At 33.6% G+C, this 57,088-nt stretch overlaps 4 protein-coding genes and 2 pseudogenes across 9 annotated transcripts in view; 3 read left to right on the top strand and 3 right to left on the bottom strand.

The window, feature by feature from the left end:
- Positions 1 to 731: 731 nt before the first annotated feature.
- LOC18108355 (hydroxyacylglutathione hydrolase cytoplasmic) lies at positions 732 to 3,914 on the bottom strand. The gene is made up of 7 exons (XM_006371261.3): positions 3,713 to 3,914; positions 3,488 to 3,610; positions 3,127 to 3,288; positions 2,571 to 2,649; positions 2,285 to 2,398; positions 1,315 to 1,491; positions 732 to 1,099 (listed from the first exon to the last, which is right to left on the bottom strand). Exons 1-7 carry the CDS (start codon positions 3,757 to 3,759, stop codon positions 1,025 to 1,027), a joined length of 777 nt encoding a protein of 258 aa, XP_006371323.3. The 5' UTR covers positions 3,760 to 3,914; the 3' UTR covers positions 732 to 1,024.
- Positions 3,915 to 11,843: 7,929 nt separating this feature from the next.
- LOC112323229 (uncharacterized) lies at positions 11,844 to 25,157 on the top strand. Of its 4 annotated transcripts, none has more exons than XM_024592858.2 (19): positions 11,844 to 12,034; positions 12,694 to 12,741; positions 12,846 to 12,917; positions 14,290 to 14,346; positions 14,484 to 14,588; positions 15,143 to 15,254; positions 16,349 to 16,394; positions 16,535 to 16,606; positions 18,883 to 18,945; positions 19,034 to 19,188; positions 19,369 to 19,433; positions 20,630 to 20,780; positions 22,891 to 22,996; positions 23,082 to 23,217; positions 23,402 to 23,466; positions 23,613 to 23,777; positions 23,961 to 24,033; positions 24,119 to 24,191; positions 24,720 to 25,157. In XM_024592858.2, the coding sequence occupies exons 1-18, from the start codon at positions 12,013 to 12,015 to the stop codon at positions 24,172 to 24,174; spliced, it is 1,569 nt and encodes a 522-aa protein (XP_024448626.1). In that variant the 5' UTR covers positions 11,844 to 12,012; the 3' UTR covers positions 24,175 to 24,191; positions 24,720 to 25,157. The 4 variants fall into 4 exon arrangements, with proteins under 4 accessions (XP_024448626.1, XP_024448625.1, XP_024448627.1 ...); XM_024592857.2 differs by having other exon boundaries at positions 12,840 to 12,917; XM_024592859.2 differs by lacking the exon at positions 12,846 to 12,917.
- An 867-nt stretch (positions 25,158 to 26,024) lies between these two features.
- On the bottom strand, positions 26,025 to 28,698 carry LOC112325794 (uncharacterized; annotated as a pseudogene).
- An 11,357-nt stretch (positions 28,699 to 40,055) lies between these two features.
- LOC112325797 (putative pentatricopeptide repeat-containing protein At1g12700, mitochondrial) lies at positions 40,056 to 41,159 on the bottom strand (annotated as a pseudogene).
- A 7,617-nt stretch (positions 41,160 to 48,776) lies between these two features.
- LOC18108351 (uncharacterized) lies at positions 48,777 to 54,383 on the top strand. The gene is made up of 3 exons (XM_006371255.3): positions 48,777 to 49,685; positions 53,091 to 53,363; positions 53,839 to 54,383. The coding sequence occupies exons 1-3, from the start codon at positions 49,089 to 49,091 to the stop codon at positions 54,103 to 54,105; spliced, it is 1,137 nt and encodes a 378-aa protein (XP_006371317.1). The 5' UTR covers positions 48,777 to 49,088; the 3' UTR covers positions 54,106 to 54,383.
- Positions 54,384 to 55,540: 1,157 nt separating this feature from the next.
- LOC18108350 (probable inactive receptor kinase At5g58300) overlaps positions 55,541 to 57,088 on the top strand; it is a 5,378-nt gene continuing 3,830 nt past the window's right edge. The window contains exons 1-2 of one of the 3 annotated variants that reach the window (XM_024591624.2): positions 55,541 to 56,156; positions 56,963 to 57,019. In XM_024591624.2, coding sequence (XP_024447392.2) covers positions 57,009 to 57,019 — 11 coding nt within the window. In that variant the 5' untranslated portion in view covers positions 55,541 to 56,156; positions 56,963 to 57,008. Of the gene's footprint in view, positions 56,157 to 56,260; positions 57,020 to 57,088 lie in introns of those variants that run through there. The other 2 variants (XM_024591625.2, XM_052449732.1) reach the window with 2 other exon arrangements.

Genomic DNA, 57,088 nt, shown 5'->3' with positions numbered 1-57,088 from the left:
AAAATATTATATTAATGGATTCCTAAAATGTTGTTAGATATGGTGTGTACTCAAGTTTTGGTTTGACCTTCTAATAATCACATAGTTCTTGAGTTTACTATAATAGATTCCTAAAGTTTTGTTAGATATAAAATTTACAAATTTGCTTTTTAATTATTTATTTGTAAATAAATAATGAATATATTTCTATTTAAATAAATAATTTGTTAGAAACTTGAGTCAAAATTATTAAATTTTAACTTGCAAAATCTAACTTATTCTACCTCATTTTTCCAAAAAAAAAAAAAACATTTTAAATCATTTTTATCAAACCTACTTCTAATTTAAAATTATTCTAATTCATTTTTCAAAATAATTCTTGAACTATAATTCAAAATTAAAAATAGTTTTTTTATATAAATTTGTTACATATTCATTTATTTAATTAAACAGAACGTTATATATGGTAAGAAAGGTCTGATTTAAGATTTGGTTTAACAAATCACGTCATTTCATCAAGAACTTGTTTTGCCAATCGCCCAACTAGATTATTGGATTGTTGGGTTCCCATTTGTGAAGGAAACAGGTATGATCACCAAACTTTTGAGCCTTGGATTTTGCCCAGTAGCATAAACCAAGGCATGAGATGGCTGGAGGAAGTAAGAACCTTAGGAACAGTAGCCTGTCCAAAAATGGTGCATACATGTGAAGAGCTGGATTGCTGCGATAACATTCAGGCAGGTAAACAGACATTGCAAAAGAAAATTGTATAAATTAAAAACATACAACTGTTTAACACCCTGGACGTAAAGCGCAGGACCCTGTCTAGTTCAGTGAGTTTTTTCATATCTTCCTTGCAAAATACACGAAAGAAATTGGAGGTTTCACTCCTACCTCACATTAACAGGAGCACTGGCAACAGAAAAGGATTATTTCGAGAGTGCCAGAAAAAAACCAGATGTTTACACATATAATATAGTGTAAACATATATTTCCAGCATGCACACAGCAAACGGAAATGAAAAGGCAGAATCCATTTCCTAAGCTAGCCTCTCCAGTTGTCCTTCATTAGCCTTATCTTTCGAAGAGCTTCAACGGGGGAGTGGCAGCCAACCTTTGCCTGTAAATGAAGCAAATGTTTAAATATAAGGGTTATGTCTCAAAACAAGCCAAAACAAAAGCAATCAGATTGTCGGGGGTTGGTGAAGCAAGAACAGGGAAAACATGACAGACCACATTCCATTTCCAGAATAGTATGCCATGTCATCTCCTTAGCATAGGATTCATGCTGTTAAAATACAGTCAAAATCCCAATCTTGTTAATGAAAAGTGAACCTGAACATCTGGAAGCTCTGCACGCATGAATGGATTTGTCTCCATTTCTTCCTCTATAGTTGAAGGAATGGTGGGGAGCCCTGCTCTGCGTTGTTTCTGAGCCCATGATAGCTTCTCCTGAATCTTTACACTGTCTGGTTCAACCGTCAAAGCAAACTGCAAGTTCTTCACAGTATACTGGAGAGCACAAAACCAAATGTCGCAGGACATCAAAAGTAGAGAATGACACTCCAAAATGGACTGAGATCAACAAAGCAGTTAATAGATCTGTGCATTTAGTTGAACTTTTCCAATTAAGATTGGAAATTAATTTGTGGACATAAGAGTTCCTCTGGTAACTGGAAAAAAAAAAACTCACTACCACGCTTAAATTCTACCACAAAGCACAACTAAGCGTGGATTACTCCCACACCCAGCTTGTGCTAAATAATGCATCACAATGTTTCTCATTTGTATTGGTAAATAGCATCTCATTGGTTTCCATTATATCAGATATATCTTTAGGGAAAGCATTGGCCCTTGCAACTCAATCAACAGAAACAAACAGCGACTCCCTAAAATTCATTTTCCAGATTCCTAGTCAATTTGAATCTACTCTCATATCCACTGTCACACGGCTATGCTTTCAATACAAGTTTTTCTAGTAGCACCCTAACTGCAAAAGATTGATCACATACATGAACTCTGAGGGTTCTTTTGAATTCAAGCACTCAACATAATAATGTTCCATTGCGTGAGGGTGGAGAAGAACGCCATGGCGGAGAGAGGGGGAGGAGAAACATACACAACACATGCATACAATTTATTTGATTGTTATGATACCAATTGAAAGTCCACATTAGCTGGGAGCATTCATATAGGTCATGCATCCAACCCCAACTTCTCGTCCACAAAAGATAAGAAAATTTTAACCGATTTAAAGGTACTGAAAAGAAAAATGAAACTAAATAAAGGAAAAAAAAATCCTTACCTCGTGGCCACAATAAACTTGAGTAGGCTTTGGCAATGAACCCAATGTTACACAAAGTGACTGATACATCTGTTCTGCTGTGCCTTCAAAAAATTTCCCACAACCAGCAATAAACTGCACATCAATGTGTATTTGCATGAAGCTGATGATTACTTCATGGCTCTCTTCAACGAAGAGAGGATAAGAAATCTCCCAGACAAAAGAATTTCATCTTCATGCTGTTATCTCAAAAAAATTCAATCCAATAAAAACAACAGATGAGCTTGAGGGCATCCTTTGAACTTACCAGTGTGTCGCCAGTAAAAACAGCAGGGTCCTCTCCCTCCTTGCCAGTCACATAATAACTTATGTGGCCTTTGGTGTGACTGATAATAGTAAGTTGAAGAAAGAACAGAGAGACAAAAAACGAAAAAAAATATATTACAAAAGCCTCATGAGAGAAAAAAACAAGGAAATAAGAACGATTTGTCTCCACAAAACAAGACAGAAATGCAACATATATATATATATATATAACAAAATCCCACGCCCTCGTAGTTTGATTGCAAAAGGGAGAAGGAATATTGTCCAATCCTTCATATCCCTCAATCAAACATGTACAATTTCAGCGAATGCATTCCCAGGACGAAGTAATCATTACACTTCCATAATGTAAACAAAATGCAAGGTAGTGTTCTTAAAAATTGGTTAGCCTCAAATATATATATAAAGCACAACTGGATAACATCAAGAAACAAAGAAGCTAACTTCACTGATATTCAAGAATCCAACTATGCTTAACAAGCTAACTTTCACTATAATAATTGAGCAAAAAACCAAATATCTTAAAAAAAAAACCATACCAAGGAGTGTGAAGAGCCAAAATATTAACATCAGCACCAAGTGAGACCTTGTCACCATTCTCCACTTTATTAGTGCAACCCTTAACATTATCAAGTGAGCCACCATACACCTTAATTCCAGGCACCATCTCCTTTATCTTCTCATTCCCCCCAGCATGATCCCTACCAAAACACAGTTTGATTGATTACTACTTACTGTACATGGTTACCCAGGGTGGCCCATATAATTAATTTGAGTGAGTGAGCCATTAATAAATCGTTTAGAGTATGAAACATTCCACTAAAAAAGAAAAAAGAAAAGGTAGGTATGGAATAGCAAAAAAAAAAAAGAGGAGGATTTTGAAGAGTAAAAAGAAAGGACCAGTGATGGTGAGTAGTGAGGACGAGCTTGAGATGGAGCCCATGTTCATTGGCAGCATTAACAAGCTTCTCGGGCTCGACTGGATCAACAACCGCTGCTTCTTTAGTACTCTCATCAATGATTCTAAGAAATTATTCATATAATTACAATAATAAGTCAATAATCTTGTATATATTCGACTAAATTAAAATCCCAACAGTAACATATATATATCCAGGTACTCACAGGTAAGAGTAGTTGTCTTCTAAGCAAGGAACGTGAAGTATCTTCATTTCTGCTGTAACTTCAATTACGGATTTGTGTAGCTGCCGTCTCGGCTGGGTCAAAGAAGAAGAAGCCGGAGCAGGAGCTACAAAAGGGGGACAGCACACCGCACGGTTGGGAGCTGTTTTGTTTTGTTTTGTTTATCTTTACAGAGTCAAAACAATCACTTGCTGTCTCAATACGTGGCAGATAGCTATGCCTTTGTAATATATTGTTTTAAATACCGATTAATTATTTTAAGATTAATATTCTTAATTAAGAAAAAAAAACTAAAAGGCCTATAGAATTCATTGAAGACCTCCAGCATTGTTCAATCAAACAGTGCAATTTTTTTAAAAAAATAATTTTATTTCAGTCATGAATATTTTTAATTTCATTCTTAGAAATCACATTGTGCAATTTGTTTTCTTTTCCTTTGAGATTTTTTATTTCAGTATTAATAAATTTTATTTTTTTCGATTTTATTCTTAAAAGTGTTAAATTGGCGTTCACTTTGGAATACAATTTTATTAAATAAAAAAAATTGAAACTTTGAATACCAAAATAGATGATAAAAAAACTTTCAACATGCTAAGTTCTAGCCTAGAGAATTCATTTGTAGACCCATCATTGTGCACTTTTCACTAGGAAAGTGCTGTGCAATTTTTCTTTTTTTTTTTAAGTTTTTTTTATTTTTAAAAATTATTTTATTTTAATCACAAAATTTTTTAATTTCATCTTTAAAAATCACATTGTCCAATTTATCTTTTTTGTTCCTTTGAGATTTTCTATTACTAAATAGGATTTATGGGCTCGTCATTTATTTTTATTGGCTTCCTATAAATTTCATTGTAGTCCCTCCTTGTTTATTAAATTGATGTTTGATTTGAAAAAATAAAATTTGATTTTATTAAATAAAGAAAATTTAAACTTTAGATACCAAATTGATAATAAAGAACTTTCACCAATTTAGGATAGGATGCTAAAATAAAGAGTTGGTTCCTAAATCCTAGCATAGAGAATTCATTATGGACCCTCTCATTGTGCATTGTTAACTTGGAAAGTGTTTTACAATTTTTTTTTTTTGTCAGCTTTTTTGTTTCGGTCATAAATTTTTAATTTAATTTTACTGTTAAAATTCATGTTAAAATTTGGTTTTGAATTTAACAGAACAAAAAATTTTATAATTTAATTAAATAATAAAAGATTTTTTTAATAACAGTAAATCGATAAATTAAAAAAATTAATGGGAACTTGTAAAAAGAAATTGTTAAAAAAATAAAAAAGATAGTGAAGCTAAGATTCCAACTAATTAAATGTGAAAGAACAAAATTGAAAAAAAAAATACTTGAGCCATCCTGAATGAGCATGTCAAATATGTAATTTGGGTTATTAGATCAAGATAAGTCAATAGAAAACAAAAAAAAAATTGAAGTCCAATTCCAAACAAATCTAATATAGAAACATGAATAAAAAAAAACAACAAATCCGGAAAGCCTATCAAACTTTGTGAAATGAATTATATGAATGAGATAACTCAATAAAATACAAACTATAAATGATGCTCAATTCTAAAATAACCAATGTTGAAGGACGAAATGGAAAAAGAAAATATTAAACTTTAAAAAAATAATCATAAAAAAATCTCAAGTCAACCCAGACGAACATGTCAAACTCGTGGTCTAAGTGATGAGACTAGAATAAATGAATAAAAAGAAAATCACAAAGCCCGATATCCTAACTAAGATAGGTGGTCTGCACTACACCGCGAACCGATCTAAATTTTTTCCAACACAAAAAAGGACACCAAGGAGATGCAAACACCCCTAAAAATGAAAAGAAATTGATACTCCATTAATTGACTCAACCGGGTTTAACAAACCTGGCTCACCTAAAGAGGACATTGGGACGCTTCGAGCGCCGCCATGGAAAAAGGCATTTGACCTCCAATTGAAGCCACACGTCACCTGAAGGGTATAGACACCCCCCATATGCAAGCGTATATAGAAATGTGCTAGCCATCTTTTTTCATAAATAATATTTTTTATTAACAAAAATACCAAAGTGCTCGTAGCCAAATTGACAATAACAAAAAAAATTAAGATAAAAAGACCAAAATACCTTTACCCGCCAGTCCAAACAATTTTAATCCATGACATAGGAAAAGTAAAATATGCCCCTACATTACAATTCAATTAATTATGGTTTAAAAGGTAGTTAAGTGATTTTGTTGTGCAACAAAAATATAAAAAGACTTTTTTATCCTTCGTAAATTTGACAATGACAAGTGCATCATAGTGAATTGATCATCTTACCCACAACCCCAAGTTTAAAGATTTTAGCTTGTAAGGAAAAAATAGTATTTACACTATTTCAATGAATAGTAATATATTAAAAGGAGTGCAATAACATCGTGAGGGGTTTTAGATTTTTGTTAATCCTCTAGTTATTTGCAAATATTTGGGATTTACCCTAACAAAACTAATTAGACCATTTATATTTAAATTATTCAATACTCACTCTAACTTATTTCTTACTTGATGTTACTTGCAATTTTGCATCCATAAAGCTTTTTATTTTCTCTAGTATTTAAATTGAATTATTGGATTTTTTTATATTAAAAGAGTTGTTATCACATGTTTTTTTATGGTTTATGGATAAATAATCATATCTTTTAAAGAATTCACCTTGATAGATAACTAAAAATGTCAATTAATGGCTACTCATTGTTATAAAAACAAAAACAAGTTATTGTGTTGTTTTAAAATAACTTTTTTCTTTCTCTTTCTTTTTACAATAATCAAACTAAATTTTTTATATTTTATTAAAGTAGAATCTATCTTATTGCTATCAAATTAACTTTTGGCACCTTTTTATTAATCATGAAAGTGTATTTGCTTTAATATTCAATTAGAAAAAATATATTAAATCTCCTAAGAAAATAATTGTTCATCATGATTCAGAATATTATTCATTGTAATAGTATAATGACAAAATTGCTCATGAGCCATAAAATCCTTGAACTAAGTATTGGAGGCAAAGTAGTCTTTTCACAATAACACAATTATCTTTTACAAATTGTATAGGATTAGATTAATCATTTTAATTTTTATTGCACAGTATAATTATTAATTTATCCTTAGAATAAAAAAAATATAATGTCTTTCACTCGGGGGTGTTTTGATTTTTTCAATTTTTTTCAAAATAGTATAAATACTTTATTGTCCTTTAAGACAAAATCAAATAAACTCTCTTGTAGTGGTTTTTTGGTCTTTTTACCATGGTTTTTTTTATAACATCATGTTAGTTTAAGAGTATTGTTATATTTTAATAAATGTTAAATATTATATATAAAAAAAACTTTGTTAGTGTGTTCATGGCATGCATCAACAAGGGGGCGGCTCTCGCGCCCTTCGAGGGGCACGTGGGCGGCACCTGATCTTCGAAAGCCACCTTAGTCGACAGTGTTGGAATCCTCATGGCACCCCCTCCGTGATGGAGCAATGTGTGTTTCAAGATTCCTGCCAGTTTGGTGACAATAACCTTTTTCCACCTTCCTCTCTCTTTACTTCTGGATTTTCATGCAAGTCCCTTAAAGATTTATAAACACTCCTTTAATTTTTTTAATTCTTCGTATTTGATCCATGTTTTTTTTATTATAATTTTTTATCTTAAGTAATTTATGAAATTGAAATGCCTTTTCAATTTCACTCCCAAGTTTTTCATCTTTCAAATTTGGTTTTATTTTTTTTATTGTTATTTGTTTTGTTTGAGATGTTTTTTTAATTTTTTTTTATGATTTCACCCTTCTTTGGTTTTTTCTTTCCTATCAAATTCGATCCTTATTTTTTTATTTCTATTTTTTTTTGCTTTGACAAGTTTTTCAAATTGGTTAGTAATAAAGTTTCTTGATTGAACCCAGATTCAGGGTTTTACGGGTTGCGAGTTTTAAGAATTTGATCATGTTTATAAAGTTTTCCCGGGCTTGCTTGGTTTTTATAGTTTTATTTGCCTATGCTAATTTTATTTTTTTTTATCCTTCAATATTTATTCAATTGGAGACTAGGTTATGTTTTTTTTTTAACTTGCTTTCTGTGAATTTTTTCTCTGGTCTTGAAAATAACCTGGTTATCTCGAGTCGTTTTTACTTATTTTTTTTTATTGAGTCTTGTGAAAGAATAATATACCACTCGAGTGTTATTGTGATGAACTTTTTTGAAGCTACTCTCTATTTAATTATATGATAAAAAAAAAGATATTTGTAGAAAAAAACAATAGATACAATCATAGAGGAGCAATGATTTCTTTCATAAAAATTGTATTTTTTGATTCATATATATATATATATTTTGGTTTTGACAACAAAGCTATTTTTTTATTAGTAACACAGTTCATTGAGTATAGAGTAAAAGCAACAAGAAAACAATATTACAAAAATATAATGATTTGAACTAAAAAGAAAATATGTATATTTTTAATAAAATAATTTAATTTTTCTTATTTATGCATTTTTTTTATTTAAATGACAACATGTTTTTTTTTTAAGAGAAACATTTATTTCTAAGAAACATTTAGTTAAAGCATGTCTTTGTAAGAAATTAAAAAAAATTTATGAATCAATTATTTTTATACATCTATATGAAAATGAATATAAAAAAAATAAATTTTAGAAAATTATATAAAGACTAAAATAAAAAAAAACATGTTATTTTCATTCAATATTAATAAGAAAATTATTTTAAAATATTCACATACCATGTTGAAACCTAATTATTCATAAATCAAATGATAAAATCATAACAAAAAAAACCCTAATCTTTTTTAATAACAATGACATAACTAAATAATCACTTAAATATAATTTTAGTAATTTGATCCTAAGTTTTTATGGTAAAAACTTAAAAAAAAAACAAAATAATGGACTATCCAAGGAAAAGACCAAGTGCCTAGCTCAACAAAAAAACCCAATCATGTGTGGGCCTAGAAGACCAAGCTCACATGCATTTTTTTGTTTCTTTTAACAGGCGAATGATACCTTGTATGCTCTCTTTGTTTTTAATACATAGTAGATTAAGTGTCACTTTCTTGTAGAGATGATGAGATCTGAGCTTTTGGACAAAAAAATACAAATTTAAATTTATTTTCACTTGAAATACTCTCTGAAACACGCTATGAACCTTGAGAAACTCATCCTAAACAAAAACAAACATATAATTACCCAAAAACCAAAATACAAGTGACCTAGAAAAACTTTAAGTGTCCCAATCTAATTTTATAGCATAATCAAAGAGAAACACCACCATCATTAAACCTCTCTCTCTCTCTCTCTCTCTCTCTCTCTAAGACAAACCCATTGACATCACGATCGACCATTTTGATGGCTAAAATATGATCGGCTGAATATTTTCACTCTCCTCTAACTTTTTTCGATGACTCTCTCTATATCCTCTCACATTTTAGGGATTAGAATATAAAATAAATAAAGTTTAAGACTGAAACGTGAAGCCCTCAAAATATTATGACCGAAAAAATCTTAAAATAAAAACTTTAGAGGCTAAATTTGATTTTTCACACCTCTTAAACAATAAAAACTCAAAGGTGGATTTTTTTTTGTTTTAGTGTCAAGTTGTCCCTAATGTTTCAATTTTTCTAAATTGATAAAATCATATTCTATTCTATAAAATTAAGCATTGATTTAATTTCAAGATGTTTTTGACATTGTGAAACCTAATAACATGTGACATAAAACAAATTATAAGGCTTAAAACCATATCAATATAATGTGGGAGATAAAATTAAAAAAAAAAAACTATGTAATTAAAAAAAAAACCTCGGTGAGTGGAAAAACACAACTCTTTAAGGACTAAAAAGAAAAAAAAAGATTGCCGAACTATATTGTTCCAATCTATAATGCAATTGGGTATGAATGTATAGTAATTGTAACAGTGAAACTTGCAACTCTTTCATTTTATTTTATTTTTGTAATTTGTTGGTTATTGGGTTAGGTCTGGTCCGTCCATGAAGGATGACTTTGGTCCAAGTATTTAGAGGAGTTACTAAAGTGAATAACCGCTTCCTCTACTTATATATATATATATATATATATATATATATATATATAAGGACATAGCCTATATGAAAAGAAAAGTTTTTTTTTGTTGAAAGAATACTTCTCTCTTTCTCTTCTCTCATCCTGAACTCTCTGCATTAATTTGACAAGATCTATAAAGATGTTTGTACTGTAGAATATCACTTTGATTCTAGTAATTGAAGTGTCACTGAAGTAATTGATTCAAGGACAAGAAAATAAATTCTCACAAGTAAGTTTCCTTTCAAATCTACATTGGTATTAAGTATGTCTTTCAAGCGAATTCTCACAAGATGTCTTACCATGAATTTTTTTAATAAATAAACAGTTGTAGGTTTCACTATTACAGTTACTATACACTCACACCCAACTGTATTATGGATTGGAACAATGTAGTTCGACGATCTCTCTTTTTTTTTTGGTCTGTGACACCTACCATGGTGGTGAAGGGTGGCGAAGACCATGAAAGCAAGAGTTTTTTCGAGGCTGCCAAGAAAAACACTCATCGGGACAGTCGAGTGAGATGACCTAGTGGACCGCGCGACCATCGTGCCCACAACAAGTCATTCAATTCTCTGCCCTATCAGCTTAGCTCCCAATGGCAGGATTAGAGGTCTACCATGGTGCTCGTATGTGTTACATCATTTCTACTTGTGTGTTCCGCTTGTCTCATAACAGGGAAGAGTGTGAGGGACACACTTAATTGCTAAGTAAACACGAGTGGATCGACCCAAAGGAAGGATGAGTCTAGTGGGACTAGACTGCCACATAGGGGTTTAAATTTTTGACGAGAAATTAACCCCGTGACAATTGGTATCAGAGTATGATTGCGTTCTTGATAGGACGACGAGACTGTTCTATGGACAAATCGAAAGGCTGATTTGGGAGAGCCATTGTTGGGATAGTTTGTGAAACTGGTGGCTGATCTTCATATGCCTAAAGTTATGGAGACAATTCGGGAAAAATTGATGCATCTATAAGGCTTGATGGGTCAGATTCCTGAAAATGAAGATTGTATATTTCATGATAGGTTAGAGTTGGCAATGAATATCGTTAAAAAGGCTGTTGGATAATATCTTGAACTCGCTGCAGAAGCAGGTCACAAGTGTCAGGCTGTCAAGGAAAAGCTGTCTGTCTTGAGAAAGGCAGTCGCAAACACTGTTAGGGGTGTTGGATCCTCCAAGCCAGGTGCTTGTATACGTTGCATCCTTTTTACTTGTGTGTTCTGCTTGTCTCATAACATGGGAGAATGTGGGGAAACCTCTTGGTGTTCCGTTTTTGACATCGTGAAACCTTATAACATTTGACATAAAACAAATTATAAGGGCTTAAAACCCTATTAATATAATGTGGGAGATGAAATTAAAAAAAAAACCTCGGTGAGTGAAAAAACACAATTCTTCAAGGACCAAAAAAGAAGAAAAGAGATCGCTCAATTATATTGTTCCAATCCACAATACAGTTGGATGTGAGTGTATAGTAACTGTAATAATAAAACCTACAGCTCTTTCATTTTATTTTATTTTTGTAATTCATCTACACATCCTAGTTTAAATTAATTTGATAGTGATTGTTCATCATAATGGACCACATTACCAAATATATCAGGCTGTGTTTGTTTTTGCGGTTTAACTATGCTTTTAAAAAAATGATTTTTTTTTCAAATCAATTTTTTTAATGTCTTATAATAATTTTAATGTATTAATTTCAAAAATAATTTTTTTAAAATTATTATTTTGATATATTTTTAGGTGAGATGTATTTTTAGACAAAAATCACTTTAAAAAATAATTTTTATTACAATCTCATACATGCTATTAATATTTGTTTGAAAGTGTATTTTTAACAGCATTTAGAAACATTTTAAAATTATATTTATCTTGAAAAAAATATTAAATTAATAGTTTTGAATATTTTATAGCAATTTTAATATATTAATATTAAAATTAAATATAATATTTTAATATATAATTTTTTAAAAAATAACTTTTCACCTCAGTACAAAAAAGGCACAAAACTAAAGACAACCCTAACTAAACAACGCCCACCCTTCCATTCTCTCCCCCAAGCAACCGCATCTCATCTCAAATAAAGAACATTAAAAAAAGCACCCCCCGAGTTCCTAACCCACAGCTATCAGCCAGCCGCAACCCAGCGATCTCGACAGCAGCAGCGGCGTCTTTACTCTGCAGAAATGGCAGAAGCGCCTCTACTTGGTTTGCCTTTTCTCTTTGAAGTTATCGTACTTCGTTTGATGAAATTGTTGGATTAGTTTCGAATTAAAACTTTTACGAGTTTGAGGTTTAAATCCGAAGGTTCTTTGCATGTAAAATTTAAGGGTATTCTTGAGATGTGAAATTTGAAGGTTCTTTCAATTTACTGTTAAATTGATTTTGATTTGTTGGTTTTGGTGATACGAAGTGAATTTAATTCGTTAAAATGGATGGATTCTCTCCTCCACTTGCTAAATAACCCGTGTGCTTGTGTCTTCTAATTCAAGCGATCATTTGTTAAACGGGTACGAAGGGTATATGGGTGATATCCGTTTATAATATATATATTTTTCTTTTCTTTTAGCCTTGCCATGATACCTACGGGCCAGGTTAGGGCAGAGTTGGGGATGTGTATCTATAAATCAGGTTCGGCTTTTGGAAAGGGTAGATGTAGGGTGGTTACTCTACCTGTTGCCATCCCTAGTTATGTGCTTTGTTGGTGATGGCTACAAATATAATTTTTTGATTGTTAGATATTTTGTTTCTGATTATGCTTTTCGAATGTTGAATTAGCGAGCAAAGTTGAGCTTTTACATCTTAGTTTGCAATGATTTTTGAGAATTTTGATGCTTACTTTGTTTACACATGTTTTTCAATAATAGATATTGAGGAGGAGGTTCGCTCATTGCAGCTTGACTCAGCAGATTGTGGTAGTGTTTATTGTTTAAATGAAATATTGGTTTTGCCTTTCTTCTTCTTCTTCTTTTAATATGTCGGATACAAATTGAATGCTATAATTAAATCTTAGCATCAGAGATAAATGGGGTGATTAATCCTGAAGATGCAAGGCCAGAAGAAGTTGAGAAGGTGGATGAGATGGAGAAAGGTTGGTGGTATAGTGAAATTCATGCTTGGAACTTTGTTTTTGTATTTTATTTTGTGAAACTAGTGTGCGTTAATGATTTGAAAGGCCTTACATTGTTGTTCTGGGTATAATTCTGATTAAATTTGAAATGGGGTTTCTCAGTAATGCTTACTTTAACCTATCCGAATCCTGTAGACAGCTGACTATCAAATTGCATTTAATGGAAATTGAATCGAGGTGCTAAACAAAATTAAGGCCTTGACTAGTTGTGGAATAAATTAGATTACTCCTTTTTTTGTATTTGAACTTTTCATTGTTTAGGTGAGTGTCTCATACAGTCAAACCTTTTCACTTGTGATACTTAATGCTCTAATTTTGCATATAGGGGTTGATGGATTGGTGCAGATCCAACATGCTCTGCATTATTGACAGTGGTAGATCATAGAGCACCATTGCCTGAAAATCTTTATTGAATACCTTGAAACACCTGCTGACTGAATAAATGAAAGGAAAAGTAAATGCATGTACCAATTTGGTTATTGACTTCTTGGCATGTTGGTCTCTTTGTTCTTTCCTTCTCACTAATTTTGTAGTTTGTTTTTCCAAGAATAAAGATCATTTTACTTTTGCTTTTTAGTTTTATGGAGCACCATGCTCTTATTATATACCTTGAAAAAGCCTGTGACAAAAAAAAAGAATGAAAAGAAAATAAACTCACCCATTCTGCTGCAGTGACTGAATGACATGGTGCTTTTGTTTGTTTCTTTTCTGCCAATGTGGCTTCAATTTCATGATAACTATTATATTGAAATCATATGAAATTCTATATTCTATTTCTATGCATAGAAATAGAAATTTGAATTCTATTTTTTAACTCAATTTCATTCATTCAAAAAAATGTTGATGAGTCTAAATAGATAAGATCATAAAGATATATTTATAGATTTGCTAATGAATGAAGACCATTCCACTTTTGCTTTTAGTCTTTCAAGAGAGATTGTGAAATGTAGTTTGTAATTTTCTACAGAACTCATCAATTATTGTTGGTTGGCCCATTGTTCTTTGTTTTTCTTCTGTCTTCATCCCCTCCATGCATCTGCACACCAACTCGTGTGCAAGTGTACACATGCCTAATACAGCTGGTGAATAGTTCATGCAAATGTGAAATGTATGCATGTCTGTATATTTTAACAAAAGAACACTCTAATAGCATCATACACCTTCCTTATAAAACAATTGATATTTATGCATCTCTTGTTTCATTGTGATTAGGTGTTTGTTACTGATAATCTGATATTCTGCCAGTGGTCTCCCACTTTTCTGACTCATATATTAAGATCTGTTGATAAGTTTGATATCAAATCATCATTTACTTTGCTTTGTGTGTTTTCAGATTCAGATGATAAAGTCACTGTGAGCTCTCAGGAAGTGCAGGCTGAGTTGCCCAAAGGTATGTTGTGATTATCCTTCTATTTTTTTGGTACTCTGACATTTGTGAATGCATTGAGATTTCTGACTTATTACCATCATATCATGTTAGTTATGCTTTAGTGTTACCATTTGTTTTGCTTACCTTTTGTTTTGTAGTGAAAGATAAAGAAGTACCTGCACCAGAAGATGTGGAAGCAGTGGTTGAGATGGAACAGTACAATAAGAAGCGGCACTTAAATGTTGTTTTTATCGGCCATGTTGGTAGGTCAATTTGCTTCACAATTTTTCCAAAGTAAACACTGGCCTTGTGATTGCTAAATTGTTTGGTCCTTTTTCTATGTACCCAATAACAGTTACTACACAACTGCTTTAGGCCTTGAGAAGTTTTTGTTAGTGTAATCTAATTGGTGCATTGTTTTATGGTTGTTTGTGTCATAACTATTGTCATGCTGCAAGTAGCTGCTCCGTGTGGGCTGATGGCTGTTCTAATCCTTTCCAAGTACTTCCATGTCGTATATATGCCATTTTGGTTTGGCAATGCTTTGCAGCATTTGTAGCTGGATACAGGCTGTGATCTGGCAGGATTTATTGGGGATTGATAATCAAATCTTTTCCGTGTAGTATTTTGATCTAGGCAGGGTTAAGCACATGAACTTTAACAAATTGCTGCATCATTTGATTGATAATGTATTCTCAATCTTTTAATTTTGGAATAGTGTTCTGAATCTAGTTTGGTCAGTTTTGGGCCTCTTAATGTAAATTAGCTATCTATCCTTCCATTGTTGTACTAGTTCATGTGCTGTGTCTGGCTGCAGATGCTGGCAAGTCCACCACTGGGGGCCAGATACTCTTTCTTAGTGGCCAGGTGGATGATCGCACAATCCAGAAATATGAGAAAGAAGCTAAGGACAAAAGTAGAGAAAGCTGGTAGGTCTTCCTTTTTTGTTTATAATTTGGATTTATCTCATTGGCATTTTTTATTACCCTTATTTGCAAGAATGAGCACATTGTCCTTTCACTTTTGCTATACCTTTATAACTGATCTGCAGCATCTTATTTTGGTTGTTGTTACATTGTAACTTCCATTATTTGTAGATTAGGAGGTTGGCTGTTGTTATTGCTTATAATATCTGTAATGTTGAAATTTCTTGTACTTCATTTTTGGCAGCAGGATTGGAAAAATCATTTTATTTGGAAAAGCTTGTTACAATTGTTTATTATGTGAATTTAGTTTACTCTTTTGTTGATACTAATGGGTAGTGATGTGAATTCAGTTTTGGCAGCAGGATTGGAAAATTCATTTTATTTGGAAAAGCTTATTACAATTGTTTATTACATGAATTTAGTTTACTCTTTTGCTGATACTAATGGGTGGTGATGTGAATTTAGTTTTAACCTAACTTAAATTTTACCCTGCAACGTGCTTCTCTGATATAGAACTTACATGATTTGTAGAAATCTCACCTCTTTAGAAATTTCAATCTGTTAGAGTTCGTGCCCATATCATGTAATTTGATGTTGAGTTCTCAGATGGATCCAACAGTAAGGGTTAATTTGCAAGTGAATCAAGGGGTGGAGTCGGTATCTACTTAAAGTCTCTCGAGATAACAAGTCACATAACATTATGAGAATTGCTTTCTCCCACAAAAGAACCTATCAAATGAGATTGCATAATTCATTTATGAAGAAAAACATTTCTTGTTCTTTTGAGATTGCAATTCCAGAACATGTTGGTGTATCCAAATTATATGTATACTTATTATCTGCATATGTTCAGGAGTATTTTTTAGTGATCCAGTATTTTTTCTGTGCTATCAAATGATCCCTCATAATAGCTTTTCAAACTGCTGCTGTTTTTCCCAAGTTTTGAATGGAGTATTCCTTAAATTGTTTGTCTTGGGCGTGTGTGCTATCATTGTAATTTGCTCTGCATTGTGTGGCATTTGATTCATCAAAATAATTGATTCTTCTGTAGATTTACTTGTACCTTTTGAAGACTATGGTTATTTTCCATTTGCTAGGTATATGGCTTATATTATGGACACTAATGAGGAGGAGAGGGTTAAGGTAAGTTTCTGTGACAATTGGGTTTCTGTGGGGCTAGATGATTTTTTGTTGTTGATTCTGTTTTAGTTTCCATTTTGATTCATATGCAAATCTGATTTAAATCCCACTGGTAGCCTTTACTTTTATAATGTTGATTTTAGGGCAAAACTGTTGAAGTTGGAAGAGCACACTTTGAAACAGAGACAACAAGATTCACAATTTTAGATGCACCGGTGAGAGATTACATCTTAAAAATCTTGTTTTCACTTTCTTCACTCTAGCTGATTATATCTATTATTGGCATTATAAATGAGGCTGGCTTTGCATGGCGTTCTTCTCCCATGTAGTGGTGATCTGAAAAATATGTTCTCAGTGCATTATTTGGCCAGCAAGGAAATTTGGTCAAATTAAGTATCGAGGGGGATAACTAGACCAAATGAGAGATAGAATAAAAATGACATGTTGAAATGATAAAACATTGATCTAGCATTTTAACTTCTCATGGAAGATTTTACTCCATGACCTAGTTGCAGAATGAAAGTTGGGCTGAGTGTGTTGTTTGTGATGTTACTGCCTTTTTTTGCCTTTTGTCTTTCTTTCTGCATCTCACTCACTTCCATCCCTCCCACTTTTGTATACATATTCAACGTGCCTTGCAACATGTGCCCCTCATAACGATTGAAGTGATGCAACCACTGTAAATAATAACTTCCTGACAGTATTACGCAATACCAAGCACAAATAACTTGAAAATTGTCCTTTCATATGTCGGCTTTCATCACTTAATCAGTTATGCCTTCTACTCAAGCATTATAGTGGAAAAAAATGAGAAAGGCCTTCACAAGCAACTTCACTACCATCATGTTATGTTGCAGTAATAGTGTGTGAAAATGATGTATGTTCTATGTTGTTGGCAAACTGTTTCACTAATTAACAAAGGAAAAGCCTGATTGTGCCTGGATTTGATCACCAGTTTTGACGACAGTTATCAGAGCAGATGACTGAGTGGGAAAAACTGGCAATAAGATCTACAGATGATGACAGATAGTCCTGTATGCTTGTCGTGATGGCTTTTGCCTTTCTCAAGTTATTTCATATGCAAGTATTTATTGGAAATACATGAATTCTGACTGCATTTCTGTTTCACGGGCTCATGTATTTAAATTGGAGGCTTGTTTGATTTGTGGATTGATGCTTGAGATAATCAAATGTGTAAAGGGTATTTCCTAAATTAAGTTGCACCAATCAACTTGGAACGGCTAGATTCAAGCAAGAACTCTAGCATCATATGATAATGTAAAAAGAGAAGATATTAGAAGACACAATTGTTATTCAACCAAATTAAAATATGCTTAAAATGAGTGCGCATTTGGTTCCAACCAAAATTAGTACTAAATTCATGAATGTGTCAGTTGGTTTGGATTTTTTTCTTGAAACAGAATAGGCCAAAAATTGAAAACAACGGAGCTAATTATTTTTTGAATTATCCAAGTTAGGGGGGGGGGAAGATATGGAGGTCGAGAGAAGCTCAATAGGATGTAGGTGCTTCAGATCATTCTTTGGAACAAAAACCAGCTCCAAATCCTGTTTCAATAGTGGATTTGTTGATTCTTTTTCTTTAAACCATGTATCATAGTACCATTTCTATGCCTCTGTATGTTTGTCTATTGACCTAGCTATCTATAGAAAGAGAAGGTGCAATGGTTAGAGCAGTATCTCGTTAATCTGTTATTAGCATGTGGAGAATCTTGTCCATTCAGAAACGGATTGAGCATCTTGTCTTTGATTTTTCCTTTTCCTGTTATTAGCAAAATCTTTTCCTGCACAATCTTTTGTTTGACTGCCATTACATGGAAGTCCTTTTGTAGAAATTAAAAGAGAAGTTTTCATTGGTGCTTTTGAATCTCTTGCAATGGCAACCATGTCTCCCAATTCCATTCACTTAAGCTTATTCTTGGAATTACCTCAAATGGAGTGAATCAGAATTCAACATTTTAGCTGTTCTAATGGTTAACAATAGATTCTTAAATTGTTGTAGTAGTTCTCGTGCAGCAACATGTTCTCTATTGAACACGTATAATTCTCAGAGGTATTAGTCTGTTGAGAACATCCTATAAAAAGTTTGGATGTGAAAATGGCTGGTTTTGTCGGCTTGATTGAGTTGATAGGTGAATTTATTAAAACATGAAACACTTTGGGAAGGAATTAGAATGAATAGAGAAAGCTGAAAAAAAACACAATTTTTTTTTTTGTTTAATTGCTTTTATAGTAACCTCTACAAAACCAGTAGTTTTGCTATTACAAATTCCTAATGGTTGTCTGAACCACGCACTTTGTAGCTGAAAGTATGGCCTGATTTTGTTCTTCTGGGTGCTGCATATGAGAATTTTAGGATGCAAATGTTCATGCAATATAAAAGAAGCCCTTCCCTGTCTTCTAGGTTGTCTGTGCTGATTTAAATTTAATTTTTGGTTTTCATTTTTCATTTTTGCTGTTCTTGAATCTTCAGGGTCACAAGAGCTATGTTCCAAATATGATTAGCGGAGCATCTCAGGCTGATATTGGCGTGCTAGTAAGTTTGCACCAAACTGTTTTCCACATCTATTTTCTCAATGTCCTATTGCTTTGAAAATTTTGACAGGACCCTTTCTCATGATCAGGTTATTTCTGCTCGGAAAGGAGAATTTGAAACTGGCTATGAGAGAGGTGGGCAGACCCGTGAGCATGTTCAACTTGCAAAGACCTTGGGTGTTTCTAAGCTGCTTGTTGTTGTAAATAAAATGGATGAGCCAACCGTGAACTGGTCAAAAGAAAGGTGCTTCTCCTTGTTTGACAGTGTGCATGTGTAACGTGGAGGTGCATTTACTTTTGTGTCCTCTGTGGGCATAATCTGCTAGCGTGGAAGCACCTGCAGGCTTCTTATTCTTCTTCTGGGTCTGTTCTGTGGTAGTTTCTTTCTCCTGATGTTTTGATTTGTTTTCTTAATGTCTCTCAGGTATGATGAGATTGAATCAAAGATGATACCGTTTCTTAAGTCTTCTGGCTACAATGTGAAGAAAGGTATTGGAGGATCTTTTTCTGTGGTCTTAAGCTGTTGAACTATTGCCTTCTCTAAATGTGTATGCTTTGTTCGAAGCTTTTCCTTTTCATCTTAGCTGTTAAAGGGTCTGAGATGTTGTGGACACCTTAGATTACTTGTTTAGTAATTAAAGAGGCCTCTCAATAATATACAATGGAGAATGAACTATGTTTGTAAAATTCTGTGCAATGCTTTGATGGAGTTTCCCTGGGTGTCTTCCCTGTCAGAGTTTTATACTCTCAACTCTCCAGTGCGATGAAATTGCATGTCATTTCTGGAGTTAGAAGAGTGCATCATTTACTTCTTATTAAGTGTTGTTTATTCATAGGGAAATTAGGTAATTGGTTTGCCATATGTATGGCCATACTTTCATCTTCTCTTGTTGGCTGGTTGATTCACATATCACATATATTTCCCTGTAACTAAATTGGGGTGGATGCGAGTGAAATGGAATAGAAACTCACCCTCTCCATCTCTGCTTACTGTCTATGATGATTCCCATTGGATCATTAGTTGGTAGGAGTTATTCCATTTCCTCTCCTATCACAATTTCATCCTTCTCAATGCCATGCTTATAGCAATTGATCTATGAATTCTTCTGGATTATTTGGATCATGTTTACTGTCCAAGGTATGTGTCAATAGCGTAGGTGCTTTATATTGGTGAAATTTGCAAACTTAAGGGTTTGTTTGGGTAAGGTTGGCTTTTGTTTTTTGAAGCTTTTGGGGCTTTCACTCCAAAAACGAATAGAAAAGGTTTTGTGAACTCTTAAAGTCGCTTTTAAAAGATTTGGAAACTGAAAGCCAAAGCATGTAGGCTTTTGAGTCTTGTTTAATATAAAACATATACGACACATATTATCAAACACTTGTACAACTATAAACAGAGAACTACAATGGCTACAGCCAACAGCCCCAACCCAAAAAGAAGTCATAACTCTACCATTGGAGCCTAGGTCTTATAGATGTTTTTAGGTATGGCTGGTTATAAAAAATTATCTCTGGTGCAGTCATTGTTACTCTTTAAATATCTTGCATGTTTGGCCTCATCTTAGCTATTTGAACATTAAGGATATTATGCTGTCGTCTCAATCTGACCTGATTGCTTGATCAAGATGTTTTTGTCTCCAATATTAGTAAATGGTTTGATTAACTTGTGAATTTCCTTTTTGTTACAGATGTCCAATTCCTACCAATATCTGGTCTAATGGGCACCAACATGAAAACAAGATTGGATAAGGCTGTATGTCCATGGTGGAATGGCCCATGCCTTTTTGAAGCTCTTGATTCTATTGAAGTTCCTCCACGAGATCCAAATGGTCCTTTGAGGTAAAGTTGCACCTCGCTTTCCCCAACCTCCTTTATTTTTCTCTCCCTACCCATCATCGTATCTACTCTCCCTGCTTGTTGATCTTTTTATCTTATATTCTTCCTGTTTTAGTATGTTATTTTTCTACATGATCAAATTGAACGTATATTGTCGGTGCCAACACTTTTTATTCCCATGAAAGAGTTGAAATGTTATGATGAGAGAATGTTTCTTGTGAAGTTTGAGCATAGTGGTATTGGCTACTATACTAACAATATTTTACTAAGAACATTGAATGATTCCACTCTCTATTGAGGTGAAAGAGATGTCTTATGATTGAATTTAGCTTTTGTACTAGATTGGTGGCTGGGGTAAGTCAAATTTTACCTAGCTATGCTCAAGCAATGAAAGTGTTTTTAAAGGAGCAAGAAATATTTAGAATCTAGGTCATTGATTGTTCAGTAAATTTGGTTAATTTAATAACATAATTATATAAAAAAAGACCAACGACAATTAAAAAAAAGAACAATACAAAAAATAAATCTTGCCAATATTATGAAAAGATGCCCTTTAAATATTCTTAAAAGTTCTTAATGATCTCATTTGATAAACAAAGCAAAAAGTGAAATAGAATAGAATAACCTTATAAAATGGAAAATAAAAAAAAATCTGAAGCTCAATTATTAGTTGAAGGATGAATTGAAAAGAAAAATCAATTTAAAAAAAGAAAAAAAAACATGACTCAAGTTAGCATGATAAATTTGAGACCCAGGTCATTGATTTGAATGGGTTCAATAAGCTCAATTAATTTAACAACATAACAATAAAAAAAGATGACATTAAAAAAATAACAATAAAAAAAATATGACAATGACTAATCAATACAATTGAAGGCTTGCCACTATTATGAAAAGATACCTTCTAAATCTTAGGTCTCAATGACAATTGATAACAAAGCAAAACATGAATGAGAACAAGATAATTTCATAAAGAGAATAAAATCAAAAGCTCAATTACCAAATGATGAAGGATGAATTGAAAAAAAAAATCAATTTAAAAAAGAATAAAAAATTTGACTCGAGTCAGCATGTCTGCGACTTGGTTGCGAGGTCAAAATAACCCTGTACAAAAGAAATTGAGTAAAACAATAGAGGTTAACTCTTAAGTAAACTAAATAATGAAAGGAGAAACATATAAAAAAAAATCGATTAAAAATACATTGAAAAAAAACCCGAGTCAACACGAATTAACTCATCTAATCCACGACTCATGATATGAAAACATGATAACTCCATTGAAAAGATGGAAGTGGGAATAAAAATCAATTTGAAAAATAGAATAAAAAAATGACCGAAGTCGAATCAAGCTAATCTTCGAAACTCGTGATCTGGGTTATGAGACCGGGTTACTCCATAGAAGACAAACCCGGAAAAGTCACGAAGCAAAATTCCTAATCATCTAAAATTAATAAACAAAATAAATAACAATCAAAAGAATAAGGACTAAATCTAGTATAAAAATTAAATGAAATAAAATAATAAGTAACAAAATTGAAAATAAATTAAATCAAGATAAGGATAAAAAAAATAACAATCAAAAGAATAAGGACCAAATATGATAGATGAGAAAATTGGAGGATGAAATTGAAATTAAATTCCAATTTCATTAATTATTTCAAATAAAAAAATAGTAATAAAAAACCAAGGACCAAATCTGAATGAAAAACAAATTGAAGGGTTGTTTTGAAAAATTACAAGGACAAGTGTGCAAATCGAGGGGAAGAGAGAAAAGAAAAGAAATAAAAGACCACTGACATCAAACCAAAGGTCATCTTTCAGCTTGATTATATCCAAAAAAACCGAAGTGAAAACACAAAACCCCCCCTGGATGCTAAATTTTTTTGAGAAGACTATTCTGACCCAATCATTTTAGTAATGATCAATGAGTTATGTGGAAAAGACAATTTTACCTCACTAAAAAGTCCATTGGCTTTTGTTAAGAAGGGAGAAAACATAAGAACACTGTTTCAATTCATAGTGTTCTGTTTCTTGGTCTATCTTGGATTCCTGAGCTCTTTTAGATTTTTGGATAGATTGGATTGAAGATATCATATAATTTTTAAATTTGCAGGATGCCTATTATTGACAAATTCAAGGACATGGGAACTGTTGTTATGGGCAAAGTAGAGTCTGGTAGTGTGACGGAAGGTGATACCTTGTTGGTCATGCCAAACAAGGTCTATACTCTGATCTTCTTTATCTCCTTGCTCTCTATTTCTTGTTTATGCTGTGTGATATATCACTTTGTGTACACATCTGCAGACTCAGGTGAAAGTTCTTGCTGTGTTTTGCGATGAAAATAAGGTAAGACGTGCAGGACCAGGAGAAAATGTGAGGGTTAAATTATCTGGAATTGATGATGAGGATATATTGTCGGGTTTTGTTCTTTCAAGTGTTGGTAAGTTTCTTAAGTTTGCTCTTAGAAGTTGCAAATAAAGGTTTATTAGTCTTTGATGTTCTGAAAAGAGCTATTTTTGATCTTCAACAAGTTGATATTCAAGTATGTGGTTGTGTGAGCATTGTTGTATTTTTCTGACTCCATTCTTGTTGATCAGACTTTTTATTGTTACTTCTTTATGCAGCAAGGCCAATCTTTGCAGTTACAGAGTTTGATGCCCAGTTGCAAATCCTTGAGTTACTGGATAACGTATGCCTACAAGTGTTAATTTTTTTTTTCACTCATTCCCTTTATTTTCTAGTCTCGTCAATAGCTTGTTATGCCTATGATTTTTATAGATCTGCCTTGATGTATACTGTAGCATCTAAACCAGAACTTTGTTGTTGATATTGTAGGCAATTTTTACAGCTGGCTATAAGGCTGTCTTGCACGTACATTCTGTTGTTGAGGAGTGTGAGATTGTTCAGCTGCTGCAGCAAATTGATCCAAAGACTAGGAAACCTATGAAAAAGAAAGTCCTCTTTGTGAAGAATGGCGCAATTGTTCTCTGCCGTATTCAGGTATTAGGATATGGCTTGCGTACCATTTTTCTCTAGAAATTTGTGTATATTTATGAGCTCTCGAATGTTCTGGTACATTTAAACATAGTTTACTTGTTAGTAAATTTCAAATTGAGTCAAAATTAATGCCAGAAAACCTTATTGATATTTATTTAGATCTTCCCTTGCTATTATGCCTGTTAGGTAAACAATTTGATATGCGTTGAGAAATTCTCAGATTTTCCACAACTCGGCAGGTTTACTCTTCGTACTGAGGGTAAGTTTCTGAACTCAAGATTTAACTGATGCCTAATTTGTTAATTTGTTGAGGTCACATCTCAAGAGTCATTTGTGTTTTTCAGGGAAAACAGTTGCAGTGGGAAAAGTCACAGAACTTCCTTCTGGTTCTAATTTTTGAACAATTTTGCATTAAAGGTGAGTGTGTTGCTTTCTAAATCCTTGCATTTTTCTTTATCCATATTAAACTGCAATTCAACTTTGCACTTACTGGACACTGTCTTGTATTGGAACGATAGAAGTTTTGTTTTGGTATTTTGGTTTAAGACGTGATATTTGCCTCTGTTTTACATGAATAATTTTTATGTTTCTTGTTCTGATTTTGTTGCCTTACATTTCTTTGGCATGTCTGCTGCATTTATTAACTGGTCTTATTGTGTACCTATCTCTGAATATTTATTTTGGTGTCAAAATATAATATACATCTATGGTTTTTTTCTTCTCCATAGAGGTGATTTTTATTGAATTGTTCTCAAAGCAGCTTGTATAAAATCATGTCTTGATCAAACTGTGATGTTATTATTTATCTGATGCTACTCATCTGATGCCACTCCTGGTTCCCTCCAAGGAAAATACTGCTTTCTTGTGTTTCAGGTCATGAAATTGATTGATACCAATAATTAGGCTGTATACATCTCCTTGACGCAACTTGAATTATTTTGACAGGCAATCAGAGTCAAATGGACCACTTTTTGTGTGTTTTGGCAGCCTACCTATAAATCATTACATGTGTCGATTCGTATATATGGGGGAAGGCGCTTCTTATGCAGAGTTTTTGGAGGTTGGGTAATGGGCACTGGTTCTTGTTCTTTATCCCCTGTTCAGAGTAGTGATGTTTTAGATGTTTTAATCATAGAATGTACCTGATTCACCAATTGCATGATTATTGATCAATGTCATAAGTTTGTCAGGCATGGGATTTTTCTTGATTCCCATATAGCGTGATATGCTGCTATTAAGTTAATCAAATGTTTTCAATATGGGTGCCATATTTGTGACATTATCCCCGCGGTTGGATTATCTATGACTCCTGTTTTGATGCCACCTAGTTATGTATACTTGGTTTCCATAACTAGTATATACATATTGCATAGTTTAATGGTGTATTGCGTTTTTCTTCTTCTTTTTTACCTCCCAGTGTAACTTGTTTATTTCGGGGAGAGTAAATGTCAACCTTTGCCAATAGCTTTTATAGCTCATTGACAATTATTGACGCCGGGAAATTTCTTTAATATTCTTGGTATAATAATGTTTATTGCATTATTTTATTAATAATTAAAGTATTTTTTCTCTATTTATATCAAGAATTTTAATTTAATTAGTATTTTACTTATTAAGACGGATTTTTTCTGTAAGCATTCTAGGTCTCGAACTAATATAAATAGAAATGTCTAGATTATTTTTGAAATATAAATTATTATTCAGATTTGTTTTATTAAATATCGGAGATTTTTTCTAAATTATTTTAGAGTTTAGAGCTTGAGAACAGACGAAGATGGCGAGCTTGGGAGTAGAGAATGGATTGCTGGGAGCAAACTTAGAAACATATAATGGATTGTTTGGATTATTGTAGAGCATAGAGGAGAGAAATGTGCTTGAAGACTTATCTTGTGGTTGACTTTATTTTAGATCTGGTCAAAACACTTATCCATGCGAGTGAGCTTGGGGAAAGAAAAATATCAAATTTATTCGAAGATAATGCTATAAAAAAGGGTGCTGAACAATTTCAGTATTTTGATAAAAAAAACAAGCTTCTTTACACACGCACTTGCCGATTTTAGAAAAATCATAGATTGTCAGCCCTAATAATATTTGCACAAATTTTAAAGTGAACCATCCAATTGGTTGTAATCCCTAATTTGCTTTTCGTTGTTATTTAATAGATGTTGTCAGATTGTTTTAAAAGAAAAAATTTAAAATAAAAATTGATTTGCTGATATTAAATATACTTTTAAAAAATAAAAATAAATATTATTTTAATATATTTTCAAATAAAAAACAACCTTAACCATAAGGAGGACATGGCAAAAAAACAAGCTTTTACACAACATTTCTTCTGTATCTTTCTATCCAAACCTGAAAAGATGTTTAAGGGAAAAACTCCAAGAACTACGTCCATGTTTATTGAACAGAAAGTATATAAGGTGGTTAACTGGAACTAGATAAACTGAATTGTAGTTTTGGTTTAAACTAAGCCCATGAATGATGCAACAATTACATACCTTTTGCATTGGGAACCTGGAGCAATTTACGCAAGGCATTCCTTGCACAAGCATAAATTCCTGCTCCAAAGGCTCATTCTCTAAATACCTTTGCAATAAAACTTGGAATTGCTGAAACAGCTCAGCACTGTGGTTGTAGCATGCAGGGTTTTCGGGTTGGCAAGATATTTTCTGAATCAGTTAAGTGTATTGGTAGTGGAGGTTGAGCAAAGTTGAGCAACATATGCAGTTTCAATATCTTGATATGGGTCATTCTGTACCTGCTGCAGATGCTCTGTTTCATCTTCAGGTTCTTCTAGCTTTTCAGAGAAAGGCAGCGGAAGGGTGATGCCAGCTTCTTGGATGCAGGCCTTGGAGAAGGAGTTGTGGGGGCATAGCAGCCTGCGATACAATAGAACATTTATTTCTGATGAAAACTGGAAAATTGTTTCACCATACAGGAATAACTCTTAAGTATCAGAAACTATTTTAAAAGGCTGGAAACAAGAGCAGCACTGAAAAAGGAAAACAAAAGCAAGCAGAGACAGCAAAATCCTGTAGTTAGGAGTTTATCGGATAACCATACTTTCAAAACCTTAATAGGAAAAAAAATAAAAAAAGAAATGCATGAGAAAGGACTGGAACAGCAATGGTATGGTAGTGTTACATATAGGCAAGCTCTAAATACAATTGGAACACAACAGCACTAAGAAATCCAAAAATAAATGTGGCAATTCTAGTAATCTCAGTAATGTTTCAGGTAGGCTAATTCTGAATCAGACGACCCAAACATATGTCAAAGAATTTGACACTCACATGGACAGATAAACTAAACAAGCATGGCTGCATGAGGGAAAAAACACAGAATAATTTTGTCCCAAGTCTCCAAGGGAATGCAACAAGCTAGATTTCATACCACCAAAGCATGCTAATTAAAATCAATTGCAATAAAAAAAAAACACAAATCAATCAGAAAGAACCGCATCATAGCGTAGTGACATTTACCAGATTTATTAAGCTACTGCACACTCATCCAATCAAATAACATCCACTCAGAGTACTGGTCATACAGAGCATCAAACCCACCCCACCATTGCCTTCCTCCATTCATTTGAGTTCGTCTCACCTTCCGCCTCCTCATCTTCCTCCTCTTCAGCACATGACTCTTCTTCAGGAATCAGCACATAAAACTGTTCCTTCTCAGTTCTTTCAACCTCCTCTTTACCTCATTGGTTATAAAATCATAGTCATTGTCATATAGTTTGCATGCAGACAGAGACAAAATGGTTGATTCACTAACAATCTGTGATTTTGAATTATTTAAATGCTTGTCCATTATAGAAAGCAACCCTTAACTTGATTTTGAGAGTTTCATGTCTCCATGCAGCATCACCACCTCCACCATTATAATTTCTTGACTCCTCTGGCTGTGGCCACAGGCTTATCTTCTAAATCCTTTTCTGGGTCTGGTTTGTGGGTTTTCCTGAGCCCTATCACTTTAAAGAAATCCATCCTCCACCAACCACTAATCTCTTCTTTCTTCAAAATCTCATATAAAAAAGAAAGAAGCTTGGAATAGATAAAATTGTTATGATTCCAGGACCTTTTATTTTATCAGATTCCACTAATCTCTTTGACAAGTCTATTATCTCAAATCTTAGAAGGTACCAAAGTTAGATCCTCAGGTAAAAATGGTCCAGGCAGAATCTGATACGAGAGATTACCTAAAGATCTCAACAAACTTCCTAGAATCTAAACTGCTTTCTTGAAAAACCAGCGATCAAATTAACTAGGGACCCCAATGGACCCTAATTGCCGAATCAGCTCCAAACTCCGTGTCCCTCAACCAAAATAACCACTTTGAAGAAAAGTAACAATAACCTGGAAATTCTAACAACCGAAGGCAACAAAAGTACACTTTTTTACTCCAACAACTCCAACTATCACCAAATTTCTAGCAATAAACCCTTATCGGTAAAACACGTTCGCTTGACATATAACAAAGTTGAAAGCATTCAAGTTCGGATCTTTATGAAGCTTAAAATAGTACATTTAGTAAGCCATAAAAACAAATTAGCATTAACTGGGAGAGAAAAACCCAAAAGCCCTCTTCAAAATTAGTGCTTTAAGAAGTCTGTCGACGAAGCAAGACACCAACTTTAGAGCAGAAGTAGTAGTATTTTTACCATATCACAGCTGAAAAATCATAAAAAATCAGCAGCACTGTACTCATCAGCAACACCCAAAAACAACATCAAAGAAGGATCTGAAAGTGGAAGGAAAAACACCGAGAGCCACATCTTTGAGTGATGGTAACATAAAAAGGAAGAAAATGAAGACATTTAGAGACAATGTAGAACCCTAAGCACCTCAGAATATAAAACAAAGATTAGGGTCTGTTCGCTTAATAAAATCCTAAACAATCATAGTACTTGCGATCAGAGAGAAGCTGCGAGGGAGTGAAGTGTTACAAAATTCTGTTTATTTGATGAGAAATAGTTGTATTTTGAAAAATAAATTTTAGAAAATTGAATTATTTTTTTATATTTGATAATGTAATTGGAAATAAATTGAAAAATATTTTTTAATATTTAGTTATGTCATTAAAAATTAGTTAAAAAATAATTTATTAATGTTTTATTTTTTAAAGTTTATTAAAATAACGAGGAACAAATTTTACAAATTAAAAAGTTAAATGAGAAAGAAACTAAATTTTTTTTTATAAATTATCTCAAATAAAATAAATAATAATCAAAATAATAAAGATCAAATTTAACAAATAAAAAAATTTAAAAATAAAAAAATTAAAATAATAATAATTACCATTTCATAAATTATTTCAAATAAAATAAATAATAATCAAAAGAATAAAAACCAGATTTGATAGATAAAAAATTTCAATTAAAAATGATAAGGAAAAAGCCAATAATAATTATAAAAATAAGAACCAAAATTAATATAAAAATCAAATTCTAAGGGATGAAATTAAAAAAAAATATTCAAAACAAAATATATATAGCAATCAAAAGTATAAGGATAAATTTGATATAATCAGCAAATAATATGATATTTTTAAATTTTTCACAACTTTCAAAAAGTGTTTTCTGTCCAAAATAAAAGGAAAATACTTTTATAGAAATCAAGCCAATTTTTTTTTAATTAAAAAGTATTTTTCATTGATTAACTTTTCTAATGACAGATAAATACAAAAACATTTAAAAAATTATTTTTTAAAAATTATTTTTCATCAAATAAATAAGATCAGAATATAAAAAAATTAAAAGATAATAAATGCTAGCCATAAATAGTTTTTTTTTTTAAAATAAAAAAACTACGAAAAAAGCGTTAAAAAAAAAAAAGGAAAGAAATCATTTCATTTTATGAGAAGCAAAACAGTGATGCTATGGAGTAGGGTTACTTCACGTTGTTTTCTACACATTGTAATAATCCACATGATTGAATCAGTCACGGAAATCAGTGAAAAGCTTTTCGAACACCTTCTGTTGTTTGGCTGTACGGGAGTGTTTTTAAAAAGTGTTTCTCTAAAAATTTGAAATATTTTTTTTTTATTTTGAAATAATATATTTTTTATGTTTTTAAATTATTTTGATGTGTTAATTTTAAAAATAATTTTTAAAAAATAAAAAAAATATTATTAACATACTAAAAAACATTTTAAAAATTAACCACAACCACACTCCAAACACTCTTTATAAGAAAATTGAAGCATCTTTTAGTTTGGTGAGAAAGAGGATAGGTTCTCCTAAGAGCAGCTTGCCACAAGCATTCTCCCCGAAACACCTTAGCCCACTGCCTTTTAACACAAGATATTTGAGCTCACTCTGATACAGTACTCTGACAAAAATCTCTATGAGCAGATGATCAGGCAGTTTTCCTACTGGAGTATAATATACTATAGTGTTATCTCCAACATCATCTGTCATTAGAAGCCTGCAAACAATGACCCAGATATTGAGTTTAATACAAGAATTAAATGATAAGCGACTTTGTGCCAAGAAATTCTTCATATGAAGAAAGGCTCATGTAATTTCCACTACTTGTTTAAAAGATGAGGAAAATATCACTATCCAAATTGAACTTTATAAAAAATTATACAAGGATTGACATCATAATGCTGGAAAGATCAATGGAGTCGGTTATCCAACACCTCTAATTTCTATAAAGCACTCCAAAGTGCATTGAAAACAAAAAGGAACCATAGACTTCATTCTAAACTCCAGTTCAGTTTATGCAAATCATTAATGCTGACAGTTACTCTTTTTTTTCAGTATAACCCAGAGAGGTGAATGCTAGTCCAAAACAGGTATTATGATTTGCGAAACAAAAGCAAGTAATTGGTGTCATTGTTAAGATTTTGACAAGACTGGACTAACAATAAATTAATCTGAAAAAAAAAAGCTACCTAATATTTGCAGCATGAATCAGCAAGGTGAAAAATTTACGTCACCTTTTCACCTTGACGAACTTCACGTAAGCCTAGATACTTCTTCAGAACAACATTGTCTTCCGTTAGATAACAGATCTTCTACCAAGCTGTGGTCCCCGCATCCTCGGTCTCTCATTTCACCAATAAGTTGCACCGCCCTTGATTCATCCCTGTGCCGGAGAAATCCTCGGATAATAACATTATAAGACCATTCATTTGGAGGACATCCATCCTCTTCCATCTTTCGGAAAGCTTCCAGTGCTTCATCTAATAATCCTTCTTTACAAAGTCCATTTATTATTGTATCGTCTATCTGATTAAATCACGCTGCAACCCTTGGACAAAGAGTTCTGAAAACAGTTTCCTTGCAGCTTTATGATTCCTGGATTTGCACATTGCGTCAACCAGGATGTTATACACCACCAGATTAGGCTTCATGTAAGTACTTTGCATTGCTCTAAAGATTCTGAGTGCCTTACCAAGATACCCTTGTTTGCAAAAGCCATCAAGCAATATTGAGTACGTACATAAATCTAGGAGGTTGCCATTAGTGTGCATATTCTTGTTAAGCTCTTGTGCTTCCCTGAGCTTGCCTAGTTGGCAAAAGCCATGAGTATTGTAACTAACAATGTTCGGAGTTAAGCCTTGATGAATCATTTCATTAAAAAGCTGCTTAGCTTCATCTATCCTTTCGGCCTTACAATATCCATTAATTAAGATGTTATAACTAAAAACATTAGGTTTACAACCCTTGGTTATCATGAAACCAAAAGCTTTCTAGCTTCAACAACTTCCATCCACAAGGAATGTCCATACATCAATGAATTGTAAGTCACAACCACTACCAGAAAACCGGAGAAAACCAACGGAATTACCAACAGAAATATTCCGTCGGTAATTATTACCGACGGACTAAATTCCGTCTCAAAATCTGTCGGTATATACCGACGGACTAACGCCGTCGGAGATACGGTCGGTATATACTGATGAAATATGTTCGTCGGTATATACCGACCGTTTCTCCGACGGACTATACATTTTGTTTGGAAAGATGCAACGACGTGGTGACGTGGAGTTTTTTCAGACGATTTTACCGACGGAATGACCGAGGGATTCAAACTGAGATAGCCATACAGTGACATGACACTGTCACCGACGGAATCACCGACGGAATGTATTCGTCGGGGATTCCATCGGTAAAAACCATTATATACACCCCCTCTGCCGACACTCTCTTCCTCTGTTTCTCCTTCTTCTTCTTTCCCATCCCACCTCTCCCCTCCCAAACTGCAGCCAACCACCTATCCCAACTCTCCACTATTCTCAACACAAGTACTCAAGTTTCTTATACCTTGTACGTGGTCACAATATTCGTTTCTTGTGGATTTTATCATTTTTTTGTAAGTAAATCTATTCTTTTTAGTTTTAACATTTAAATGTGAATTTTATTGTTTTTTTAGTATATGTATTTTGTTAACGTATGTACTTGTTTGATTGTTATTTGTCAAAGAAACTTGTAGTATGAATGTATAATTTTGTAGTTGTTATAGTTTGTTTTAGATTTTGTCAAATTATATTTGTTTGTAAATTGTTGAAATTTTATTTGAATTACACCGAATTAAATGTGTTGTGATGAAATAAATAATTAATAGCGAGTTTAACGGGTCTTTTTTAATTGTTATCAATTCTATTTCGAAGTTGTGATTTCTGTAAATTTATATATGTATAAATTTGTATCTATGAACGTTGATAGTTGATAATTGATAATGAATATTTAACATAAGTGTTGTTTTAGTTTGTTTGATAATGTCGGGGAAAACCAATATTTTTGTTATGTTTTATAGAGGTTCAATAGAAGTCATGGATGATCGTTCATGGATGTATCGGGACTCACCCCAAGGATTGCGGAGGATGGATTATTGTAACGGTGTCCAGGGTTTTATTAATTTCGCAACATCTATTCCGAGGAATTTTACTGATGGCGGTATTAGGTGTCCATGCAGGAAGTGTAAAAATTTAAAGTTTCTGCATCAAGATGTTGTAACGATGCATCTTCTAACCAAAGGGTTCATGGAGGATTACCTGTGTTGGTATGCACATAAAGAACTATTTGTTCCTGATGAGAGCATGGAAGAACGAGTGGTTGGGTTAACTTCTAGTGCTAGCAACATGCACAAAGTTGGAAATGAGAACAGTAATCCTTACAAGAATATGATTATGGATGCAATGAGAATGAGTGAAGGTAATGTCAGGGAATGTCCAATCGTAGAAGAAGAACCTAATGCAGATGCAGCAAGGTTTTTTGATCTGTTGAAAGATTCTGATGAACCATTATGGGATGGCTGCACGAACCACAGTAAATTATCAGATGTAGCACAGGTGTTCACCATCAAGTTAGATCACGGGTTGAGTGAGGCCGGTTATGACAAGATTATTGAATGGGTGAGAAGCATTTTACCTGAAGGGAACAGGCTGAAAGAGAACTTCTATGTTGTCAAGTCCATGATGAAACCCCTCGGTTTAGGATACTAGAAAATTGATATATGCCCTAACTTCTGCATGTTATACTACCTTGAAATGCTGAGATGACCGAGTGCATGACATGCGGGCATCCCCGTTACAAACCCAGAACTGGTAGAGGGAAGACTCTCGTGGCATATAAAAAACTTAGATACTTCCCAATCACACCTAGACTGCAGAGGTTATTCATGTCACCAAGGATTGCTGAGCACATGACATGGCACCAATCACACCATCCGATTGATGGAGTGATGGTTCATCCTTCTGACGGTGAAGCATGGAAACACTTTAATAGTGTGCATCCTCACTTTTCAGCTGAATCAAGGAACGTGCGTCTTGGGTTGTGTACAGACGGATTCAACCCATTCGGGTCATTTGCTGCTCCTTATTCTTGTTGGCCGGTCATACTGACGGTTTATAACTTGCCACCAGGGATGTGTATGAGGCCAGAGTTCATGTTTTTATCTATGATCATACCAGGTCCGAGCAGTCCGGGGCGGAATATAGATGTTTGTTTTCGTCCGTTGATTGATGAGTTGACGCAGTTGTGGTCCTCTGGATCTTTGACTTATGACATCTCGAGGAAACAAAATTTTGTTATGAGAGCGGCTTTGATGTGGACTATCAATGATTTCCCAACTTATGGAATGGTTTCTGGTTGGAGCACGCATGTAAAGCTAGCATGTCCATACTGTATGGAGAACAACAAGGCATTCACGTTAACAAACGGGGGTAAAGCTTCTTTTTTTTTACTGTCACGATCATTTGTTGTCGCCGAATCACAGGTCTAGAAAGAACAAAAATGATTTCTTTGTTGGCAGAGTTGAAAAGGATGTTGCACCCCCGCGTCTTTCCGGTGAAGAATTGTTTGATGTTGTGTCAGAGTATGATGACATTGTGTTTGGTCTCCAATCAGGTAAGCAAAAGTTTCCTGGTTTTGGTTTGACCCATAATTGGGTGAAGCAAAGTATCTTTTTGGAGCTTCCTTATTGGAAGACCAATCTTCTCCGCCATAACCTTGACGTCATGCACATTGAAAAGAACGTGTTTGAGAACATTTTCAACACCGTCATGGATGTGGAGGGGAAGACAAAGGACAACATCAAGTCTAGATTGGATGTAGCGCTGTTCTGTAACCGTAAAAATATGGAGTTGGTTTGTTATGAGTCACGGGTCGCAAAACCAAGAGCAAGCTTCGTGCTAGAGAAAAACGCACAACTACTAGTCTACAAATGGCTTAAGAGTCTGCGTTTCTCCAATGGACATGCCTCGAACATATCAATGTTGGTTAATACAAAGGAATGCAAATTATATGGAATGAAGAGTCATGACTGCAATGTGTTTATGCAAACACTCATCCCATTAGCTTTTCGTGATTTGTTGCCAAATGGGATATGGGATACACTAACGGAGATCAATCATTTCTTCAGAGATATATGCTCCAGCAAGTTGAATGTTGATCACATTGAAAGGCTTGAAAAGAATATCGTCGAGACAATATGCAAACTTGAGATGATATTCCCTCCATCATTTTTTGACTCAATGGAGCATCTACCCGTACATTTAGCGTTTGAGGTAAAAGTTGGAGGACCGATCCAGTACAGATAGATGTATCCATTCGAGAGGTTAGATATTACAGGAGCTATGTAATTCATAATTAAATGTTTCTATTTTTATTTTTTTAATTGATAATTTTTTATTAATTTTATATATATATATATATATATATATGCAGGTACTTGTTCAATCTTAAAAAAAAGGTTAAGAACAAGACGCATGTTGAGGCGTCAATATGTGAGGCCTATATTGTTGAGGAGATCTCAATATTTATCTCATACTATTTCGAACCTCATTTGAGAACGAGGATCAACCGTGTTCCACGGCATGATGATGGTGGTGAAGTGCCTTCAAGTGGGAACTTGTCAATATTCTCTAATCCTGGACGACCCACACCTAAAAATGTCGTGAGGGGAAGATATTTGTCTGAAATAGAGTTCAGACAAGCACACAATTATGTCATATTTAACTGTGATGAGCTGAGACCTTTTATTAAGTAAGTAGATGTTCAACTTAAACTTTGTCAAGAGTGTATTATTTATGTTTTGTGATACCATAAACTCATATAATTTAGAACAACCTTGCAGGCAACATCGACGATACTTACTGTCCAATAACTCATAGCTGACCGAATCACAGATCTTTCAATTACAAGATGAACAATTTGCCACATGGTTTAGAACACATGTAAGTCCTATCACAAACTCATTATCTCTTGCAATGTAATTAATTGTAGTCAATGTTACATAATATCCGTTTATTGATTATTGTTGTATTTAATTTACAAGCTAGGTTTATCAAATGGGAGGTAGTGCTGCTATTTCACTGTCTTTACTATGTCTGGGCCCTGAAAGAAAAGTCAAGTGCTATAATGGGTATTTTGTCAATGGATATGTCTTTCATACTAAAGAATACGGGTATGAAAGAAAGACATACAACAGCGGTGTTTGTATTAAGGGATCGACTTCTAGTGAGTTTGAAGTTGACTACTACGGTAGATTGGAAGAGGTCATCGAACTACAATATCATAGCGAGCAGAATAGAGTGTTTTTATTCAAATGCTATTGGTATGACACAACTGATAGAGGAATCAGAGTAGATCCTCACTATGGTCTCGTTGAAATCAACTCAATAGCTAGACACCGTAACGTAAACGACGTCTTTGTTTTCGCAAAGCAATGCCAACAAGTTTATTACACATACACCCCTTCCTTTAGAAAGGATCGATCAAGAGTTGATTGGTTATCCGTTTTAAAAACAAAACCCAAGGGTCGTGTCGAGGTTGTTCAGGATGAGAACGAAGACACAAGTGTGATAGATGAACTATTTCAAGCTAGTGAGTTGGTTGAACCATACTGAGTTGCTCCTTCGATTGACTTAGAAGAAAATTTGAATTTTCGTGTTTTCAACGATAGTCTTGTTGATGTTGACGCAGAGGAGTTGAATGTTGTTCTTAGCTCTACTAGTGGACAAAAGAATGTTGTTGAAGAAGATGATAACGAAATTGAAGAGTGCAATGAAGCTGATGATATCAATTCAATTGAGGACGAAGATGAAAATTCCGACTAACTAAACATGTTCTAAAGCCTTATTTTTATAATGTAATAATTTGGAACATGAAATATTTATTCTTCTTTAATGGTCAACTCTTGTTATTGTGCCGCGTGTGCTGTAAGATTACAATTCAAGATTTTGTGACACGGTTACACAAAAAAATAAGAAAAATTTACGGTTTCACTGACGGACGATAACCCGTCGGTATTTCACAGAGAGTTGAAAAAAATTTATGGGAGTGTGCCACAATCTCCGACGGAGTCACCGACGGCTTCTAACCCGTCGGTATTTCACAGAGAGTTGAAAAACAATTACGGGATTGTGCCATAATCACCGACAGACTATAACCCGTCAGTATTTCACAAAGAGTTGAAACAAATTTACAGGATTGTGCCACAATCACCGACGGATTACGCACATCTCGAAGCGCGCACATGTCAGACGCGTGTCCGTCGAGACCAGTATCGATGGATTTTCCGACGGATCGAAAAGTCTGGCGGGATTTTTGAACTTTTTTGGTGCGCATATCAATTAATTTCCGACAGTATTACCGATGGAATTTAATGCCACCGACAACAATTAATGTCCGTCGGTAATGCCATCGGAAAAATTGCCATATAAAACACCCCCTTCCCCCCATTTGGTTCATTTTTTTCTCTCGGCTCAGTTTCTCTTCTTCTCCATTTCTCTTCTCCTCTCCGGTTGCATTTGGCTTTTTGAAGAGATTTACCCCTATTTGGTGGTAGTTTTAAAAGGTATATATTCTTTTTTCTTTATCTTTGTATTTTTTTTTATTTTAATCATGATTATTTTTTTGGTGTTCTTTATTTTGTGTATTGTTTGTAGATAAAATCTTAAATTCAACACACTATTAAGGTAAACATTTTTTATTCCCAAATTTATTTTGAATTGATATAGTGTTTTTTAGTTTTGTGTATTGTTTGTTTTGTGTTTAGGTTGTTTTGTATAGTGTTTTTTAGTTTTTTCATTTTATTTATTAATTTTATGATATTATTGTTTGTATTGCTATAATTGTTATTGTTGAATTTATGTTAAAAATATTAATTTATATATAGAATTACATTTAATTAGTTTATCTTAATTTATGATATTATTGTTTACCTGTCATTGTTATTGCTTGTAACTCTAAGTACCAATTTAACAATGAATGTTCATAGTTGAAATTGATTCTTTTACTTGAATTTCGTTATATGATGTTATTGAATAAGATGTTTTGTGTTGATGATGAGTTGGGTTGAGATCCAAGATGATTGGATCGGGATGTGAAATAAAATTGGAAGTGTAATATGATTTTGTCGATAACTTGGGACCCCCCAGTATAAGGGAGACTCTGTCGATTTTTTTTTAAAATAATCAAAGTTAATTATGTAATTATTCGTATAAATTTGTGTAGATGCGTAGAATGAAATCTACAGTACGTCATCAGAAGACGGTTGCAGCTAGTTCTTCTAGCAGCGAGGAGAACGTATCCTTAGGTGCTGATCACAACGAGGAATCTACGCCAACTTGTGATGCTGCCTCTTCTACCGCGGTTTCACAGCGCAGAAGCGATGTGCCTTCACAGCGGGGTCAATTCACCCGCAAGTACCAGGCACAATGGAAGGATGACCTCTTAATGTAAGTTTGTTTAGGTTTTACTTTTTTTATATATATACTTATAACATAATTTATGAACAACTAATTAATATTATTACTTTTATTTAATTTCAGGTTCACAAACATTGAGGCTGCAAGGGCTATAACATTGGCGTTTAAATCGTCGATGGAGATTCCATTGTTTCAATAGAGCCAGGTTTCCAAACATCCTGAGTGGAAACCTAATATAGATGCATGGTTTAAGCGATTTCAGGTCGGTGTTAGTTTTTAATTTTCAGCTTATTTTTAATAAATAATTTTTATAATTTTATATCTTGTAATATTTTTATTTTATATGAATTATTTATATACACAGAACAAATTTGAGTGGGATAGGGCGAACAACAATGTTGTGAGGAGGGTATGGGAGAATCACGCGGCAACTAGGTAACATCGAAAATAATATTTATTTTTGTTTTATAATTTTATGTTTTAAATTCTAATTTGTTACTATGAAAGTAGGTTGCGTGATTTTTGGTATGACACCCAAAAAAAATAAAAAAGAAACGCGAGGGATAACAGTCTTGAAGGATGTAATGAGGTGGCGGTTTGGCGGGAATTCAAACCGCCATTCATCTCGGGGGAAATATGGACGGCATATATTGAGCACGTGACCTCAGAGCGGTTCTCACGGCGCTCACAGTCCGGCGCTGACAACCGAAATCGGAAAATTCATGGTTCGATGACCACGCATACTAGCGAATCCGTCCCATTCAGCGCACATGCAAAGCGTATGGTAAGATTAATTTTAATGAAATATATCGTTAATTAATTTGTCGTTCCTTATTAAATAACTTTCAACCTATTTTTTCCTTACAGACTGTGTCTCTTGGACGTGAGCCGAGTCCAATGGAGCTGTTTGTAGAGACGCATGTGCGGAGTCAAGACCGCCAAAAGGGGGTGCAGCAGTTTGTGGACAACTGTGCTCAGCATTTTGTGGTATGTTCGTTCATTCATTTTATTTTGTAAGTTATTATTTTCTTGAATTGCATCTTGAATTGCATATGATGATTTTTTTAAAAATTTTCAGGAGACCTATAATAGCCGGTTGAGGGAGAGATATGGCGACAATCCTTCGACTCATCCAGATTTCGATCCAGATTTGTGGATGAAGGTGGGATCGTCTGGTGGACCCGATAAAAATCGGGTCTATGGGCTCTCTAACACTACGGTTGAAAACTTGCGTTCAGCTCGTAGTGTCTCAACCGTTGGGAGCTCTCCATCAGTATCGAGCACCCAGTCTGAGGAACTCACTGCCTTGAAACAACAATATCAACAACTCTCGACGAATTATAATGAGCTCCGTCACATAGTCATGGAGATGAGATCAAAGATGGGTGATGATACTTGTGCAGGGTCTTTTTGGTCGTACGGTCCCGGAAACAACCAGCCTCCTCCTCCTCCTCCAGCTCCGCCGCTATCCTAGTTTAATTTTGTTTTTTAAACACATTTAATTTGTAATGAATATTTGGATGAATATTATTTAACATTATTTTAATATTTTTAATGTTTAATCCAATTTTATTTGTTTATTAGAGTTTTACTATTAATAAATTATTTTATATATATATTTTAAATAGATACCGACAGCTTTACCGATGGATAATATCCGTCGGTGATTCACAGAGAGTTGCCAAACAATTACCAACCATGCCATCATTACCGACGGATAATATCCGTCGATGATAACATATAGACGACTTTACCGACGGATAATATCCGTCGATATTTCACAAAGAGTTGCCACACAATTACCACCGATGCCATAATTACCGACGGATAATCCGTCGGTAATTACCGTTGAAAATTCAAACGGATTTATTCCGTCGGTAATGTTCCCGATGGAAATTTTTTTTTTGGCATGCGTATCCGTCTGTAAGACCGTCGGTGGGTTGTTTTTTTATTTGCGACAGAATTAGCAACGGAAAGGGGAATTACCGACGACTATTATACCGACGGATATGTTCCGTCGGTGAGGCCATCGGTAATTATTTCACCGACAGAGTTGATTTCTATCACCGACGGAATGAGTCCGTCGGTAAAACTGTTTAATGGTGTAGTGACCGTCTAGCTCCAATGCACACTCATTTCAGTCATTGTTTTTAACACACCTTGAGCCTCTGAAACCTTGCCTTCTTTACAAAATGTATCAACTAGCACATTGAAGGTAACAATATCTGGCATGATATTCAAACTCGTCATTTCATTTAGAATTGCCGAAGCTTCCTTCCATTGGCTGCAATTGCATAAGCCATGGATCAAAGAGTTGTAACTGACAACCGTTGGGGAAATGCCTTAAGCCTTCATATAAGAGAAGATATCCGAAGCCTCGTTCATTCGCCTGTCTTTGCCAAGACTGTCAATTATCGTATTGTATGTAACCGCGTCTGGCTGGCAGCCTGCCTCTTCCATTTTCTTAAGCAATCCAGCAGCCGCAGCAGTTTCCCCAGTCTTACATAAGCCATTGATAATCTTATTATGTGTGAAAATCAGGTCGGCACCCTCTTTCCACCGTTTCATCAAATAATTCCACGGCTTGGGAAAATTTACCCACTTTACAGAGCCCATTGATTAAGGTGGTAAATGGGACAACATCGGGTTGAAGACCAAGTTTAATGACTTTGGCCAAGACAGAGAAGCCGAGATCAACATGTTGCAGCTTGCAGAAGCAGTTAATCAAGATATTAAGCGTATAAGTATTAGGAGAGAGCCCAGCTAATTCCATTGGTCTGGAAAGAGAAATCACAGCATCGTAATACTGTCTCATTTTGACGATTGCAGACAATAATTTGGTGAATTGGATGATACAAGGCAGGGGTTTCCTGTGAAGCATGTGGTTGAAAGAAGCAAGGGCATCGTCAATGTTCCTAAAAGAAGGAGAAGCATCATCATTTTGGTGTTTATATCTACTGCTACTGCTAGAAGAAGAAATGGAGTTGGAGTGGCTGCTAGACAGGAGAGATGGAAGAATCATACCCGTTATTTTCATTTGGCATCGCTGAAAATGGGACTCAATAAAAAAGGGTTCTGAACCTCGTCTCACTGCAGCCGCCATCATCATCATCGACCTTCCTCCGTGTTTCTCCTTCTCCTTGTGGTCTCGTGTTTTTGGTGAAAATTCTTTCCAACAAATCTGGAAGATTGAAGAAAGGTTGACACGTGGTTGGCTGGGTTTCCATGGAAAAAGAGACGCTGACACGTGTCGATACCCCCTAAAACGCTGGCGTTTTGAAGAAGAAGAAACAGCAAATTTACCGCTAATACAGTCCAGTCCAGTCCAGATTTGCTTTCAAATTTTAAATTCTATTTATTTTCAAATTTGATATTTTTTTAGTGTTTATAAATTGTTTCAAATGGTAAGATGTTAAAAATATTTTTTTTAAAAAAATTATTTTAATATATTTGTAAATGAAAAACACTTTAAAATGCAACATTTATCATATTTTTAAAATTCTCATACTATATAGCTATTAATTTAGTAATTAGAGACCACTCAAAAAATAATTTTTTTCTTTTCAATTAAATCCTTGTTAGTTCAAGTTATTTCATTTAAGAAATTACTAAGTTATACACTATAAATTTACAAAACACCGGTTGAAAGGAGGAAATTGTTGCACACTTGTAATTATCTAATTTAGAAAGTGTTTATTTGTGAAATGTGTTGCGCGATGTATCTTATAAAAAAACATGTAATACATATTTTTTCATGTGGCATATTTTTTAAACAAACACAAACTTAAAATCAAGATGATAGACGACCCAACTAATCTTTTTTTTTTCTAAAGTGGGTTGGGCCTAAATGCAGCCCATGTAACTTGGCTACTAGTCTAGCCCAGTGACTAAGTTGCTAGCATCTTTTTGCATGTTAATGGTAATAGTGAATTAGGGAAAATAGGGAGGAGCTTCCCTAGTTAAGGGAGGACATTGTTGTGATATTGTGGTGGTTGATGGTGGAGGCGTTGGTGGCTCATGGTGCAGCTAACGACGACGGTTGACAGTGGTTGAACCAAGAGAAGAGAAGGAAAACCTGTGGGGTTGTAAGAGGAGAAAACGGTGGAGATGATGGTGTTTTATGGTGTTTTTCGGGTTCTTTTTTGCCGAGGGTGAATCGTGAGTTATTATAGGATATGATAGGGGTGATATATGGCTAGAATATAGGGTGGAGGGCTGTATTACAAGTAGTTTAGGGGGCTGATTTATTTATGGTTTTGTAAGGGAAGGTTTGTCTTCCTTTTTTTTAAAAAAAAAAAACTAGTGTTGAAGGTGTTTTTTCTTCAGTTTTTTCTCCTCTCTTCTTGCATGAAATCCACCTCTATTTATAGGGGAGAGAGAAGAGCATGAGGGGTCTTGTAAGCATGGTTTGTGGTCGTTGATTTGCTTAGGAAGGATCCTATCCGTTGGCCATAAACAACAATCCAGCCTTGCAAAACCAGGTTGTAAGGATGACCGGGTTAGGGGATTTGGGCCACTTTTTCATTGACTTTTTGGGTAGCAGATTGGTGGTTTTCAAGTGAAGGGTGTAGTACATTGTCAAGTCACGAGAGTGACATGTTTCTTTTCTTATATGGTGAAGGTATAAGAGAGGAAGAGGCTGGAAAAGGTGGCATCAGAGCTGCCACTTTCGGGTTTATTAGGGGAAGGTGATGAACAGTAACCCTAAAATACGTCGTTTTGGTCAAAATGCATCGTTTCATTTAAACGAAACAATGTCGTTTTGGCGTTTATGGTAAAATTAGGTTTTAAACTTCCTCCTTTAATTTCAACCCTCAAACTTTCAATTATTTAAGTAAATCCTCAATTGAATTTTGATTCTAAAAATCAATTCAATTTCACCCCTACCAAGTTCAAAAACACCTTTTGATTTTAGCGCATTTTTCATCTTGATCCTTGATCTTGAATATTTTCATTTTTGTCTTCAATTGACCTTCAAAGTTCTATTTTTTTTTCGATTTCATCTCTGTTTTCAACCAAATTTGGTCTTTGAATTTATGCGCCTTTTGTTAAAAAAAATCCTTAATCTTGAAGTTCTTTAATTTAGCCCTTAATTAACCCCTCAAACTTTTATTTTTATTGCAATTTTATCCATGGTTTCACCCAATTGAGCTTAAAAAAGTTAAATTTGGTCCTTTAAAATTCTAATATTCTCAATTAAGCTCAAATGAAGCTTCCAAACTTATTCTTTACTAATTAAATCCCTAATAAAATTAATTTGACCATTTAGAAGTCTAATTAAGTCCTTACACTTAATTAAATATTTTAATCTGACCCAAATTAATTCTTAAACTTAATTAAATCTTTAATTGGGTACATGATTAAATCAAATTGACTTATTAAAAGTCTAATTAAGTCCTTAGACTTAACTTTTATGTAAATTTATCAAATAACATTGAATCTACATTGTCTATCAATCTTGGGTACAATAAGGTATAATTGAGCTTCCAATGCTGTCTAAAATCCCAGTTTAGTTCCTCCATATGTCTGCAACCCTTCTTCGCCTACTTCTGCCAAGTTACCTATATTTTTTCATTTTCATCTTTTTTTTTTGTTACTTTTCATTTTTTGATTTTTTATCTAATTTTTTTGAAAGAAGAAGATAACTTTTTTTAGGGGGAACCCAAATCTAGGTTATGATAGTTGCCCTATCTTTACAATGTTTACGATAAAAAGTCTCGTAAGAAACTTTAGATAGTAAGCTTGTAAAGAAGAAAAAGATGAGAGATTGTGGATTCACCATATCAATAAATGGTCAATCCTTCAAAAAGTTTTAGAAGTGAGGGTTTGAAAGCATACTAAAAAAGAAAATGAATAGAGCTAGAAAGTGCATTATATGATACATGAGGGCTAGAAAATGCACTTGAAAAGGAAAAAGATAGGGCTAGAAAATGTACTATTCAGTATGCGAGGGGTAGAAAACATTCTTGAAAAGAAAAAGATAGGGCTAGAAAGCGTATTATCTGATGAATGATGGTTAGAAAGTGCACTCAAAGAAAAATAGATATGGCTAAAAAGCACATTATTTGGTATGCGTGGGCTAGAAAGCGTACTTGAAAGGAAAGATATAGGGTTAGAAAGCACACTATCTGATGGATGAGGGCTACAAAACATATTTAAAAGAAAAATTGATATAGTTAGAAAGCGTACTTGAAAGGTGTAAAATATATGTTGTTGCCAAAATCTTTGTTGATTTTCAAATAGCGGGAGTCTTGCTAGGTCTTTCTTGCTGGAAAAGTTCGAGTCCATCAATGATTCTTTCCTTGGACTCCCTGCAAAGATCAAAATGCAATGTATTGTGATTAATATGCATGTATTCTTACCCGAGAAATATAGGTCCCCTTTCTTCATGGACTTTTTTTTTTCAAAGCTTTGATCCTCATAGCAAGCTTTCATGGCTTTTTACTTTTGCTTACCCGAGCCACAACTTGTGATTTTGACATTTTAAAAAGGGACAATCTCAAACGATATCGGCATACCTCATTATTTGAAAACATTTATCTCAAAAATCATCATCTTTGCTTCCCATTCTTTGTTTTCCTAGAAGAGAAATCATGGAGCCAACCCTATCGTGTTTCTTAAGTTTCCTCCCAGTCTAATCATGCCCCCAAGCATTTTATACTTTTTTTTCTGCCTAAGTTTTCATAGGGATGATGTCATGGGATAGAATGTTTGGTTTTTTACAAGAGGTTGCTTTCATAGAAAATCTTTAGAAATTTAAAGCCATTTATATTCATTATTACGGTGGGTGAATTTGGTATGCATTTGCCTTTATATTCATTACTTATTGTAATGGTTGTCCATAAATTTAACATGGGATAAATGAATCATTAGCCGATCATTACTTAAGTGTGTTGACATAAAAATGATAAAATTGTTTGTTGTGTAATTTGACTTTATCATATTTAAAATTATCAAAAACAATATCATAAAGGTTTCCTTGAATTTTTGTCATGTAATAATAACTTTTATTATTTGTAAAACTATCTTAGAAAAAATAAATTATATAATCGTTGTTGTTCAAGGATATAGACAAACAAATAATAAGAATTAGGAAAAACTACCCTTACAATCCTATAGTTTAGTTATTTTTTTATTTTATTTCTATTATTTTAAAAATTACAGTTTAAATAAACTTTATAAATTGATAACAATTTACATCACTTAAAAAAAATCAACAAAAAAATCCAATTATTTATAAAATTACCATTATATTTCATTTAATAACTAAAGAGTTTTTATATGAAATATTACAATTTTTCCATTGAATTAAAAAAAATCATAGTCACCACTATAGTTATTAAATTCAAATTGAAAATTGACTCGATTAAAAAACCAAGTCTCGGATCATACTAGTTGACCCCAGCAACCCAAGAAAATCAATTCAATTCAATTCCATACAAGACAAATCCAGGAAGTGAAATCACCTCTCTTTAACCAACACATCAACTCTTTATTTCCATGTGGCAAGATCCCACCAGTTACCGATAAAAGACAGCCTCCTCGTTCTACCAAAAAATCTGTCGTGTGCCTCCACCTTTGTGTCTTAGTTTCTTTATCTCCCGCTTCGTCTTCTCCTCCCTCTCTCTCACTCTCTGTTTCATCTTCAGTTCTCTGCCAGTCTAATCTCTGTAAGTCCCATTCTATCTTTCACCAGAGCTTTTTCTTATTCTTCCCTTTTGATTTGCTAAAGCAAAATCCTTTTCCTTTTTTTTTTCTCTTTGAAAAATGGTGAAAGATTATCCACTTTATCAGTGATATAGAGGGATTCATGTTTTTCTATCTGTAAATCCAATTTTCAAGAAATAAACTGAGTTTTTTCGGGTTCTTGTAATCATAACATGGACTAAAAAACTGTTGAGATCTCTCTTCAATTTTTAACCGGATCTCACCTGAGTTACGTCGGGTTATTTGGGTTTCAGGTTAACCCACCAGGCTACAACCACCCAAACCCAGATCTCTAACAAAAAAAAAAAAAAAATTGAAATTAAATTGAGCTTAAACATTCAATTTGATAGAAGACCAATTATAGTTTACTCTAACCGCCATCTTTCCAGCATATAAACCAGTCTCCTACCACCATTGCAGCAACTCCTCTCCTTCACACCACATCAAAACCACCAAAACAACCATCACCTTCACTAGTAACTCCGATCAACACAACAACCCCAACAACATGTTAATTAGTATTTTCAATTGAGAAAATTAACATGAACCCAGAACCCAGATTTAATAAGACCATGAAAAAATTGAAACCAACAGTTCATCAAACTCTAGATTATCAAGAACCAAAAAAAAACCCCAAGTTGGTTGATAAAAACTCTTCCCCGATGAGCCTTTTACTTTCCTTTTTTGATCAAGAAGAAGCACTTGAATCTGCCAAAAATAAAATGGGTGAGGAGAGAGGAGAAAATGAAAGATTAAAAATGATGCTGGAGCGAAACAAGAAAGATTCCTCTTATTTCACCTTTTCAAAACTATTTATAAGCAATCTACAAATTCGACAATAATATAATATAATATAAATGAGGATATTATGGTTATTTCATTCAATTTGAAAATTATGTTAACCCATGATATATATAAAATGTAATTTTTAAAAGAATAAAGTTAAAGTAAAAAATAAACCTAACAATGGGATAATGAGGGTAATTTTTCCTAAGAATTATTAATACGTAACTTCTCATTGTTTGTCACTAAAAGAAATGATAATAAAAATACAAAAAATGATAATTTATTTGATACACGTGGTATCTATAGATTTTTACTTTATGTGGTGTGAGAAATTGAGTTGGTTTATGTAGTTATAATAGTCCTGTTTGTTTTTGTGTTTTAAAAGCGTTTTTGAAAAATTTGAATTTTTTTTTTGCTTTAAATTAATATTTTTTTGATATTTTTAAATTATTTTGATGTGCTAATGTCAAAAATAATTAAAAAAAAAACATTATTTTGATGCATTTCCAAATGAAAAACACTTTGAAAAGTAATTGTAACCACATATGACTACTAGTATTTGGGCTCATTTTATATATAATTAATTTAAATACGTCGAAGATTAATTAATTATTATTATCCTTTCAGGTCCAATGTTTTTATTTTTAAAGTAAGGATTAAATCATGTTAGCAAAACTAGATCTTAAATCATTGTTTTAGGTTTTGGTAGTCTTTTACCTTAAAAAATGATAAGTATATATAATAGTTTAAATAAATTCTTAGCATGTAAATACAAAATATTTTTTTTTTCATAGCAAGCAAATAAGACGCAACTTATTTTAGGTAGAATGCCTTATAATGATTTTTATCTTTCTTTTGGCATAATCAACTCCTTACCTAGAACATCTGAAACACCAATTAGGGTTCTAGTTGCCATAAACTATGTGACGACTTATTTTTCTTAACTCTACCCCTTTTTTTACACTTGGTTCACCGAGATTGGGCATATCTCTCAAATTATACATTGAAACAAGATGAAATTTTACATAAAAATACTAGACACATATAACTATATTTTGGTAAATTATAAGGTCAAATGAAATTCGAGAACATATTATGTTAGAGAGTCGAAGTTACTAGACAAATCTTGTTAAATATGCTAAATTAGACCTCTGTGTACTATTTGGGACATACCTCGAGTTACAAGTAGAAATTTACTTCTATTCAAATTAGGCTAAAAATTAGATATCTCAAGCTTTCCAACCATATATGGTAGGCCCAGTAATTCATCCAGGCGAGAGAGAACGACATGTTTGAAATCAGGACTGAAAATCTACCAAAATGTGCAAAAATTGGAGATTCAATTTACATGAAGGAATTTTGGCATGAAGATATTATTTTTATTATCCTATTTTATTTATTAATTTAATGTTGAATAATTATTTTTAATTTGAGTTTTTTCTGGCTCATTAGACATTGTATATGAGTTTATTTCATTATTAGACTTATATTAGTTGATTACTAATTTAGGCCCATTAGTTTGCAACCTAAAAAGGTTCATTAGGGTTAGTTAGAGGAGACTATATTATGTTTTTTTAGCTACAAATTTTAGTAGCAAGTTGGAGAATAAACGTGAATTTTTCTTTTTGTTTATTTGTGACAAAGTAACCTTTTTTTGTATGAACAAAGATCGTATATTGATTTATCAAAGATTAACTGATTTCATGGCATCATTCAGATACAAGGTTATCCCTGGATCCAAGTTTTTTTCCAATACCTTTGGTTCTTAGGTATATAATTACTTCTAGATCAAGATTTTATCAAACATGATTTTTAATTTTTTAGATTATTATTTATTTTATTGAAAATTACTTTATCACGTGATCATGAGGTTCGTATTAGTTAGTGCTGTTTGAAATTAACTACTTCAAATCTTAATATAGCTCGGCTACTATCAGCTATTTGTTCTCCCATGTTGTCTTGATATTTCCTTTTTAGAATAAAGATTTTGTTGTAGTTGGATGAATGTTAACATAACTTGATAGTATAACTATTTTTTTTTATTTTTTTATTTCAAGGTGACTCAAACTCATCTATGCATGCATAGATAACCTCTATATATATATGAGAATTTAATGAGTTTTATTTGTGGAATAAATTATTGAAAAAATTAATTGTTATATTAAAAACTATCTTATACTACTAGTGTTGTCAATTATTTTTTTTAAATAGAAAATTGTATTTTTTTTAATATAACATAAAAAAATGATTTATTTATACTGTATTTAATATAATAAAATTATCATTCTTTTCAAAAAAAAAAAAAAAAACTAGATATAAATACAAAAACAACAAATAACACCAACCACACCATGAACAAACATGACGGTGGAGGGAGCCCTTGTGGTTGACCCAATGAAAAAAACCTGAAAAAGGAAAAAAATTTTCCTCCTCGTTGCCTTCTCCCAAGAGCCTCAAAGGAGGAGAAACCCTCATCGGCTTCTTAGTTACAGACATGAATAAAATTAGAAAACCTTTTGGATTCATATCATAAATGACACTATGTTTTAACCTTGATTTTCTTGACAAGGAACCACCATTACAAACCCCTTCTTATTTTCTGATTTATAGTTTCCTACAAGCATTTTATTTTTTCTTTTTACTAACCGATCAACAATGTCGAAAAACTCACCAAGAATCATCCAAGGTCTTCTCAAACTCCACTACAATCATGTTTCTACTTCCAAGCCCTCACCTTTAACCACTCCTTCTCTTGCCTCTAGAATTTCTACCTCTTTTACCAGACCTTACTCAAATGCCTCCTCAAATTTCACTCCTTTAAACTCTCAAATCCCATGTTTTACTTCAAAACCCACTTCTTCTAATCTGGGTTTATCTCAGTTTCTCTCCTGTACAAAACCCAATTCTTCATTTTCTAAAAATGGGAGTTTTTTCTATGGGGTGAGGCAGTTTTCTTTCAAAGGTTCTTCGGATTTGGGGAAAAGGGTTGATGGGAATTTTGCAAAAAAGCTTCTTGAGAAGCCGGCCACTGCTGTTACTTCTGCTTTCTCGAGGTACCGTGAAGCTTTAGGGTTGCAAATTGATGCCTTTTTAAAGAGGAATTCCTTGTTTTTGATCGGGGCAGGAGGAGTGATAATTTGTGCTTTGCTTTGGAGGATTATGTTTGGTATTGCTAATACTTTTGTTAGTCTATCTGAAGGCATGGCGAAGTATGGGTTTCTCGCCCTTTCATCTGCCATCGTTGCCTTTTCCGTGAGTTCTTTCTCTAATCGTTTTACTGTGTTTTGTTATTTCTATTTGTGCAACGGAATTATTCTTGATTATAAGTGAGTGATGTCTCCTTTTGGATTATTGATGTGCGAACCAACTATAAAATTTATCTTGACTTTACGATTTTCCTAAATGTGATGAGCGGTTCACATGCGTTAAGTTGTGGAATAGATAGATTTTTCTTTGGAGTACAAGCACGAGATGGGTGCTCCTGTTATTGTTATGGTAGTGCCTCTACCAACATTCTATCCTTGAACATGTTTTTGTGGATAACATAGCTTGTTATAGGTGGTGTGTTTTTAACTTCAAAGGTGTGGAGTGTTGTTTACACACGAATCAATATGATTGTGGCAAAAGCACAGTCGATTTACTTTGCTTTCACTAAAAGGAAGTGAGTTACTAGAAGTTATCGCACCTCAAGTTTAGATGCAGTGATCAGGTGATGATTAAAGCTCTTAAGAATGAGACTCTAATCTTTTGATCAGTCTGTCATGCATTGAATATACAAATTAATATCTCGATTATAATTGTTTCTACTGCTTATCAATACTGGCTGAGTCAAGTTTTTGAGTTTTGATCACGAAGCTTTCTAGTCCTACCTAGGTGCTGAAGCTATATAATCCCACTCTTACAAATGCTAAGTGTTGAAGCTATCTGTTCCAACTAAGGGGTATATAGTGTTTAAAACTTTAGGTTCGTAGGAAATAAGAGTCAAGATTTGAAACTGTCTAATCCTACTTAAGTGTCTCTGTGGGAGTGTTTAAGTTGAGATGCATAGGAAATTCTAGTCTTGGGCAATGAGCTAACTAGATGACCACATAAATGTTTTATTTATGTAGCAAAGGCTAAATGGTTATGCCTTTGGTCAGTTTTCTCTTATTGCTGTTGAGGTTTGATTGTTTCTATCCAGTTTAAGTCTCCTACATTGTGGTTTCTTCTTCCATATTTTTCTTGCCTTTTTGCCTGCCCTGTCCTGTCCATGTCACCCATAGGAGAGAGTAACAATTGGGATTTTTCTTTCACATTTCAAATGTGACAGAATAGTGACTACAAAAACCATGGCTTGGATCATGTTCACAAGGTTTTATACTTGGTGACACGTATGCGAATAGGGAGGAAATGAGAAAACAGAAATTGATGGCGACACCAAAAGGAAGGACACTTGAATTGATAAAATTTGTTTAAAAGCATAGCATGTCAACCGTAGAAGAATCCTTTGATAGACTTAGTTAATTTTATTCATTGCCTAGACTTCTAATTCCTTGGTACTGTCACACATTTTACTTTTCATAGTGTATGCTGACATGCCTTGCACATGGCACCCGTATAGTCATTCTGTTTTATTTATTATTGAGGATGGATTGTTGAATACATGATTAAAGTCTTTTTAAAACATAACTATGCTGGTAAAAAGTAGTACTTTAAGAACAAATATCCAAAATTAATGTTGTTTATGCAAACAATTTAAATAACTAAATCATTTTTCGTACATGATTAATTCTAATATTAACATCAACATAAATCTATTTAATATTAATATCCACATTATACACATGTGAAATAAAATCAGTTAGTGAGAAAATTCAAATGCTATATTGTCAAAAAAACATAATGTTGTTTTCTTGTTAATTAATATGCTAAATAAATTTGCAGTGCAACAATTCAAGTTAGAAGCTTGGAATTTTTTTTTAATACTATATTTCATGAAGAATATTGCTTAAATTGAAATTTTCATTATGCTTGTTATATAATTAAAATCTATTTCATTGTTTTGAGTGAATAAAGTATTTTGGGATTTCATGCTTTGAAAATTTATTAAAATAATGAGTGTTCAAATAATATCAAGTTTCATAGCAAATTGCAAAAGAGAAAAAAATATGGTTGGAATGTTTGAAGGTGCAAAAAATTAAAATAATTAGTCAATGTCTTCTAATGCCTTATACAGAGGTACACGGTTCTATATTTGGTATCATAAGCAATCTGATGGACAGTAGATTATAATAATGGGAAAACAGGATTTGTCAGGCTATAGAGATAAGCCAGAAGAGAAACAGACCTCACATAAATCCTACTAACACCCTGATCCACACAAGTCCCTTATTGAGTAAGAACGAGATTTGTAGCATGACATGTTAGAAAATTGAAAGTAGTAACAAATTGATAGAATGAGGCACCAATAATATGAAACATGATCATATCAGATACTCTTACATGTATGATTCAAGATTAGAAACAGCATGCTCAAATTATAACAAACAAAATTGAGAAAAGAGCATAGAGAAATATATAACCAGTTTAACAATATATATATATATATATATATATATATATATATATATATATATAATAAGTAAGTTGATAACAAAGATGAATACCAATGTTAGTCAGTTCTGATTTTTTCAATTTACAAGAAATATAATATTGTTGTTTTTATAAGCGTTTAGAATTATAAGTAGTAAAACAATAGGAATCTTGGTATTGTAAATAGGAGTAGAATTGGAAAATAGAAAAAGAATTCATATCTCTTAAGAATAAAATAAATAATTAATATGTAGCTCTTAATTAGTTCTAATATTGGAAAAGAAATCTAAAGTTAGGATGCTATGATTTAGGACATATAATAATGTAACTAAAACATGTATAAATATAATAATTATTAGAAAAAACAATAATAAAGAGCACAATAAAATAAAGAGGGGCGTTGCCTCAAAAGCTTACCCCAACCCCCAACCCAAACTCTGCCTTTATATATAGTATTGATAGATGGATTAAGTGAGGTTCTGAGACCAGGTACTTCAAAACTTCTAATCCAGTCACATTAGATGACTCTAGGTAAGCTAACACCATTTTTTCTAGTCAAATATATACCCCCCCCAAGAAACAACCATTAACGTAAAGAGATGCTTCTCATAAGATTGCAGTAGTGACCCTGTTGATCACTGAATTGCACTACTTACAGGTGATTAGCCCACCCCAAATTCTAACAGCTGGCACCAGGGATATGATTGCTTATTGCCCTCACTATTTTTGATGTAACTAAGTTGCAGCATCATTGTTTCCAACGTAACTTCCCCAGAACTAGCAGCTGGCATTCTCCTAGAATGCAGATTCTGCTGCTGTTCATGTTTCAAACCTAAAGCTTATGCTATATATAAAACAAGTTGGAAGTCATCATTATGGGTCATGACTCATGATCAAAATTGAAAGGTGCATCCTTAATCAGAAGTCCTTGAGTCTTTCTATTTATGGATTTTCCATATATTTCAAAGTACAGATTCTGTTGCAGTTTATCCCCAAACTACTGTTGGTTTTGTCTATGTACCATAAGCAAGGATCAACTTACATGTTAACATTTGTGTGTTTTGTGTATCTATGTCACTGCTAAAGGGCCTGTATATCCGCTCAAGAATTACAATCAATCCTGATAAAGTTTATAGAATGGCCATGACAAAGCTGAACACCTCAGCTGGGATTCTTGAGGTTATGGGTGCTCCTCTCACAGGAACAGTATTAAGAGCCTATGTGATGTCAGGAGGTGGACTTGTTCTAAAGAACTTCAAGCCAACTGTTAGGAGCAAGCGGTGTTTTCTCATCTTCCCAATACAAGGTTCTGAGAGAAAAGGTCTAGTCAGTGTTGAAGTTAAGAAGAAGAAAGGCCAGGTATACTCGTTTTTTTTTGTTTTGAGCATCTGATCAGGCAATAGAATGTTTTTAAGAAATGAAAAATTGGAATCTATGATTATGATTCTTTTGGTCTTTTGCTACTCATAAATCATAAATTGAGCTTCTCTTAAGTGGAGCAAATTGATTGCCACCCGTGTTGCTGTTGCATTAAACAGTAAATGAAGTTTTCTAGCTACGTGATTATCTGTGCAAGAGATAGGGAAAGGGGGTTGTGGTTTGGGAGGATTGTTGCATTAATTCATATTTGCATATTTCTATCAATTTAGAAGTTAGAAACTGTTATTGGCAGCAGCTTCTTATATGTATTATCCTGGAGCTCTGTGCACAAGTAATCCCAGAGCTGTCACTTATATGTATATATGTGTGTGTGAGAGAAAATTTACATATTGATAAGGGTAAATGAACAACTTAACCCTTCTTATTCAAAAAACTGTTTTAAATTTCTGTGCAGTATGATATGAGGTTATTGGCTGTTGACATCCCCATGGCATCAGGACCTGATCAGCGATTATTTCTGATTGGAGACGAAGAAGAATACAAGGTTGGTGGTGGTTTGATATCTGAGCTGAGAGATCCTGTGGTGAAAGCAATGGCAGCAAGCAAGGAATTTGATGATCTTGATCAAATCGAGGAAGAGGAGGATGCTGAGAAGGAACTTCAGGAAGCTGAAAGAAAGCACCGTGAGGAAATTGAAAAGCTTGAAAAAGGTGGCTCCTAGTGCCTGTTTAGTAAATTGATGTTCGTTTCCCTTCCATTCATTCCTTTTGTTTTTCATTTCCATGGATTTGTTTTGCTTAATGGGGGCCCATGGCTTGATGTACGGGCATCATGACTGGTATCACAGTTTGTGCAAAGTTTTCCTGAACTGCTAACGAGTCATCTTCAGAAATCTCTAAAGTTTTTGTACTATTGAAGTTGAGATGGCCCGTATGAGGCAATAAAAGCATACAACTGAGGCAGCCTTCCACACAGAAGGCATTGCATTTTTTTCTGACATGGATCGGTTTCCTTGCCTTGCTTGCCAATTTACTCTGGAAATCTCTTGTAGCAATAATTTATAATTTTTCTTTAATGCTCTAAAATTATTCTAAGATGATCTGCTTTGGTTTATAGATTTAGACCTGGATTGCAATGGTTTCAGTACCGAAGACTAGATATCCATATTGCCTGTGCATTTTTAGTTACATGCATGGTGTACTTTTCTGTTTGTTAATTTAGTATTCCCGACTGATCTTGTTATAAAGCCTGTTGCATGCTAGGTTATTTCTCTTGATCCAGAAGCTGCCACTGGACCATTGTTAATTTTGCAGTCTTGTTTAGAAGTCACAAGTTCTGTGAAAGGTTTGCTTGTCAGCTAATTCATGGGATGGTTGATGTTTATCACCAACCTCTGGGGTTCAGTTGCTGATGCCTGATAGGTAATTATGACAACCACTGCATGATAACTGAACATCAGCAGTTTTGACATCTCTGGATTTTTAAGCACATGAAAGCTTCCGCCCAAGTTCAAGACATCTAGCTTTTACACAATTTGCAACGTCACTGGTTATGGGCTCTAGTAGAGGAGTGCATTTTTCTTACTTTTAATGCGTCTTCATTAAAGTCCTTTCCTTTCCTGTACGATGTTTATATCCGTAACACAGAAGAAGGTCCCCTATGTTGGTGGTTGCCGTTGCCATGACGTGAGTGAGGAAGGGAGGTAGGATTCATGACTTGATGCTCACACCCAACTACCAAGGACCTTCTGCGGAACCTTATTTCCTCATTTGGTCCCTTTGTGGATTCGTGTCTCTCAAGAACTGGATAAAACAGGACAAGTTTGTTTAAGCTGTGGTCAGTCCGCTTAATTACTCGAGTCTTGTTCTCGTCTAAGTGGTTGGAAAATGACACCCAACTAGCAAAGACAACACGGTTTATTAAATTCCCAGCGATCAATCTGTTTCAGCATAAAACCTTATTGGGCCCTTTTCAAGGCAAGATCTTATAGTAAAGGAAACGGACCCCCTCCCCTTCCCATTGTCAGGAAAAGAAGGCAAGGACCCTACCATGTGAGTTCCAGTTTGTAGGTTGGATGTTGAGCATGGAATCAAAACAAGTCACAACTCTCCATGCTTAAAATCATCATTCCTTTTTCCAGAAAATTTTCAAATTCATCATAATGTATTTGGAACCACAGTAAGGGAGTCATTATTATCGTTATTATTATGCCAATACATTGTAAGCTAATGGCAAACAAATACGCTCTAAACACTTTCATAAAGGGTGACAGCTTAAGAGCTCATGCTTAATTATTCATCATCTTCTGTCTGCTGGTTTTCCCCTTGCCTGTACGTGCCAAAAAGAGGAGAAAGAGAGAGAAAGAAATCTAGTGTTAGCTATCCCTTAGTAAGCTCAAGGCAGTTTTGAATTCTTTCCCTCTGTCAAATATGATGGAAGTCTCATCATAGATTTTGACTAACATTCGCTGCCATCATTGAGTTTGTTGTCCAACACAGCTAAAATCTCAAGGCAAGAAAATGACATTGCAACAAACTCCCAGCTTACTGCCTATCCTACTGTCTTCACCATACTAGAACAAGATTACTTTTTAATCATGCTAGAGCAATATTAAATCTATGGATTTCTGTTCTTATCATCACTCCCCCTCCTGTCTCTCCTTTTCATACACATATAGAAGATAATAGATGAAAAGGCTACAGTTTCTTGTGAAGTTGAGAAGCGGGTTGTGAGCTCTACAAATTCATTGTGCTGTTCACAAGCTTTTCCTGGGTAATTTAAGGTTACATTTACTATTAATATGAAGCCGTATTGGACTTCAAATGCTTGCTGTGTCATTGTCAATGGTTGCATGTATAGAAGACACGGTTGTATTCCAATTAAAAAAGAAAACCGGGACCAAACATGTTTCAATGAAGTCTTGCATAGTTCTTTAAATGACAGAAAAGAGAGAAACGAATAGCATATAGAGGCTTCAGTCCTAGTACTTTTGCGAGCATTTCACGTTGTTAATTCCTAGTTACAAAGACAACCACACTGTCGGTTGTCTTGTTGATGGCCAAGAATGCATCTGCGTGCTTATTCTTTTTTTTTTTTTCCCTTTTTAAACAAGATACAAGAAGTTTGATAACAATAAATAACCTCCATTTCTTTATTCATAGCTTGGTTTTTTTGCTTCTTGATAAAATTCTCATTTTGTCTTGAAAACTTGAATTAGAATTGGGGTTTTGCCTTGATTCAAGTTCTTCTGTACATCCATTATTGAGACTTGAAAGGAGTTTCAGACCTTAAATTCATGGTCAGCGATAATGCTTTTTGATCTGAATATTTAGACAGCAGTTGGGAGAATTACTAAGAATATATACAGTTGCTAGCCTATAAATTCGGTGACCCAAATTAGCATTCCATTACTATCATTATCACTTCCACCTTTTTTTTTTTGTATTTTTGAGCTGGAGCGTCAACTGAAAGCACTTGAACTTGGTTCTCCTCTCAGTGTATTGCCCCTTTATTTCGTTTACCTTCTATTTGCAGGAACTGATTTCAGGAAAGATTTTTGTATTCTGATTTTCTTGCAGGTATTTTTGGATATGCAAGGCAGAAGTTATTAGATAGAAAATTGTCATGTTTCCATGGTATAAGTCTCTATCTCCATAATATTTGTTTGTCACTTGCTAACTTTGAAAATATATTTTATGTTGTTA

Source organism: Populus trichocarpa, chromosome 19 (assembly GCF_000002775.5).
Source record: "Populus trichocarpa isolate Nisqually-1 chromosome 19, P.trichocarpa_v4.1, whole genome shotgun sequence".
Taxonomy (NCBI): domain Eukaryota; kingdom Viridiplantae; phylum Streptophyta; class Magnoliopsida; order Malpighiales; family Salicaceae; genus Populus; species Populus trichocarpa.
This window is presented reverse-complemented; position numbering and strand designations above follow the sequence as displayed.

Coding starts and splice junctions, on each gene's coding strand:
- LOC18108355 (XM_006371261.3), bottom strand. CDS start 3,759: ATGAAGATACTTCACGTTCCTTGCTTAGAAGACAACTACTCTTACCT. Junction 2,399..2,570: donor TTTTTACTGGCGACACACTG/GTAAGTTCAAAG, acceptor ATTGATGTGCAG/TTTATTGCTGGTTGTGGGAA. Junction 1,100..1,314: donor CAGAGCTTCCAGATGTTCAG/GTTCACTTTTCA, acceptor CTTCATTTACAG/GCAAAGGTTGGCTGCCACTC.
- LOC112323229 (XM_024592857.2), top strand. CDS start 12,013: ATGGCAGAAGCGCCTCTACTTG. Junction 12,918..14,289: donor GGTGGATGAGATGGAGAAAG/GTTGGTGGTATA, acceptor GTGTGTTTTCAG/ATTCAGATGATAAAGTCACT. Junction 16,395..16,534: donor ATGAGGAGGAGAGGGTTAAG/GTAAGTTTCTGT, acceptor TGTTGATTTTAG/GGCAAAACTGTTGAAGTTGG.
- LOC18108351 (XM_006371255.3), top strand. CDS start 49,089: ATGTCGAAAAACTCACCAAGAATCATCCAAGGTCTTCTCAAACTCCAC. Junction 49,686..53,090: donor CTGCCATCGTTGCCTTTTCC/GTGAGTTCTTTC, acceptor TCACTGCTAAAG/GGCCTGTATATCCGCTCAAG. Junction 53,364..53,838: donor TTAAGAAGAAGAAAGGCCAG/GTATACTCGTTT, acceptor ATTTCTGTGCAG/TATGATATGAGGTTATTGGC.